Here is a 72,089-nt window from a genome sequence, read left to right as displayed (position 1 = left end):
AATGTTAATTCTAACATTGACAGTTGGAAAAATCTTTACGTGCCAAGCATGCTAAAGCTCAACAATTTACCAAAGCGCAAACTGAAACTAAAAATGTAGAAACTGGGAATTACATAAATATTTCTATATATTTTGACAATAGATTAAAGTAATTCGAAAATCTTATAACAGATATTTATAATTTTGAGGTTTATTATAAATTGTTGAGTTTTAGCATGCTTGGCACGTAAAAATTTTTCTAACAGTCAATGTTAGAATGAACACTGACAAATTGAAAAACATTGAAAAAGATAGAATGTTACCAAAAAGCAAAACCAGGCTTGCGGTTCAAAAAGTAAGGGCCAGATTAGGAATGTGCAATTTACGTCAACGAAGGCGTGTCGAGGAACAACCAGAGCAACGCGAAACCAGACTTGCTGCTGAAAGAGATAGTAAAAAAAGAAGGCGTGCCGAGGAATCACAAGAACAGCAAGAAAACAGGCTTGCGGCTGATAGAGAAAGTAAGAAAAGAAAGCGTGCCGAGGAATCACAAGAGCAACCTGAAAATTATCGCCTGGCATTCAGGTACAGCACAGTCGATGATTATAGTAGATGTGTTCAAATTGGGACTATGTCTAAAATTTGTCCTAATTAATTTGTTAACTCATGTTTCCAAATGACGTCGTTTGGTGCCCAAATCGAAAATCCAGATCAATTTATGCCTACTTTCAAAGTAAAAGGGCAAATTTATCATAAAGCAGGGTCCCTTCAAGCAGACTTGCTGCTAAAAGAGAAAGTGAAAAAATAAGGCGTGCCGAGGAATCAAAAGAACAGCAAGGAAACAGGCTTGAGGCTGATAGAGAAAGAAAGAACAGAAAGCGTGCCGAGGAATCAAAAGAACAGCAAGGAAACAGGCTTGAGGCTGATAGAGAAAGAAAGAACAGAAAGCGTGCCGAGGAACTACCAGAGCAACGCGGAAGCAGACTTGCTGCTAAAAGAGAAAGTGAAAAAAGAAGGCGTGCCGAGGAATTACAAGAACAGCAAGAAATCAGGCTTGCTGCTGATAGAGAAAGTAAGAAAAGAAAGCGTGCCGAGGAATCACAAGAACAGCAAGAAATCAGGCTTGCTGCTGATAGAGAAAGTAAGAAAAGAAAGCGTGCCGAGGAATCAGAGCAACCTGAAAGTTATTGCCTGGCATTCAGGTACAACCCAGTCGATGATTATAGCTTGAGTAGATGTGTTCAAATCGGGACAATGTCTAAAATTTGTCCCTATTGCAAGGCCTTGAAATTCAATGGTGAAACAATGGGAATGTGTTGCGCCTCAGGAAAAGTTAAACTTCCTCTATTGGCTGCACCACCAGAGCCATTGAAGACTTTCCATACTGGAACTACGTCAGAATCTAAGTGTTTTTTGTCAAAAATCAGAAAATACAACTCATGTTTCCAAATGACGTCGTTTGGAGCCCAAATCGAAAATCCAGATCAATTTATGTCAACTTTCAAAGTAAAAGGGCAAATTTATCATAGAGCAGGGTCCCTTCTACCATTCTCAGGCGAGAATCATAAATTTTTACAATTGTACTTCATCAGTGATAGAAATTCTGAATTGAATGCACGTTGCGAAATTTCTCCCAACGTTGAAAGGACAATCGTTTCCCAATTGCAACATCTTTTCCACAAAAATAATAATTTAGTGCGTCTGTTCAAAACAGCCATCGATTTGATGCCTACTGATACGCATAAAATTGTTATTTCCGCTGACAAAACCCCTCCTGGCCAACATGTGCGTAGATACAATGTTCCAACTATCGACGAAGTGGCAATCGTTATGGTCGGTGATCAGTTTTTACCTCGAGATATTATTCTTCATAAGCGAAACGCTCAGTTGGTAAGAATTGCTGAAACTCATCGATGCTACGATGCCCTACAATATCCTGTCATTTTTTTGGGATGGAGCCGACGGCTATCACTTTAATATTAAATTGATGAATCCAGCCACTAACAAAGAAATGAATAAGAAATGCAGGGCAATGCATTATTATTCCTATAGACTAATGATTCGGCAGGATGAAGAAAATTATATTTTAAAATGCCGTCAATTGTTTCACCAATATGTCGTTGATATGTATGCAAAAATTGAATCAGAACGTTTGCTATATATCCGCCTGAATCAGACCAAGCTCCGCTCTGAACAATACATTCATTTGCGAGATGCAGTTGTAAATGACGGTAATACCACAAACGTTGGAAGACTAACGATTTTACCTTCGTCATATGCTGGCAGTCCCCGTCATATGCATGAATATGCTCAAGATGCTATTGCGTATGTTCGTCTCTATGGTCGTCCAGATTTATTTATTACATTTACATGTACTCAATCTTGGGACGAGATAAAGCAGCTTTTACTTTAAGGACAATGGACGGTTCATAGACATGACATTACGGCCCGTGTCTTCCGGCAAATGTTGAAATCACTGATAAACTACATAGTAATACTTGAAGTGTTTGGGTCAGTGCGATGCTGGATGTACTCAGTGGAATTTCAAAAACGTGGTTTGCCACACGCGCATATACAAATCTGGCTACATAATAAAATTACTTCTAACGAAATTGATGATGTGATTTCCGCTGAAATACATGATGAAAATGTCGATAAGGGGCTATATGATATTGTTGTAAAAAATATGATACATGGACCTTGCGGTGCATTGAACGAAAATTCACCATGCATGGCCAAAGGCCATGCATTTACATAATGCACACATAAACGTTGAATACTGTAACTCCGTAAAGGCAATCAAATACATATGTAAATTCAACAAAGGCAGTGACATGGCAGTTTTTGGCTTGCAGTCCGAAATCAAAGATATCGACGAAATTGTACAATATCAGGCTGGAAGATACATAAGCAGTAATGAAGCTGTTTGGTAAATTCTTTCATTTCCGATACATGAACGTAGTCCAGCTGTTGTTCACTTAGCGGTACATTTACAGAATGATCAACGTGTTTATTTCTCGGAAAATAACTTGCAACAAAGAGCCCTGAATCCACCGGATACAAAGTTAACTGCTTTCTTTTCGCTATGCAAATATGATTCTTTTGCAAAAAAAATGCTGTATACCGAAGTTCCTTCGTATTACACGTGGAATACTAAAAATAAAGTATTTGAACTTCGAAAACAGGGTAAGTCAGTCGACGGCCAACCAACCATCTTCAAAGATACCACAATAGGAAGACTCTACACCGTTCACCTCACAGAAGCATTCAACATGAATGCTTCTTTCTACGCCTGCTTTTGGTGAATGTACCCAGTCCGACGTCCTTTGAGTATTTGAGAACTGTAAACGGTACTATATATGACACTTACCGTAGTGCCTGCCAAGCTCTGAATTTATTGGAGAATGACCAACACTGGGATAACTGTATCAATAACGCGTGCGAAACGTCAACTCCAAGTCAAATTCGTGCATTGTTTGGCATCATACTAACAACTTGCTCTCCATCAGCTCCTACAGAGTTATGGGAAAAATATAAATATGAAATGTCCGAGGATATACTCCATCGAAATCTAAAACAGTTAGAGACGTCAGATATGACTTTTGATTTTACATCAGAAATTTATAACTACACTTTAGTTATTATAGAAGATTTGTGCGTATGTATGGCTCTTCAGGATTTGGGAATGCCTTCACCTAATCGTACCGCTGCTGTTTTGACATGTGTAGAATTGGATCGTGAACAAAGTTACAGTACGAGTTATCTATTGTCGTATTTACAAAATAACATTTCCAAGTTAACGTCGGAACAAAAAGACATTTATGATACGATAATGCATTGTGTCGATAACAACGTTGGAGAAATTTTCTTTTTGGATGCGCCAGGAGGTAATGGTAAAACGTTTGTGGTAAAACTGATTCTGGCATCAATTCGATCAAAAAATGATATAGCGTTGGCAATTGCGTCGTCCGGAGTAGCCGCAACGTTGCTGCCTGGTGGAAGAACTGCTCATTCCGCTTTGAAATTGCCTCTGAATTTGCATTCTACAGAAACTCCCACGTGCAATATTTCCAAATCATCTGGGATGGGTAAAGTATTGCAGCAATGGAAACTTATTATTTGGGACGAGTGCACAATGGCACACAAAAAATCGCTCGAAGCTCTGGATCAATGTTTGAAAGATTTGCGACGGAATTCGAAACGCTTTGGCAGCAAATTAATATTGCTTGCGGGAGATTTCAGGCAAACATTACCTATAATACCTAGATCAACCCCTGCAAACGAAATGAATGCTTGCCCGAAAAATTCTAATTTATGGGCACACGTAAAAACATTAAAATTAACTACAAATATGTGTGTACGATTGCAAAACGATGACTCTGGTCAAACATTTTCAGATCAATTGCTGGCAATTGGAAACGGAAAGCTCCCAGTAGACTCAATTTCATGACGTATACAACTACCTGCGGAATTTTGTAATTTAGTGACATCCAAAAATGAATTGATTGACAAAGTATTTCCGAATATTTTAAACAATTATAAAAATAATGAATGGCTAAGTGAAAGAGCGATTCTTGCACCCAAAAATATAGACGTCCATGAAATCAACAGCTTTGCAATGGCACGCGACTTGCCGTAAAAAAAAAACAATGGAAAACGTAATAGAGGCCACAATCTTGACTGAGACTTTTGAGGGTGAGGCTGTTCTTATTCCTCGCATTCCCATGATTCCAACGGATCTGCCTTTTCAATTTAAAAGATTGAAATTCCCAATTCGATTAGCATTTGCAATCACCATCAACAAAGCTCAAGGTCAATCATTGGAAAAATGTAGTATAGATCTTAATACTGATTGTTTTTCCCATGGACAATTGTACGTTGCATGTTCGAGGGTCGGTAAACCTGACAATCTATTTATATGCAGCGACAATTGGACAGCGAGGAATGTTGTATATTCGCAAGTTTTACGCAGTTAATTTGTATTGTATCTATCTATCTATCTATCTATCTATATAAAAACTAGTTGTGTGTATGCATGTTTGTTTGTTTGTAAAAAGAGCGTTTGCATATGACGTCATTATAAGTACATAAGGTACTTGCACAGACAATGGGAAAGCCAAGAATGTTGTATATTAGCAAGTTTTACGTAGTTCAAAACACATATATAAATCTATCTATATTCATAGGTGGTACACAGTGACACAACTACAATGGCGCGTAACTAATATGACGCGTTACGACTTACGTGTGCGGGGGGGGCTTGGGGGGGGGCACGAAGCACCCCCACCAACTAGGTGTTTGGGTGGCTTGAAGCGCCATCCCAACAGCTACATTCTATATATATTGATAATGCATTGTGTAGATAACATCGTTGGAGAAATCTTCTGTTTGAATGCACCAGGAGGTACTGGTAAAACGTTTGTGATAAAATTGATTCTGGCATCAAATTGATCAGAAAATGACATAGCTTTTGCAATTGCGTCGACCCGAGTAGCCGCAACGTTGCTGCCCGGTGGAAGAACTGCTCATTCCGCTTTGAAATTGCCTCTGAATTTGCATACGTGCAATATTCACGTGCAATATTTCCAAATCATCCGGGATGGGTAAAGTATTGCAGCAATGCAAACTTATTATTTGGGACGAGTGCACAATGGCACACAAAAATCGCTCGAGGCTCTGGAGCAATCATTGCGAGATTTGCCAGGAAATTCGAAACCCTTTGGCAGCACATTAATATTGCTTGCGGGAGATTTCAGGCAAACATTACCTGTAATACCTAGTTCAACCTTTGTTGATGAAACGAAAGCTTGCCAGAAAAATTCTAATTAATGGGCACACGTAAAGACATTAAAATCAACTATAAATATGCGTGTCCGATTCCAAAACGATGACTGTGATTTTCAGATCAATTGCTGGCAATCGGAAACAGAAACCTCGCAGTAGACTCAATTTCAGGACGTATACAACTGCCGGCTGAATTCTGTAATTTAGTGACGTCCAAAAATGAATTGGTTGAAAAGGTATTTCCGAATATTCTAACCAATTATATTAATCATAAATGAATCAGTGAACGAGCGATTTTGGTAGCCAAGAATAAAGACGTCCACAAAATCAGCAATATTATTTTGACCAAGATTCGAGACCAGGAAGTAATTTACAAGTCAGTCGAAACAATTCTGGAACCAAATGAAGCGATTAATTATCCATCTGAATTTTTAAATTCCCTGGATCTCCCAGGGTTTCCACCACACGTGCTACAACTAAACAAAGGTGTACCAATAATACTGTTACGAAATATTAACCCACCAAAGCCTTGCAATGGCACGCGACTTGTCGTAAAAAAACAATGGACAACGTAATAGAGGCAACAATCTTGACAGGGGCCTTTTGAGGGTGAGGCTGTTCTTATTCCTCGCACTCCCATGATTCCAATGGATCTGCCTTTTCAATTTAAAAGATTGCAATTCTCAATTCGATTAGCATTTGCAATCACCATCAACAAAGCTCAAGAGTAATCATGAGAAACATACGGTACAGATCTTAATACAGATTCTTTTTCCCATGGACAATTGCATATTCCATGTTCGAGGGTCGGAAAACCTGACAATCTATTTATATGCACAGACAATGGGACAGCGAAGAATGTTGTATATTCGCAAGTTTTATGTAGTTAATTTACAATGTATATGTATATCTATCTGTCTATCTATAATATAAAAATAATTTGTATGTATGTATGTTTGTTTGTTTGTAAAAAGAGGGTTTGCATTTGACCTCATTATAAGTATATAAGGCTTTGTATATGCACAGACAATGGGACAGCGAAGAATGTTGTATATTCGTAAGTTTTAGGTAGTTAAAAACATATATATATATATATATATATATATATATATATATATATATATATATATATATATATATATATATATATATATATATATATATATATATATATATATATTCACAGGTGGGACACAGGGACACATCTACAATGGCCCGTAACTAATATGGTGCATAACGACTTACGCACGCGGGGGGCTTGGGAGGGGGGAAACGAAGCGCCCCCACCAACTACGTGTTGATGTGGCATGAAGCGCCAAACCAACAGCTAGTAAACTATATTTTGTTAAATTAATCTAAAATTCTTATTCACAAGACTCGTTTCAAATTTAAATCTCAGGATGCGAAATTGTAAAAATTTCGAGAATTTTAATTTAAATTGGTGTGAATTCAATTGAAAAGGGGGTAAATTAATAGGGTGATCTAGGTGGGGTCTAGAAACTATGTTTGCAGTGTGAAAAAGTATAAAAATAAGACAGAATTCGGTTTCCAAGGGCCTGTTTTTATTTTGAATTCAGGCATAGAAAATATTCAAAATGTGCAATATTTGATGTTAAAATGATGTAAATTGGACTGAAAATTATGTAAATTGATGGGGTGATAATGGTGGGGCAGAATTGGTAATTATTATACTACTTTTATCAAAGTTTGAGAAAGATAAGTCGGATTCTCTTTAGAGTTCGAGAATGATTTAGTGGGAATCTATCAAGACTCAGTCAGACGCAGACAGTACTACCACCTCATAAATGGTATAATAGAGTCTGAAATAGGTTAGTTAGGTTTTTGCCAAAGTTTGACAGAGATGAATTCTATTGCTTTTAGAGTTAGAGGCGTATGAAGTGGGAATATATCAAGAGTCAGTCAGACATATACACTTCTACCGGCTCAGTAGTGGTATACAAGAGTCTAAAATAGGTGAATTTGGCATTTGCCAAAGTTTGAGAGCGATAAATTTGATTCTTTTTAGAGTTAGAGACATATGAAGTTAGAATTTAATAAATTTCAGTCAGCCACAGACACTACTACCACTCTTAAGTGGTATATTAGAGTATGAAATAGGTGAATTAGGTTTTTACCAAATTCTGAGAGCGATGAATCGGTTTGATTTTTAGAGTTAGAGACATATGAAGTGAGAATTCATCCAGATTCAATCAAAGACACTAATACCAGCTCACAAGATGTATGATAAAGTCTAAAATAGGTGAATTTGTTTTTTATCAAAGTTTGAGAGGGATGAATTGGATTCCATCTAGAGTTAGAGACATATGAAGGAGGAATTTATCAAGTTTCAGTCAGACACATACACTACCACCAGCTTATTAGTAGTATACTAGCGTCTGAAACAGGTGAGTTAAAATTTGGCCAAACTTTAAGAGGGATGAATGGGATTTTTTTTAGAGTTAGAGGCAAACAAAGTGGGAATTTATCAAGATTCAGTCAGAAACACAGGTTACATCCAACTCACAAGTGGTATACTAGAGCCTGAAAAAGGAGAACTAAGTTTTTGCCAAAGTATGAGAGCAATGAATCGGATTCCTTTTAGAGTTAGAGATATATGAAGTGGGAATTTAATATGATTCAGTCAGACACAGACACTGCTACCAGCTCACAAGTGGTATACTAAAGTCTCAAATTGGTAAATTTGGTTTTCACCAAAGTTTCAGAGAAGTGAATCAGATTCTTTTTTTATTTAGAGACTCGTGAATTGAAAATCAATCAATATTCAGTCAGACAAAGACACTAGTACCAGCTCACAAGTGGTATACTAGAGTCTGAAATAGATGAATTAGGTTTTTGCCAAAGTCTGACAGGGATAAATTGGATTCTTCTTAGAGTTAGAGGCTTATGAAGCGGGAATTTACTAAGATTCATTCAGACACATACACTACTACCAACTCTCAAGTGGTATACTAGAGTCTGAAATAGATGAATTAGGTTTTCGTCAACGTCAAAGAGAGATGAATTGGATTCTTCTTAGAGTGAGAGACTTATGAAGTAGGAATATCATGATTTAGTCAAGCACAGACACTAGTACAAACTCACAAGTGGTATACTAGAGTCTGAAATAGGTGAATTTGGTTTTTACCAAAGGCTGAGAGAGGTTAATTGGACTATTTTTTTTTAGTTACATACATATGAAGTAGGAATTTATCAAGTTTCAGTTAGACACAGAAGCTACTACCAACTTAGATGTGTTATACTAGAGTCTGAAATAGGTGAAATAGATTTTGGAAAAATTTTTGAGAGAAATGAATTGGATTTTTCTTAAGGTTATAAACACATGAAGTAGGAATTTATCAAGATTCAGTGAGATAGATTTACTTATACCATCTCACAAGTGGTTTACTAGAGTGTGAAATAACTGTATTAAGTTTTTGCCAAAGTCAAAGAGATATGAATTGGATTGTTATTAGAGTTAGAAATATATGAAGTGGGGATTTATCAAGATTCATTCAGACAGCGACACTACCTCCAACCCATAAGTGGTATACTAGAGTCTGAAATAGGTGGATTAGATTTTTGTCGAAATCTGAGCGGGATGAATAGGATCCCTTTTAGAGTTAAAGACACATGAAGTGGGAATTTATTAGGATTCAGTGAGACACATACACTATTACAAACTTACAAGTGGTATATTAGAGTTTAAAACAACTTACCAAGATTCAGTCTCAGAGAGATGAATGGAATTGTTTTTCGAGTTAATGACATATGAAGTGGGAATTTATCAAGATTCAGTTTGACACAGACACTACAGTAAATTTAAAAGAGGTATACTAGAGTTTAAAATAGATCAATTAGGTTTTTAACATCGATTGATTGCTCATTGGACAAAGTGTCATTGTTTTTCTGTCATTGAACATATTTTAATTAGTGAGGTTTTAGCATGCGTCTACCATCCCTCCTTGCAGGTGATAAGCTAGCTTATAAGGCGTTTTTATAAATATTCCACTTAGGCTCTAGCGCCAAAGGCAAATTCCAAAGCTGAGGTCAAAGCTATTCTTGAGGACTTCATCTGCTGGCATTTAATTTGTTTTGATTTTCTTATAAGCTGTTTCGTCGGGGATTCACAGGCAAAAGTCCAAGGACTCAGAGAGAGAGAGAGAAAAAAGCTGTTTTTTGAACGTGACTTGACAAAATATGAATTTCATAAAAGAATCAACTGATTAGAATGTATTCTTCAAGGGAAATAGAATCAAAGTCACACATACCATCTAACAGCCATGAAAGAACTGAATAAAGTATGCATAGGTAGCGCTACTTCTTGATGCTGTGTAATATTTGTGCTGTCTAAGCTTTCCAACTTTTCTTGCATTCAATCCTCGTGACAACACAAATGGTGCTGATTTGACATGTAACATGTGCGTTATGGAAAATCGTCATGAGAGTACCTTGCTCTCAATATGTTTTGCTAATAGTATTGGTTCAAAAGGAGGAATTTAAGTATTTCAGCAATAATTCAAGGTTCTTTGTAATTCAAGGGTCTTTTAATATAACCAATATATACAAAATATTAGGTAACTCAAGGCTGAGAGTATAGCTCGAATGCAATTGAGCTACCTTTAAGCAACACTAAATCTGCACAAAAATTAAAAATAAATAGTTCTCTAACCAATCTTGGCAGAAATAAATAAAAAACAAAAAACAAGCAACAAAAAACAAATCCCGTGCCGTGCGATACCATTTCCATCCTCCGCGCACCATTATGAGACACAATTAAATTTACAACTTAAAACCGAGTGAGTCATAAGACATCTGGAGGCCTCATGGGCGAACCCCAGAGACCAACCCAATAACTTTAAAAAATGATAAACATAACTTAAAAAAAAACATTTTTTCATATTATTTAGATTTATAACTTTCAATCAGCACTCTTTTCAACTTCCGTCTTATAGCATATATGCTTACATTAAAATAAATCTCATTTTTCAATCTTTCCCAATGTAGAGGAATCAAATACCTCAGGCAAAAACGTGACCTCTCTGTAACTACCTTAGGAGTCTGCAGATTATATTTACCACGGGTTTCAACTTGTGAAGATGAAGGAGAAGAAATAAGACCCATCGATGCAAAATATCTGGGGAGCTTTTCTCGTTCAAGCTTAATCTTAAACATAACACTTAAAAATTGGATACTTTGCCGAACAGGAAGAATATTATGAAGTGAAAAAAGGGTCTCTGTTGTGGATTTTAAGGGGAAATTTGATGGCGATGGCAGAAAAGGCTTAAGGATACGAACTGCTTTATTTTGGATAATCTGTAAAGGGGTAACATTACTTTTAAAAGTGTTCAAAAAAATAATAGATGCATAATCAAAATGGGATTACACAAGAGAAAAGTAAAGGGACTTAAGGGCGCAATATGGAAGAAGGTTTTTCAGTCTGCACATTATACCAACTCCACGGGCAGACTTTGCTCTAACCAGATTAATTTGCTCTTTCCATGACAAATTCTCATCAAACACAACTCCCAAATATCTTATCGATACAACCCTTTCAATAACAGACTTGGGTTCATTCGCAGAAAGGGAAACTGATTCTGCATCTGGAAACTTGTGACCCGTTCTGCTGTAAATAATAAACTTCGTCTTCTTTCTGTTCAGAAGTAGTCTATTATCAGAGAGCCAAGTAGACAATATATATGGATGTTATATATGGATGTTAAAGTGACCACTAGCTCTTCACGAGATTTACCAGAAACGGTTGCTGCAGTGTCGTCAGCAAACTGAGTGTCTATAGAAGAAACTCCAATAGCTGAGCACAAATCAATAATGTAAACTAGGAAAAGCAGAGGTCCTAATACGGATCCCTGGGGAACACCAACCTTATCTGACTGCTGTAAAGAATCAGATCTAACATCATTATATATAAGTATTTGCTGCCTCCCATGAAGATACGATTCAAGTAACCTAAGACAATTTCCACGAATACCAGCATTCGAAAGCTTATACAAAAAAATTTGATGAGAAATGGAATCAAAAGCTTTCTGTATGTCTAAAAATATAGTTGGAGGCGTTTCGTCATGGTCAAGACAATCACTAATATGTTGGACAATAATAGTCATAGGATGATCAGTGCAGTGCTCTTTTCTAAACCCAAACTGAAGTTTAGAAATGTAATCAAATTTCTCAAAAAAAGAATAAATTCTGTTATACAGTGCTCGCTCTACAACCTTCGAAAAAGCAGAGAGTATCGATATAGGACGATAATTAGCAGGAAGCCTCGGGTCATCACCTTTATGTAGGGCCACACTTCTTGCTGATTTAAATATTGAAGGATAGACACCAGTTACAAATATAAGATTAATAATGTGGCATAACACTGGTGATATAACTGGGAATATTTCTTTGACCAAATTAGTCGAATATCCATCAAGGGCTTCAGATGAACCGTTCTTCATTTTAGATATGATGTGTTTTAGTTCAATTTCAGTGACTGGGGAAAGGAACATGCTTTTATCAGAGGGATGGGGCATGTGATCTTTAAATAAATCATTATTATTATTATTTGGAGAAACATGAGATGCATTAGCTGTTTTTTTACCGATGCTTACAAAATGAGCATTGAGCAAGTTCACTATTTCCTGTTCATCGGAAGAAAAAGTACCATCACCACGTAACATTTCATTGGGAAATGAAGATTTCTGAGACCTTCCCAACTGAGAGTTAATAAGTCTCCAAGTGTGTTTTTGATCCCCACGAGCTTCTACAAAAGATTTTTCAAAATATCTAGCTTTTGCTTTCCGAATTAACTGTGTCAGGACATTTTTATACTTGTTAAACTCTTGTTTATTTTTAGTAGATGGGAATGACATAGATATTTTAAATAGCTTATTTTTTATTGAAATAGAGTGTAGCGTGAGATCCATGGTTTTTTAGGGAGTGTGTATTTTTTTATTTTAATGCGCCTCGATGGACATGCTTCATCCAAGCACTCACGGAAATATTTTAAAAACAGAGCCGTACAAATCTCAGGGCATTCACATTCTAGAATTGCAGTCCATTCATTTAAAGACAAAAGGTTCCTCAATTTATTCATTCCTTCTTTATCAATTTTTCGAGTTTGTTTAAACTCCGAAAATTTTGGTCTGTGATTAATTCCAACATCGCCAACTACAACACAATGGTCAGAAACATCTGTAAATATAATATGCGAAAGAGTAACAGGGATAGTAGAAAAAATATTATCAATGAGAGTAGCCGTATCTTCCATAACCCGGGTAGCAGACCTGCATGATGGTAAAAGTGATTTTGATAGGTTCATGCACAGAAACTCAAGCGATTTTTCATGCAAATGATTAGAAATTCCCGGTCTATTTGTCTGAGCTAACAATAAATTAATATTAAAATCCCCCATTACCAGAACTTGCTCAGAATTCAAATTAGTCACATCTTCAATGAAGCATTCATAAATTCGCAAAAACTCTTGTAACGAAGCCGATGGTGATCGATAAACAACACAGACAAGAACTTTCCTATTATCAATCACACACTCAATGCAAAGGCTCGCAAAAGTCATCTCTTAGTCATGCTTAGATAGTTGCTTCTTCACAACAAATTGAATATCATCCCGAACAAAAAGTTTAACTCCGCCACCCTGTCTCTTTTTCCTATTATTAGATATAAATTTAAATCCATCACAATTCATGAATTCTGCATTTTCATGACTTAAAAACGTTTCACATAGGCCTAAGATACTTACCCTGTGGTTACAAAGTAACTGCGAAACAAACTCGTGGCTACTAGCCAAACCTCTGCAGTTAAAAATTGCTGATCTTAAGTTCCCATCAATTAAAGGTGTTCCTAAATCCCCTTCAAATAAAAAATCAGTAGCAAGAAGGCTAGCTAAATGATCATCATAAACACCTACAGCAAAAGGGGAAAAATCATAATAAATATTTTTTAGATTAAGCTGATCACCCAGGTGGCTCCCCAATCTTCCCCCAGACTCCCCACTACTCACGTGTTATATATAAATTTCATCTTTACCTTATGTCCCAGGCAGGCACGACGGAAAAATGGAAATGGCATCGCAACACTAATCAGGCAAATCGGGTAAAAAAATGGCAGAGAACAAACAAGACCTCGAAACCTGATTTTTTTTACTAGACCTAGTAACACCAGACAAAGAAAGAGAAGACAACAAAAGACAAAAAAAGACCATGATTATTACAGCTAGATCATATTTAAATTTTAAACAAACCATGATGACGACCAGAAAAAAAAGAAACAAATATATATATATATATATATATATATATATATATATATATATATATATATATATATATATATATATATATATATATATATATATATATATATATATATATATATATATATATATATATATATATATATATATATATATATATATATATATATATATATATATATTTACACATACATACACATATATATATAAACCTATATATATATATATACATACACATATATATTTCCCTACAAATTAAAATATAACCCATACTAACAGCAAAAATCATCACTTATCTCGACAAAACCCCATCAAAAAAAAGAAAAAAAAAAGAAAAAAGAAGAACTTTCAACTGTTGTCACTTAAAAGGAATAATAGACATTTTAAATAATCATTATAATCTTCACTGCAGTTCACTAATAACTATTAAGCTTCATGATGGTCATCGTATTTCATCCACTTTTCAGAGTTCAGGTGACATACTTCTAACCATAGATCCGCTCCCTTTTGTTTGATAAGATAAGAGATAAGATAAGATAATATTTATTTGCAAAAGGCTATCACAAGCTCTAAAGAGCCGAATTCGCTTTATATGTCACTAAAAGCTAAGAAAAAAAATATCAAAATAGTACATTAAGTCAAACACTTAAAATTAAAAGGGATTAAAAAAGCAAAATCATCAAAGATAAAGGGCAACTTAACAATTAAATTACAAAAACATTGCAGTAAATAAAAAAAGAATAAAAACGGCAATAGAAAAAAAGGGGAATTTGGCAATTAATCACGAATTATTATTAAGGTGTCCCAGAATAAAGGGTATAAAACTTTTGCGAAACCTTTCTGTAACAGCATGGATCGGAGAGTAAGTTGGGATTGCTAAGGAGGCTGACCGGGGGAGTCGGAGTCTAATGGGATTGTGAAAATCAGGGAGTAAGTCCTCAGTACGGGGATTGAAAATGACTGATTTAGCGAAAACCAGGCAAAATTTTTTCCCTCCTTTCTTTTAAGGTGGTAATGCGCGCAGCTTTAAGGAGGAAGGAGTATGGAATTTCGCCTTCTTTGTAAATGATCCTGAGCGAACGCTTTTGGACCGACTCGATTTTGTCACTAAGTTCATTTGAAAGTTGCGAATGCCAGACCGGACATGCATATTCCAGTAACGGCCTGATAAAGGATAAGTAAACACGGAGGGAATGTATCTTAGGACAATTAAATTTGTTTAGTAGCTGGATGGATAGTAGAAATGGATAGTGAAACATTTGCTTGTTTAACAATGTTGGATACATTTGTTTCCCACTGAAGATCATTAGAAATTGTAACACCAAGAAGCTTAACATGTTTCACTAGCATTTCGCTTGGGATCGGATCGCAAAAAGCAGGAGTAGATTTCAAGAAGTTGATTGTCATTATCTGTGATTTAGTGGGATTTACTGTCATAATTAGATTCTTCGATTCATCCGAACATTGGGTTAGGATTTCAACGGGGTCACTTTTAATATTCCTATGACATACTTCAAGGATCGACAAGTCATCAACATATTTCCATCTTTGGGGGAATTCCTTGCCAATTTCGTTAATCATGACAAGAAGTAATAGTGGTCCCAATAAGGTTTCTTGAGGTATTCCACAGTACCTAGGGAGGGGGTTAGAGAAGGTATTTTTGTATTTTAAAACTTGTGATCTGTCTGAAAGGAACGATATAACAATATTTACTAAGAGTGGGTCAATGTCAAAGTTATCATGTAGTAAACGAATTAGGATAGTGTGGTCAACTAAGTCAAACGCTTTTTGGAGATCGACTAAAACCAGGTTTAGCCAAACATTTGGTTTCTCTAGTTCACTTAGGATCGTGTGAATCAAGTGTACAAGGTAATGGGTGGTGGAGGTTGTTCTTAAATTACCAAACTGTCAGATGTCAATGCGTGGTATAATTTTAATTTTAAGCCAGTCACAAAGGAACCCTTCGTAAAGCTTAGAAAAAAACTGGAGTGAGTGTAATAGGACGCAGGTTGGTTATAGTCAGACTGGAAGATTTCTTTGGGATGGGTGTTATAAAACCTAGTTTCCAGCAACTTTGGAATTTACCAGATTTTGTAATTTGGTTAAAAATATCAGATAAAGGTCCAGCAATTGTGTCTGAAAAGGCTTTAATCAAGTCAATTGGGATGTCTAATGGGCAAGTACTTGATTTTTTGAGCTTTTGGATTTTATTTATAATATCAGAGGGAGAAATTTGGGGGAAAGAGTTGGAGGGAGGAATAGTTTGACCTGAGCCAGTGAAAGGGGGGAGACTTTGTACTATGGACGCAAGATGCAGGTTCAAATTGTTGGCTATCTTGTAATGGGGCTCAGGGAGATGAAAATTAACTTCAACAGGGTTTTTTCCGCAAATCTCTTTAATTTTCCTGTACCATTATTTGGGTTTGTTAGAATACAAATCCTTAACCTTACTATTGTAATACCCAGAAGCTGCCTTTTTCAATTTTCTCTTCGGGAACTTTCTTAGATCATTAGCCTGTGTGATATGTCCTTGCTTGAAAAAATTAATTTTTTTCCTTATTAGTTTTTTAAAAGTCGCAGTAATGTAGGGTTTATCGGTAGAGCATATTTTAATTTTTTTTCACCGGAAAATGGGCTTCATAATTATTCTTCAATAAATTTTGGAGGGACAAAGCCTTGAAGTCGATATCATTTGTTTGGTACACAGGGGACCAATTTTCACTAGTGATCCAAGAGCCACAATTGTAGAGTCCTGAGTCAACTAGAGGTCTAAAGACGGTTTCAGTAATAGTAAAGGAATGTTTAACTGTAGCTAGTGGAGATAGGAGTAGGCTAAAGTGGTAACTACCTCCGAGAGGGGGAAGAATGGTGACGGGTCTGTACAAATTTGACATATTGGTGCATATTAAATCAAGAGTAGAATTGTCTTTGGTAGTAGGGACTTTTACAATTTGTTTTAGAATAAAAGTATTACATGTAGACTCAAGTTTTAATTCATTTGCATCACCTAAGAGGAAAATTCCAGCATTTGGGTATTTAGATAGTACATAGTCGGCACTGCCATGCAATTTTTCAATAAAATTAATTTTTTCAGCCGCTCTCTGCCCAGGAGAGTAGTAAAAACAACACAGGACAATCAAATTGAAAGGACGTGGTAAGACTTTAGGTCGAACACAAACCCACAAAATTTCATCAAAGGGAGTGAGACAAGGAACCAATATTTCTGAAGGATAAAAATCATTGCGGACAAAGAAAAGAATTCCACCCCTTTCCTTACTCAGAGGGTGGGTTTCGGGTCTGAGTTTAATAAACTGGGTGAAATTATTCATTTTTAACATGTGTGTATTTTGAGCGTGTACTTCAGTAATAGCAATTATGTCTGATCTATATATTTTAGAAAAGGAGTCTAATTCATTAAGTTTGTCAAAATTAAGACTTTCAGCGTTGCTTAACAAAAGTGTGGGAAATTTAAAACGACCTGCAAAGGTACCATTTTTACACTTTACTTTATTTAAGTTACAAATGGGTACAGGGGGCATGGTGGGATTCTTAGCATGGGCCAGGGACTCCCATTTTCCAGCTTCGCTCAGACCTTTAGCCTTAGCAAGGAGGCTGTTCCTGATATCGTTAAGTTTGGGAGGAAGATCAGACACAACACGAGCTCCGGACCCTTTAAGCTTCCCCACATGACGCATAATTAATTACACATCTTTGTCGCACATCATTGTATCTACGCACATGTTCAGCAGTAGGCGCTTGGATCCGCCCCTGAATTGAAAATATGAAGTATTTATAAGAATCGGGGTTACATTTGAAAATTAAATTGAAACAAAAAATTAATGGAATTTATTATTTATTCTAGCAGTAGACAATACAGTGTCTGAATATCTTTACGAGAACGTAAGATTACTTTGCTGGATTTTAACCGGTGCTGTAAATCATCAGAAAAAAGCCATTCATGTCAAAGCAACTTGGGGGAAAAGATGCAATATACTGTTATTTGTGAGTTCTAAAGAAGGTAACAAATATTTGTTTCGCTTAATCCTTATTACAATGATCAATGGTGAGGTGTTGTGATTTTACGGGTTGGTCAAAGGAACGTGTTGATGGCCACTCATTTCGACTTTGACAAATAGTTTAGAAGTTGACTATGTCCATAAGAACTAATTTGAGAAAGGAAAGGATTTTTACACTGTTGTATTACTAACTGATTACTTATTACTTTATATTGTATACGGGTTTAACATTATAGTTTGTACAAGAACTCGCCATTTAAGTTCCTTTGTGTACAATGAGGAAACCCCCAAATCTATGTGTATTTACTTCAAAGTAAAACTGTATCTTCATTACGACTTCATTTTAGTGAAGTCACCCGTGCTATTTAGTTTTTCTTTCTGTTCTGATGTCCACTAGTACTTTTAACGGCTCAAAAAGCAAAATAAATGTATTTTATTGATCTTTTTTCAAGCAAAAGTCTAATCCAATGAACAAAAAGCTTTTTTCTTTCGGCCGACTTCACCTGAAGAAGCCAAAATAATATCCAGACAATATACCATGTAACAATAATTTGGTCATCATTTTTTTTCCATAGATTCTTCTGTCATTACCAGGACTGTCATAGAACAACGTGTCAATGAATTTTTTTTCTGAAATCAGAACAAACGTCATTATTTTTCTTGTCATCGGATAATTGTCATTGTTTTTTCTTGTCATTGGATAAACTGTCATTGTTTTTCTTGTCATTGGACATATCATCATTTTTATTTGCCATTGACGAAATGTTCATTGATTTTATTATCATCAAAAAAGCAACATCGTTTTTATTTTTCATATGAAAAGCGTCATTGTTTTTATCTATCATCGAAGAAAATGCCATTGTTTTTCCGCCTTTGAACATATGGTCATTAGTGGGGCTTTAGCATGCGTCTAAACCTCCCTTTCGGGTGACTAGCTAGCTTATAAGGCGTCTTCATAAACATTCCACACAGACTTTAGCACCTATGGTAAATTCCAAAGCTGGCGTTTCGACTGAGTTAATTTGCTTACAAGGCGGTTTTCCTTGGGGCTTCAAGGGCCAAAGTCTAAGGGCTCAGAAGTTGAAAAATATAACAATAACACCATTTCAAGCTCAGCTCCTTTAAGCATAGACTAAGGTCTATGGCTGAGCAAAAATGCAACTATTCTTTAGTCTTCCATTTGAAATTGTGTCATTGGTTTTATATGTCATGGATAAAGCATCATTGTTTTATTTTTCTACCTTTGAACAGAAGGTCAGTAGTAAGGTTTTTATATGCCTTCCAGTACATTTTCGGATGACAGGCTTTCTATATAGGTGCTTTCAGAAAGATTTTACCTAGGTTTTATGCAACTTTTTTGCTCGAGCGTCGAGTTACAAGAACAGAAATCCAAAGCTACGTTTCATACTGTTCTTGGGGACTTTTTCTGTTGGACTTTAGGCCTAATTGACTCGTTTACACGGCGTTTGGGATAAGGATTCAAAGGCCAATGGCTAAGATACCGAAAGTGGAGGGATTAGGCAAGATTCTGAGGCCAGACTGTACCCAAACAATGGTTATCAAGCCAGTAATCTTGTTCATGTGATCTGACATTTAAAATTCTTACTCTTTAAATAGCCAATTCCTTCAAAACCGACGAGCAGCTAGAACTTTTTTGTACAAGATAAACAACCGTATGGTTCGAGAAAACGGCCTCTTTTATTGCCAAATCTTCGATTTTTGACAAATAATCGGTCTATCTGAACATGGTATAAGGCCTAAAATAATTTTAAATTTAGTGATAAGAAGTGTTTCGTTTTCTTTGCATGTTTTTTCTATCTTAAGTCATTTGTGATTAAGACGGCTCCCGAACATAAGGGGGATAGGATCCAGTTTTAAATTACCCTAATACGATCTCGCGATTGTATAGTCTAACGCATTGTTAGAGAGTTTTGTTTGAGAGTTCATACTGCAAACAGCTTTTTTGGATATAATCATTAATACAGTAAGACAATTGTTATTCTCTGGCTGTTCATTCAAGGTGTTAGCATCTCGCTAAAGTCAACCGTGCAAAACCTGTTTTTTGCATAAGATTATTCTTGATAGCAAGGAATGATCTAAGGTGATTTTGACTAGATCGTAATTACTGATTTATTTAATGATGGCGAGCGTCAGCAAAAAGGATTTTGAGGACTTTAAAGTTAGCATTAATGCCAAGCTGATGAAACTTGATAAACTTGATATAATTTTGGCAAACCAAAACGAATTGTCACTGAAGTTTGTGAGTTTGAAAGCTGATATTGAAGTCATAAAATCGGATGGAATAGAACGTGGCAATAGGATTCGTGAACTCGAAAGTCAACTGAATGCTCATAAAGCTTCCTGCGAATTACTGTCGAAAGAACTATTGCTAATTGACTTAAAAAGCAGAAAAAAACCTCATCATTCATGGTCTACGAAACGAAAAGGGTAACCAAACCCTGGAATTTAACGTGAAATCATGGATCTGTGATACTTTGGGAATTTCTAGCCCTATTACAATTGACAATTTGTATAGACTTGGGTCTAAAACAAGCAATAACATTACAACTTGGCGAGGATCATCAAAAACTGAGACGTTAAAACCAGTTTTTCTTTCCCTTAGCAACGACAAAGATGTGTAATTAATTATGCGTCATGTGGGGAAGCTTAAAGGGTCCGGAGCTCGTGTTGTGTCTGATCTTCCTCCCAAACTTAACGATATCAGGAACAGCCTCCTTGCTAAGGCTAAAGGTCTGAGCGAAGCTGGAAAATGGGAGTCCCTGGCCCCTGCTAAGAATCCCAACATGCCCCCTGTACCCATTTGTAATTTAAATAAAGTAAAGTGTAAAAATGGTACCTTTGCAGGTCGTTTTAAATTTCCCACACTTTTGTTAAGCAACGCTGAAAGTCCTAATTTTGACAAACTTAATGAATTAGACTCCTTTTCTAAAATATAAAGATCAGACATAATTGCTATTACTGAAGTACACGCTCAAAATACACACATGTTAAAAATGAATAATTTCACCCAGTTTATTAAACTCAGACCCGAAACCCACCCTCTGGGTAAGAAAAGGGGTGGAATTCTTTTCTTTGTCCGCAATGATTTTTATCCTTCAGAAATATTGGTTCCTTGTCTCACTCCCTTTGATGAAATTTTGTGGGTTTGTGTTCGACCTAAAGTCTTACCACGTCCTTTCAATTTAATTGTCCTGTGTTGTTTTTACTACTCTCCTGGGCAGAGAGCGGCTGAAAAAATTAATTTTATTGAAAAATCGCATGGCAGTGCCGACTATGTACTATCTAAATACCCAAATGCTGGAATTTTCCTCTTAGGTGATGCAAATGAATTAAAACTTGAGTCTACATGTAATACTTTTAGTCTAAAACAAATTGTAAAAGTCCCTACTACCAAAGACAATTCTACTTTTGATTTAATATGCACCAATATGTCAAATTTCTACAGACCCGTCACCATTCTTCCCCCTCTCGGAGGTAGTTACCACTTTAGCCTACTCCTATCTCCACTAGCTACAGTTAAACATTCCTTTACTATTACTGAAACCGTCTTTAGACCTCTAGTTGACTCAGGACTCTACAATTGTGGCTCTTGGATCACTAGTGAAAATTGGTCCCCTGTGTACCAAACAAATGATATCGACTTCAAGGCTTTGTCCCTCCAAAATTTATTGAAGAATAATTATGAAGCCCATTTTCCGGTGAAAAAAATTAAAATATGCTCTACCGATAAACCCTACATTACTGCGACTTTTAAAAAACTAATAAGGAAAAAAATTAATTTGTTCAAGCAAGGACATATCACACAGGCTAATGATCTAAGAAAGTTCCCGAAGAGAAAATTGAAAAAGGCAGCTTCTGGGTATTACAATAGTAAGGTTAAGGATTTTTATTCTAACAAACCCAAAGAATGGTACAGGAAAATTAAAGAGATTTGCGGAAAAAACCCTGTTGAAGTTAATTTTCATCTCCCTGAGCCCCATTACAAGATAGCCAACGATTTGAACCTGCATCTTGCGTCCATAGTACAAAGTCTCCCCCCTTTCACTGGCTCAGGTCAAACTATTCCTCCCTCCAACTCTTTCCTCCAAATTTCTCCCTCTGATATTATAAATAAAATCCAAAAGCTCAAAAAATCAAGTACTTGCCCATTAGACATCCCAATTGACTTGATTAAAACCTTTTCAGACACAATTGCTGGACCTTTATCTGATATTTTTAACCAAATTACAAAATCTGGTAAATTCCCAAGTTGCTGGAAACTAGGTTTTATAACACCCATCCCAAAGAAATCTTCCAGTCTGACTATAACCAACCTGCGTCCTATTACACTCACTCCAGTTTTTTCTAAGCTTTACGAGGGGTTCCTTTGTGACTGGCTTAAAATTAAAATTATACCACGCATTGACATCCGACAGTTTGGTAATTTAAGAAAAACCTCCACCACCCATTACCTTGTACACTTGATTCACACAATCCTAAGTGAACTAGAGAAACCAAATGTTTGGCTAAACCTGGTTTTAGTCGATCTCCAAAAAGCGTTTGACTTAGTTTTCCACACTATCCTATTTCGTTTACTACATGATAACTTTGACATTGATCCACTCCTAGTAAATATTGTTATATCGTTCCTTTCAGACAGATCACAAGTTGTAAAATACAAAAATACCTTCTTTAACCCCCTCCCTAGGTACTGTGGAATACCTCAAGGAACCTTATTGGGACCACTATTATTTCTTGTCATGATTAACGAAATTGGCAAGGAATTCCCCCAAAGATGGAAATATGTTGATGACTTGTTGATCCTTGAAGTATGTCATAGGAATATTAAAAGTGACCCCGTTGAAATCCTAACCCAATGTTCGGATGAATCCAAGAATCTAAATATGACAGTAAATCCCACTAAATCACAGATAATGACAATCAACTTCTTGAAATCTACTCCTGCTTTTTGCGATCCGATCCCAAGCGAAATGCTAATGAAACATGTTAAGCTTCTTGGTGTTACAATTTCTAATGATCTTAAGTGGGAAACACATGTATCCAACATTGTTAAACAAGCAAATGTTTCACTATCCATTTTTAAGCTACCAAACAAATTTAATTGTCCTAAGATACATTCCCTCCGTGTTTACTTATCCTTTATCAGGCCGTTATAGGAATATGCATGTCCGGTCTGGCATTCGTAACTTTCAAATGAACTTAGTGACAAAATCGAGTCGGTCCAAAAGCGTTCGCTCAGGATCATTTACAAAGAAGGCAAAATTCCATACTCCTTCCTCCTTAAAGCTGCGTGCATTACCACCTTAAAAGAAAGGAGGGAAAAAAATTTGCCTGCTTTTCGCTAAATCAGTCATTTTCAATCCCCGTACTAAGGACTTACTCCCTGATTTTCACAATCCCATTAGACTCCGACTCCCCCGGTCAGCCTCCTTAGCAATCCCAACTTACTCTCCGATCCATGCTGTTACAGAAAGGTTTCGCAAAAGTTTTATACCCTTTATTCTGGGACACCTTAATAATAATTCGTGATTAATTGCCAAATTCCCCTTTTCCTCTATTGCCGTTTTTATTCTTTTTTTATTTACTGCAATGTTTTTGTAATTTAATTGTTAAGTTGCCCTTTATCTTTGATGATTTTGCTTTTTTAATCCCTTTTAATTTTAAGTGTTTGACTTAATGTACTATTTGAAATTTTTTTTTTTCTTAGCTTTTAGTGACATATAAAGCGAATTCGGCTCTTTAGAGCTTGTGATAGCCTTTTGCAAATAAATATTATCTTATCTCTTATCTTATCAAACAAAAGGGAGCGGATCTATGGTCGAAGTATGTCACCTGAACTCTGAAAAGTGGATGAAATACGATGACCATCATGAAGCTTAATAGTTATTAGTGAACTGCAGTGAAGATTATAATGATTATTTAAAATGTCTATTATTCCTTTTAAGTGACAACAGTTGAAAGTTCTTCTTTTTTCTTTTTTTTTCTTTTTTTGATGGGGTTTTGTCGAGATAAGTGATGATTTTTGCTGTTAGTATGGGTTATTTTTTAATTTGTAGGGAAATATATATGTGTATGTATATATATATATATAGGTTTATATATATATGTGTATGTATGTGTAAATATATATATATATATATATATATATATATATATATATATATATATATATATATATATATATATATATATATATATATATATTTGTTTCTTTTTTTTCTGGTCGTCATCATGGTTTGTTTAAAATTTAAATATGATCTAGCCGTAATAATCATGGTTTTTTTTTGTCTTTTGTTGTCTTCTCTTTCTTTGTCTGGTGTTACTAGGTCTAGTAAAACAAATCAGGTTTCGAGGTCTTGTTTGTTCTCTGCCATTTTTTTACCCGATTTGCCTGATTAGTGGTGCGATGCCATTTCCATTTTTCCGTCGTGCCTGCCTGGGACATAAGGTAAAGATGAAATTTATATATAATACGTGAGTAGTGGGGAGTCTGGGGGAAGATTGGGGAGCCGCCTGGGTGATCAGCTTGATCTAAAAAATATTTATTATGATTTTTCCCCTTTTGCTGTAGGTGTTTATGATGATCATTTAGCTAGCCCTCCTGCTACTGATTTTTTATTTGAAGGGGATTTAGGAACACCTTTAATTGATGGGAACTTAAGATCAGCAATTTTTAACTGCAGAGGTTTGGCTAGTAGCCACGAGTTTGTTTCGCAGTTACTTTGTAACCACAGGGTAAGTATCTTAGGCCTATGTGAAACGTTTTTAAGTCATGAAAATGCAGAATTCGTGAATTGTGATGGATTTAAATTTATATCTAATAATAGGAAAAATAGACAGGGTGGCGGAGTTGGACTTTTTGTTCGGGATGATATTCAATTTGTTGTGAAGAAGCAACTATCTAAGCATGACTAAGAGATGACTTTTGCAAGCCTTTGCATTGAGTGTGTGATTGATAATAGGAAAGTTCTTGTCTGTGTTGTTTATCGATCACCATCGACTTCGTTACAAGAGTTTTTGCGAATTTATGAATGCTTCATTGAAGATGTGACTAATTTGAATTCTGAGCAAGTTCTGGTAATGGGTGATTTTAATATTAATTTATTGTTAGCTCAGACAAATAGACCGGGAATTTCTAATCATTTGCATTAAAATCGCTTGAGTGTCTGTGCATGAACCTATCAAAATCACTTTTACCATCATGCATGTCTGCGACCCGGATTATGGAAGATACGGGTACTCTCATTGATAATATTTTTTCTACTATTCCTGTTACTCTTTCGCATATTATATTTACAGATGTTTCTGACCATTGTGTTGTAGTTGGCGATGTTGGAATTAATCACAGACCAAAATTTTCGGAGTTTAAACAAACTCGAAAAATTGATAAAGAAGGAATGAATAAATTGAGGAACCTTTTGTATTTAAATGAATGGACTGCAATTCTAGAATGTGAATGCCCTGAGATTTCTACGGCTCTGTTTTTAAAATATTTCCATGAGTGCTTGGATGAAGCATGTCCATCGAGGCGCATTAAAATAAAAAAATACACACTCCCTGAAAAACCATGGATCTCACGCTACACTCTATTTCAATAAAAAATAGGCTATTTAAAATATCTATGTCATTCCCATCTACTAAAAATAAACAAGAGTTTAACAAGTATAAAAATGTCCTGACACAGTTAATTCGGAAAGCAAAAGCTAGATATTTTGAAAAATCTTTTATAGAAGCTCGTGGGGATCAAAAACACACTTGGAGACTTATTAACTCTCAGTTGGGAAGGTCTCAGAAATCTTCATTTCCCAATGAAATGTTACGTGGTGATGGTACTTTTTCTTCCGATGAACAGGAAATAGTGAACTTGCTCAATGCTCATTTTGTAAGCATCGGTGAAAAAACAGCTAATGCATCTCATGTTTCTCCAAATAATAATAATAATGATTTATTTAAAGATCACATGCCCCATCCCTCTGATAAAAGCATGTTCCTTTCCCCGGTCACTGAAATTGAACTAAAACACATCATATCTAAAATGAAGAACGGTTCATCTGAAGCCTTTGATGGATATTCGACTGATTTGGTCAAAAAAATATTCCCAGTTATATCACCGGTGTTATGCCACATTATTAATCTTATATTTGTAACTGGTGTCTATCCTTCAATATTTAAATCATCAAGAAGTGTGGCCCTACATAAAGGTGATGACCCGAGGCTTCCTGCTAATTATCGTCCTATATCGATACTCTCTGCTTTTTCGAAGGTTGTAGAGCGAGCACTGTATAACAGAATTTATTCTTTTTTTGAGAAATTTGATTACATTTCTAAACTTCAGTTTGGATTTAGAAAAGAGCACTGCACTGATCATCCTATGGCTATTATTGTCCAACATATTAGTGATTGTCTTGACCGTGACGAAACGCCTCCAACTATATTTTTAGACATACAGAAAGCTTTTGATTCCATTTCTCATCAAATTTTTTTGTATAAGCTTTCGAATGCTGGTATTCGTGGAAATTGTCTTAGGTTACTTGAATCGTATCTTCATGGGAGGCAGCAAATAATTATATATAATGATGTTAGATCTGATTCTTTACAGCAGTCAGATAAGGTTGGTGTTCCCCAAGGATCCGTATAAGGACCTCTGCTTTTCCTAGTTTACATTATTGATTTGTGCTCAGCTACTGGAGTTTCTTTTATAGACACTCAGTTTGCTGACGACACTGCAGCAACCGTTTCTGGTAAATCTCGTGAAGAGCTAGTGGTCACTTTAACATCCATATATAATATATTGTCTACTTGGCTCTCTGATAATAGACTACTTCTGAACAGAAAGAAGACGAAGTTTATTATTTACAGCAGAACGGGTCACAAGTTTCCAGATATAGAATCAGTTTCCCTTTCTGCGAATGAACCCGAGTCTGTTATTGAAAGGGTTGTATCGATAAGATATTTGGGAGTTGTGTTTGATGAGAATTTTTCATGGAAAGAGCAAATTAATCAGGTTAGAGCAAAGTCTGCCCGTGGAGTTGGTATAATGTGCAGACTGAAAAACCTTCTTCCATATTGCGCCCCTAAGTCCCTTTACTTTTCTCTTGTGTAATCCCATTTTGATTATGCATCTATTATTTTTTTGAACACTTTTAAAAGTAATGTTACCCCTTTACAGATTATCCAAAATAAAGCAGTTCGTATCCTTAAGCCTTTTCTGCCATCGCCATCAAACTTCTCCTTAAAATCCACAACAGAGACCCTTTTTTCACTTCATAATATTCTTCCTGTTCGGCAAAGTATCCAATTTTTAAGTGTTATGTTTAAGAATAAGCTTGAACGAGAAAAGCTCCCCAGATATTTTGCATCGATGGGTCTTATTTCTTCTCCTTCATCTTCACAAGTTGAAACCCGTGGTAAATATAATCTGCGGACTCCTAAGGTAGTTACAGAGAGGTCGCGTTTTTGCCTGAGGTATTTGATTCCTCTACATTGGGAATGATTGAAAAATGGGATTTATTTTAATGTAAGCATATATGCTATAAGACGGAAGTTGAAAAGAGTGCTGATTGAAAGTTATAAATCTAAATAATATGAAAAAATGTTTTTTTTTAAGTTATGTTTATCATTTTTTAAAGTTATTGGGTTGGTCTCTGGGGTTTGCCCATGAGGCCTCCAGATGTCTTATGACTCACTCGGTTTTAAGTTGTAAATTTAATTGTGTCTCATAATGGTGCGCGGAGGATGGAAATGGTATCGTACGGCACGGGATTTGTTTTTTGTTGCTTGTTTTTTGTTTTTTATTTATTTCTGCCAAGATTGGTTAGAGAACTATTTATTTTTAATTTTTGTGCAGATTTAATGTTGCTTAAAGGTAGCTCAATTGCATTCGAGCTATACTCTCAGCCTTGAGTTACCTAATATTTTGTATATATTGGTTATATTAAAAGACCCTTGAATTACAAAGAACCTTGAATTATTACTGAAATACTTAAATTCCTCCTTTTGAACCAATACCATTAGCAAAACATATTGAGAGCAAGGTTACATGTCAAATCAGCACCATTTGCGTTGTCACGAGGATTGAATGCAAGAAAAGTTGGAAAGCTTAGACAGCACAAATATTACACAGCATCAAGAAGTAGCGCTACCTATGCATACTTGATTCAGTTCTTTCATGGCTGTTAGATGGTATGTGTGACTTTGATTCTATGTCCCTTGAAGAATACATTCTAATCAGTTGATTCTTTTATGAAATTCATATTTTGTCAAGTCACGTTCAAAAAACCGCTTTTTTCTCTCTCTCTCTGAGTCCTTGGACTTTTGCCTGTGAATCCCCGACGAAACAGCTTATAAGAAAATCAAAACAAATTAAATGCCAGCAGATGAAGTCCTCACTAATTAAAATATGTTCAATGACAGAAAAACAATGACACTTTGTCCAATGGCAAATCAATCGATGTCACTTTTTTTGATGACAGTAAAAATCAGTAAGTATTTGCCAATGTTAAATAAAACGATGAAAATTTCCCGATGACAAGAAAAAACAATGACAGTCTATCTGATAAAAGAAACAATAATGTCAGTTTACCGCATGACAAGAAAGAATGGTGGTAGTTTATGTGATGGCAAGAAAAATAATGACAGTTTGTTCGATAGCAGGAAAAAAACCGATGAAACGTTGTCCTATGACAGTTTTGATAATGCAGACAAATTCATGGCACCACAATGCGCAAGTTTAAATTGTGCTTTAATGAAAATACTGCTAGTCTAAAATGTTTCCTTTTTTCTAATACGTTGAAAAAGCAAATGCTAATTAAACATATTCTCTTAAAAATACTACACATACTTCTTTTTAAAGTGCTTATTGCTGTCAAATCTTCTGTTCAAAAACCTGAAGTTTAATTCTAACTGAATTTTTTAATTTGAAGTTACAACACTGAATTTTGACATGTGCTTTAATGGAAATATTCCTGAAACATATACTTTCTTATTGTATTCTTATTTAAGCATATTTTCTCAAATGTGCCCACGGGAAGCTTTTATTTATAATACTGAATTTTTAAGTTTCGATTGCACTTTTACTTTCTTGTAGGTTTCATTTTTGTCTGTTTTTTTTTTTATATTTCCTTACTTAATGTACAAATTAGACGTGTAACATAGTTCGCTTGACAGCAAAATCCGCAGGACAGTGAGAATATGACTTTGGAAGCTTGTGGACTGACATGAGGTTTTCAGTATCTTAAACCAACTGGGCACCCCCCAATTATCGGCCTTTGTACATTTCATCCAATTGTAGCCAATTTTATTTTTTATAGCATAAAATTCTGGACATATCAGCTTAATGAGATACGATTGATGCTTAATGTGATACGATTGATTTCACTAATTAAAAATACCATTACATAGGGTCATTTCCATCTTGGATCTGTAGTGAGGTCATCAGGTACCACGATACATATGCTAACTAATATGTGTATATTGAATTGTGACACTACTAGACTTAAAGCGGTATACCCGGCATAAGTTTTGATTGTTCCAACATGTGTTCCTTATTAAGGAGCCTTTTGCTGAGAACAACAAGTTTTTCTCAAATATGGTGAAACTATTAACCGAAATTATTATTTTTATTCAACCACTAATTTTCAATATCCCCTTTCGGCAGAGGTTGTGTTTGTTTTCCTGATTGGCATAGCTCAACATTATAGGATTATTAGTTTTTCTTAAGTCAGTAATTATCATTATGTTTTATAAAAAGCACGTAAGATACAGCTCTATAAAAACCCTCTAAATAAACTGCAATCATTATGATTTGATCACCTTTTTTATTTAATTTTGAACTAATTTCAGATTCTTCTCTACCCACTATTGCTTTTCATGTACCAGATGCAAAGACACATCTTTGGGGGAAAACAAAGGAAGCATTCAAATTCATTTATAACAACTATTTTGACAAGGCAGATTGGTTCTTCAAGGCCGATGACGATACTTTCGCCATCCCCGATAATGCCAGATACCTCTTGTCACGCTATAATACTTCAGAGCCAATATATTTTGGGGCAAAATTAAAAAAATATGGTTCTCTAAGAAACAATTTTGCTAGTGGTGGAGCAGGTAATTATATATTTAATATGTAGTTAGAATTTTACTTGTTTGAAGCTATGGTAGGGAGTTTAATAATAACCATATTTTCCTATTTTAGGTTGTATATAATTTGTAACATTATCAGTAATAGGTTGGTTGGTCACACAAGATAAAATGAACAAAAAACAATAAAAAAAAGTTCTAAATAGTCAATCTGCAATAGTTCAAAACATGTAACGTGATATTATTTTTCAAGGCCTTGTCTAAGTCTTAACTACTAAAATGGTTGGCTTTGTCGATTGGTTTAATCTGATTGGCTTATCACTTTTTTGGTTGGCATGAAACTTGAAGGCTTTTTTTCGAACATGCGTTATATCCCTTTTCTAAAGCCCAATTTTTGTATTTGCATTAACTCTTTCTTCATTTTTTGCCCCAGTTGATCGTATTGAACTATTGCTCGTGCTAGGGGAGGCTAATTTGAATGCACTGAAAATACGTAGCCCTCGTTTTGACTAACAAAGCAAAATGTGCTATAACAAAGTGTCGTTTTCTCCTCTTTTGTGCCAAAAAACATGACTTTTAACCAAAATATGCAAAAGAAATGAGAGAGTTTAAATTCTGAGGTACCCAATCTATTTGTCATAGGTGATTGTCCTTTGGCAGACATTCTCCCAAGGTCCTGCCCAACTTCAACACAGTAGTCCTGTAAAAATTCGGTTTTGACCGGTATTTGAGCAATAGAAATGTTCTCTCCACATAAATATTATTCCAAACAATCTACTTAATAACATATTCAAAATCGGTCAAAATCATCCTTACAAAAATGTCCCTTTTTTCAGGGAAAAGAAAAGGAGGGAGGCTCTTTAATTTAAATTTCTCCAATTTTATTCTGGATTAAAAGGTCGTCTCCCATGAATTCAAGTCTAGGTATATTCCTCCCCCTTGAAAATGTTGTGGCCTCCACCAGGCCACTCAGCATGTCCTCAGGTGGCGATAGGAGAACACCCTACAGATATGTAGGATACTTCCACACAAGGCACGAACCAAGGGGGACCCATAAATACAGGTAGAGTAGGAAGATGGCCCCTTAAATGTACACTTGGAAGGCCCATCGTCGTGTCCACACGTCCCATGAGTTACAAAAATTCTCCCAGTAATGGGTTAAATTGCATAGTGACGCAGAATACCATCGCAGGAGGATCCTCTATAGGAGGACAGCTGCGGTAGGGTGTAAGATCCAGATCTATGGACGATAGACTAAAAAAAGGGTTGCCTCAACCCTTTCGGGGAACTTGCAAGACTGGGGACCTTGCGGTCAACTCTATTCCCCCTTGAGGAGTAGTGCCCCTCGAGGAATTTATAGCCTAGTAAACGAAAAAGCATTCGCAAGGAATTCTGATTAATAGATAATTCTTTTAGGCTCGGTCTGTTTCGACGGGTGTTTTTGGACTAAAAAGCTCTTCCTATCGAATTTATCTACTATTGGTTGCCTCCCCTTAGTGGCATAAGATTTGTAGGCATGAATTATGAATGTGATTTTTGAAAAATGGGAAGTACCTAATGGTTTTAGGAAAGCCTTAATAAAACCACTGTATAAGAAAGGGGATAAGAGTCCATGTCGTAATTATCGATGCATTAGTCTGGCCTCTGTTGGTAGATAATTACTTAAAAATATGATACTTTTTAGTCTGAGAAACACTGCAGACAAATTTTTAAGAGAAGATTAGTGCGGTTTTAGAAAAGGTAGAGGATGTGCCGACCAAATTTTCACTCTCAGGTTTATAATTAACAAGTGGCTGAGCTGTCAAACACCTTTGGTCCTCAGTTTTATAGATTATGAGCAAGCATTTGATTCTATTGATAGAAGAGCTTTAGCTAAAGTATTATCCTTGTATGGTATATCATACAAATACATTAAGGTGATAAGTGCTATGTACGAGAATAACAATGCTGTTGTTAAAGTAGGAAATGAAGTTAACAGCTGGTTTTGCATTAAATCAGGAGTTAAGTAGGGTTGTTTTCTATTTCCCTTTATATGGATCATTTTGATGGACTTTGTCTTAAGGAGCAAAGGAAAGGCAATGTGAGACCAAGGAATCAAATGGGCAGGAAAAAATCTCCTTGACTTAGATTATGCTGATTATTTAAGCATCCCAGATGAAAGTGTGAGGCAAATGAATGAACTTTTAAAGGTTTTACGAGTTCAGGGTGCTAGAATAGGTTTGAAAATTATTGTTAGGAAGACTAAGTCACTAAGGCTAGGAATAAGCGAAGATGAAAAGGTTACGTTGGGTAACAAAAAGATTGATCAGGTGGGCGACTTCACTTACTTTGTTTGCATTATTAGTAAAGACGGTGGGAGCAGTGAAGATGTTAAAAGTGGAATAGCCAAGGCTCAGGTTTTTTTTCACAGTAAAAAAAGTTTGGAAGAATAATAGGAAGATAAGTCTGCAAACCATGATTAGAATGTTGGAAGGTACAGTAATGGCAGTGGTCAAATATGGCTCTGATGTATGGGCGCTCCAAAAAGCGGATGAATATTTACCAGATGTTTTACAGAGAAATTGGCTAGGGATTGTTCTGGGTACCCGTCTGACTGACCGTATTTCAAACTGTAGGCTGTAAGAAAATGGGGGGTTCAATCCGGCTTTCTAGAGCTATAATAAAATAAAGGTTGAGATGGCTAGGGCACGTTCTGGGGATAAAGGATGACAGATTGCCGAAGATTTCGGCAAACCTTCTAGGGCTAAACATGTCGTCCTCGTCTAGGGTGGGAGGATGTCATAAAGAAAGATTTAAAGGAAATGGAAACTTCTAGGGAGGGTGTAAAGAGGGAGGCTTTGAATAGATTGCGATGGAGGAGGAGCGTGCGTAGCTGTGTTGATCTTCAGCGGTTTGGTGCTGAGGTGAGCTGTTAGTAGTAGTAGTAGATACTAAAACGACATCAAAATTGAAAATTCTTATAAGTTATTGCCCCATTTCCACCTTAAGCGAGGTCAGAGGGGAGTTAAAGCCCCCTTTTTTCCTATTCGCCTACTCTTTGTGCTTCATTCCAATTTCACACCTGGGACCTCACATATGAATTCAATTTGGGCTCTTTTAGTTTCAACATGACTTCAGAGTTGGGGTAATTTTACTTTAAAAGGATGTTTTTGCTGTAAGTGTCTTCTTTTCTTATGGACAAAAGAGTGTAAATCTGAACTGAAGAATTTCTTCAAATTCCCTTTAAGATCTCTCTTGACTCAAAGTTTTACTTTCATCCGCAGCTTCTCCTTTCAGTGCTGGTGAATGCAGTGAGAACATCAAAAGATTGTCATTTTTACCTTCATTCTTAAATTGTACAAATCCAGTACATTTTAAAAAAGAAAGAAAGAAAGAAAACATGGAAATTAAGAATTAGAACAAAAGAGAGCAAATAGGAAAACCTTCAATCATAACCTCGTTTTTGATTGCTGTAACTCTGAAAGAATCATAATTTCACTTTGACTAAAAAGCTATTGAATAAAACAGAAAATTTGATTTAATCACATTGGTTATCAAGACTATAATGGTCCAAAGAAACGTTACGCAGCTGGTTCCATGGCACTGGCTACAAAAAATAGTTCAGAAAAGGTTACTTTTTTTGCAAGTGCATTAAAGGCTATCACAGTCATCTTTACAGTGCAGTGAATCAGTTTGAGAAGGATTCCAGGAGAAGGCAATAAATCAGTCATAATGGGTACATATCCGTCTGACGAAAGTTTCCATCACCATTCTTCAGGTATTAGAGGTGTTGCTGAGAGCAATAATGCAATCATTTGAAAATAAATACACTGATAGTGGTACTTTGCAGCAGAAGGTATGGGCAGTAAAGCGTTCGAGGCGGACTAAACTAGCCGCACTGGCTACTTTTGATTTAAACAGACATTGTCGGAGTTCAGGTAAGGATTCGCTGGATCAAGCTCTGTACAAACGTAGACAGCCGTTTTAATCTACCACAACTAGTTCTTCCTTCTCCACTGAAGAGCAGCAAAGCATTTGACTGCATTAAAAAACCTGGCACCAGCTGTGGCGTTCAATATTGAAGCTTTGCCAACACCGTGCAATAAAGAACTATTATCATATCCTGAAAAGGCGTGGACGAACAAAATCTGTTCGTCCACGCTATTATCAGAGTTACCTCCGATAGTAGCTTCATCTTCAAGTAACAGATGTCAAAAATCTTTAAAGAGTCTGCAGGAGCTCCAATCTGGAAATAAATAGGTGGTTGCTGGGGTCTTACATATTGTATCAGCAAGACCAACAAGTCAGTATCATTTCATACCAAACCGGTCTCCCTCTTCTCGGCTGAAGCCAGTGCCATTTTTGCTATTAGAACGTCTGCATCACCTTTGACTTCGTCTGCATGACAACCGACTTACACATTTTTCACATTCGACTCATTATCTGATTTGGAAAGAAACTCTTTTTTCTTCCAAGCGAGCTTCGTGGCAGAAGTGAAGCTTATGGTAGGCTACTGTCTGTTTTCCTTTTGCTCACTTTCAATGGGCGTGATCTTGGATGGTCGGCCCAGTTGCATAGCCGTCAAAAATAAAGTTAGTTAATGCGAAATACTTCTGTGAAAAATCTACATAAGAAGAACCTACCTGTCCTAAGTGAGTAAAGTGCCCCATCCTACCGAATGTAGTATCCAACCATTATCCACGACATAGTGATATGTTTATGTTGGCATTAGTTGAACCTCGCATTTTTCTTGCTTCCATAAATCAGCCACAAGTGCAGCCTTATCTGCCATACAAATGGCTTCAAGAGACTCGAATAGGGCAGGTGAGAATGTCGATAGCTCGTACTTGAGTGTATCAGCCGGATTCAAACCATCTGTTGATGCTAAAGCACAGATCAGTTGAAATAATAGTGAAGTAACTGTTTGAATGACTTCATCGTTTGCCAGTGGTGAATACATTGTGGTAAAATTTACTGCACAATCTTTCCTGGAATGAATATGAAAAGATGCATTTACCTGCCATTGAATGAAATTAGATGGCACAGTCTATATTTGTTTGGGGTTTGAAGTTAAGGTAGTGGTCACCTCGCGCTGGATATATATTGGGGAAGAGGGGTGTTTGTGAAAGGGGAAATCTTGACGAAATCTGGTTGGGAATAAAAGAGAAGGATCATCAGTTCATATTTGTTTGTTTTTTTTAAGATTAAGTTTCAATAAAACACTGTTCGGATTAAAACATTCCATAATGGTATTTTTTTTTACCTAATCGCCTGGCTTAGGATGGAAATGAGTTAATATTTACAAAAATGTTTCGGTTCTGATGTCTTTTTTGTTCTCCCCGGACTGAGATTAATAGAAAACAACTTTTTTTCCAGAAAATATTGAAAAAAGTAAAATTCGAGATTTTCTCTTCTTTTCCTTAGGGTATTTCCGCACAGGCAATTTCTGCACAGGCAAATTTATGTATGTTATTAAGCGACTTTTTTTTAGCATTCCAAAGCCAAATTATTTCTGTTGCTCAAATATTGAGGTTTACCCCTTTTTTCTAGTTGAAAATTCTTAAATAGCCAGTCGGATAAAAACCCATATTAAAAAACAAATAACATCTCCTTCATTTTGTCCCTGTGGCCGAAATGGGTTTATATCTCCTGCTTTGTTCTTCAATCCTTGTCAGAAAAACTCATATTACACAATTTAAACACTTTCCAACTTCAATATTATTTGAATTCAAGAACACAAAACTCCAAAAACTCCAGATTCTGGTGTCAAAGTGCGCAAAACCCCCAGAATGCCTGACCGTTGGGTTCCTGGGATAGTTTGAATGAGGTTAGAAGAAAAAATATTGCTTAATGCAAAGTTTTCGCAAAAAGTCAGGTTTACCTTTTTTGTATTCTTATCTAGATTAAATAAAAAAAACTAGTTTTTTTAACTGAAAGTAAGGAGCGACATTAAAACTTAAAACGAACAGAAATTACTCCGTATATGAAATGGGTTGTCCCTTCCGCAGTCCCACGCTCTTTACGCTAAAGTTTTTCATTGTTTTAAAAAGTAGAATTGTGGCAAAGAGTCAAACTTTAGCGTAAAGAGCGTGGGACTGCGGAAGGGACAACCCATTTCATATACGGAGTAATTTCTGTTCGTTTTAAGTTTTAATGTCGCTCCTTACTTTCAGTTAAAAAAACTAGTTTTTTTTATTTAATTTCTGAACGTTTTTGAATTAATGCATTTTTGATTTTGGCTCTCCGCACATAAATTATTGAAATGAAATTAGTATATTAATTTTTTTTTTGGCTAAATGGCTTTCTCTTAGTTTTGATCTGACGATTTTGAGAAATAAGGGGTGGGGAAGGAGGCCTTGCTGCCCTCCAATTTTTCGGTTACTTAAAAAGGCTACTAGAACTTTTAATATTCAACGAACGTTTTTATTAGTAAAAAATATACGTAACTTAAGAATTAACTTACGTAACAAACTTTTATATTCTTATATTTTTATTATGTGTACGAGGGGGTTTGTACCCTCGTTAATACCTCGCTCTTTACACTAAATCGTAAGTTTTGTCCCAATTCTTTAAGAATGACCCCTGAATCAAAAAGGCCGTAGAATAAATAGTTGAAATCACTAAAAATATTTTAGCATCAAGAGCGAGGTATCTATCTCCTCCTAAATACCTCGCTCTTTATTCTAAAGTATTTTTAGAACCCCTCATATGCGTAATAATCTCTGTTCGTTTTAAATTTCAATGCTATTCCTTACTTTCATTTGAAAAAACGTTTTCATGTTTATTTTTTCACTGTTTTTTTTATAGTAATGCTAGAAAATCCTGCGCCCTTTTCATTGAATTTTTCTTCCCCCGTGACATATTCCTCAAAGGAAAGATCCTCCCACAAAGCCCTCTCCCATCAACCCCACCCCCCAAACCAAAAAATCCCCATGAAAACGTCTGTACACTTCCCAATAACCATTACTATATGTAAACACTGGTCAAAGTTTGTAACTTGCAGCCCCTCCCTCAGGGATTGTGGGGGAGTAAGTCATTCCCAAAGACATAGTTATTATGGTTTTCGACTATGCTGAACAAAATGGCTATCTTAAAATTTTAATCTGTTGACTTTTAAAAATGAGCATGGGAGGGGGCCTATTTGCCCTCCAATTTTTCGGTCACTTAAAAAGGGCACTAGAACTTTTCCTTTCCGTTAGAATGAGCCCTCTCGCGACATCCTAGGACCACTTGGTCGATAAGATGACCCCTGGGAAAAAAAAAAAATAAATAAATAAACACGCACCCGTGATTTGTCTTCTGGCAAAAAATACAAAATTCCACATTTTTTAGATAGGAGCTTGAAATTTTTGCTATAGAGTTCTCTGATATACCGAATGCGATAGTGTGATTTTCGTTAAGATTCTATGACTTTTAATGGATGTTTCCTCCTTTTTTCCAAAATAGGGCAAATTTTCTCAGGCTCGTAACTTTTGATGACAAAGACTAAATTAATTGAAACTTAATATTTAGAATCAGCGTAAAAATTCGAATCTTTTGATGTATCTTTTAGTATCAAAATTCCGTTTTTTAGAGTTTCGTTTACTATTGAGCCGGGTCGCCCCTTACTACAGTTCCTTACCACGAACTGTTTGAAAAGAAAATAATTCGGTATTTCGAGGCTTCTGACATTATTACTCCTTTGCGGAAGTTAGGCTCAAAATTGAAAAAGGATTATAGTTTTTCTCTGGGCCCCTTCCACCTCTTAGTTCGTTTATTTTCCCGTTAGTTTTCACCTGTTTTCGCTTTATAGTTGTGTTATCTCTTAGCAGTAGTTATGGTTGTGGTATATATGTTTTATCGCTCGTATAGTTGTGTTATTTTCAAATTATACTCCATAATAGAGAGGCTCCGAACACCCAGCATTGTATATTAAGCTCTTAATTTGACGTTTTTTTCTAACGTGACCAGATTCGTCCTGCGCCCTTTTCATTGAATTTTTTTCCCCCATGGCATATTTCTCCAAGGAAAGATCCTCCCACATAGCCCCCTCCCTCAACCCTACCCCCAAAACCAAAAAAATCCCCCTGAAAACGTCTGTACACTTTCCAATAACCATTATTATATGTAAAGACTGGTTGAAGTTTGTAACTTGCAACCCCTCCCCCAGGGACTGTGGGGGAGTAAGTCATCCCTAAAAACATAGTTATTATGATTTTCGACTATGCTAAACAAAATGGCTATCTCAAAATTTTGATCCGTTGACTTTGGGAAAAAAATGAGCGTGGGAGGGGGCCTAGATGCCCTCCAATTTTTTTGGTCACTTAAAAAGGGCACTAGAACTTTTCATTTCCGTTAGAATGAGCCCTCTTGCGACATTCTAGGACCACTTAGTCGATACGATGACCCCTGGGGAAAAAAAAAAAAAAAAAACAAAAAAACAAACAAATAAACACGCACCCGTGATTTGTCTTCGGGCAAAAAATGCAAAATTCCACATTTTTGTAGATAGGAGCTTGAAACTTCTACAGTAGGGTTCTCTGATACGCTGAATCTGATGGTTTCATTTTCGTCAAGATCCTACGAATTTTAGGGGGTGTTTCCCCCTATTTTCCTAAATAAAGCAAATTTTCTCAGGCTCGTAACTTTTGATGGCTAAGACTAAACTTGATGAAACTTATATATTTAAAATCAGCATTAAAATGCGATTCTTTTGATGTAGCTATTGATATCAAAATTCAATTTTTTAGAGTTTTGGTTACTATTGAGCCGGATCGCTCCTTACTACAGTTCGTTACCACGAACTGTTTGATAGTAATTTTTTTTTCTCAGTCAAGTTGGATTTTATTAAAAAAACAAAACTAACAAAAGGAACAAAACAAAAATTCAAAAGAAAAATTGTTTTTTCAGATGGAACTGCAAAACTTGAACTTAAAACGAACAATAATTATTGCTTTTCAGTGTAGGGAACACAAATTTATAAAACTAGCTTAAATAAACTGCTTCATGGTAATTTTCAACATTTGTTAAATTATGTATAGCTTGGGGGTTTACTGAAAACAAGTAACATAAAAAAGGATGTGGTTGAAGGAGATAAAAAGACCATACTAAGCCTGGATCAAATGAAAGACTAATTTATAAGGCTTCCAATTGTCTTGCCGAAGGAACGATATTAAAAACTCATGTTACACAATTTAAATACTTTCCTACTTCAAAATTATTTAAATTCAAGAACACAAAGCTCAAAAACCAGTTATTTTTGCCAAGGGAGAACTTCAAGTTATGATGTGAGTTCTCGAGGTAAGTCTATAGCCCTTAGACTTTCCCTGGTTACTCTATGTATTTCTACAACTTAGTCATACAATATTAAGTTTGAAAACAAAAGAATAACCGTTCAATTGATTGGGCTCAACTTGCAAAAGGTGAATAACAGTAACTAAATTTGAGCCATACAAAACATCCTGAAATGCATTGTTTATCTAATGTGGAGAAATTTCCTAAAGTGCTTTATGTTCTTAATTTCACTGTCACTTCAGTTATGCTTCAGTTTTCCTAGAAAATGATATTTTATGTTTTCATGAAAGCAATACAGTTCTATAACTACAGGATAGGCAAATAAACATTCAAATGGGGGTAGGTCTATTTTATTTTGACAGTAAAAACACGTACAAAAGTACTATTGTCTACATTTATTCTACTGGAAAAAAGGATACCTAGCTATAGGAAATTATCCAAAGTAATTTCTTATGAGCTAGTTTTGTAGATGTATATCGCAGACTGCAAATCAATCCTTTTTCTTCCTTTTAAGTTTCAATTTTTCTATAAAAAAAAATTGGATTTTTGTATAGATTTCTGACAAAAACCTAAATAAATCGTAGCTCCGAGACACTTTTAAGGGGAGGGGGGGTAAATTTAATACATCTTACTAAAATAAACACCCTTGGCTTTTCGACTAGGGTGAGTTCCCATACCAACGAATTTTTTGTTAGGAGGGGGGGGGGGGTATTTGACAAAATTAAAATCTTTGAACCAGCTTGAACGGGGAAGACTGTTCGCTAGTGTGTCAGCCTCAGTTGGCTTATCGCTTTGATGACCTCATAGCAGTTTGTAGGAATAGCACTGGAAATGCTAGTCTGAATAACCCAACATACGTAAATCCTCTTTCCTTCAATCTGAGAAAATTATTTTTGACTTCTAGGCTACATTTTAAGTAAGGAAGCACTCAGAAGATTTGCAACAATAGCCCTCAAAAACCAGTCAATGTGTGATGTTAAGGCGACGAAAGGATTGGAAGACATAAACATCGGTAAAAAATCACTAAATTTTTGCTGCATTAAAAGAGCCTAAGAAAATAATATCTCACTTACGGCCCTTTATTTTTGCAAGACAATAAACAAAAAGGCGTAGAAATCTAAGTTGATCAGCATCTCTAGTGTTTTATTTCTTTTTTTTTACAAAACAAGTACTAATTTTGCGACAGAGTTTAGAAGTAAATTATACTGGAAGATTTTCATCAAGAAAGTAACTGAACAACGTTGAACCTTAGTAAGAGTACAAAAATCTGACATATGAGAAAAAGGCTACTCCCTTTATTCACTAAACTTTCAACATATTATGGTCATTAACTATACTATCATTAAAACACATGTCTGAATTTAGAGCAAAGACTAGGGAGTTTGCCCACCACATTTACAAGAGAAAATCTTTCCGTTAATAGTTTTAACACTGCTCTTTACGTTTATTTCAAAAAATGTTCGATCAAATAGATTCATTCGTCAATAGTAAATTATACTATTCTGGGAAATTCCACACGTAAACGGGCTCAAACTCTGCTCTCCGTTTTTCCTTTGTATTTATCGTATAACAATGCCTCAAGAATGATGCTCACCCATGAAGAAAGTGACAATCAGGAGGGGTGGGAATCTGATATTCCAAAAGTGAATTTCATTTAAATTTCATGTCAAAGAGGGATTCTTTGGGAATATCTTCTCTTTACCGATTCTTCCATATCTCCCACCTTTCTTTACCTTATTTTACAAGCTTCAGTCTACAAAAAATAATTTTTGGTCAGGCTTTACATAATATCCAGGACAATTCTATACATAAAGGAGCTCCACAAATTTTGATGTCCATGTTGTTTGTCTCCATCTTTTTATTTTTATCTGGTCTACATCGTTCGCATTTTTGCTCAGAAAATGTGAACTTGATTGTTTGAGACTTTCTATAATTTTGCTGAAGAAGGGAAGTAGTCATCCACCCGAAATATCCGTTTTGTTTCATCTAAACTTTTCGTTGGCCTTATAAACTGGGTTTCCACTTCTTATGAAAACCATAGTAAAACCCACATCTTAAATGTGAAATGGTCATCCTATTTTGTTCAACCTACGCATTCTTGTTGCTTCCCAAGATATTAGAAGACTTGGCGCAAATATTGACCCCCATTTTTCGAGAACCGTTTCCAGACGAAACAAGACTGCCAAAAATCAGGGGTTCTATTGATGCCAAGTACACCGAATTCTTACAGTAGGACAGACCCATTGGTTCAGGTCTAAGTAGAAAAGTAAAATGGGATACCTGTTTCCAAAAAGTATGTCCCTAATAAAATTTATTTCTGCTGTGATGTGAGAATCAGAGCAACTGTTTAGGGAACGATCGACGAGATAGGTTACAACCTCTAAAACACTGTATCTAAAATCGAAAACATCTAAAACGCTGTAACAAATATCCAAAAAACACCTTGAAAATTGGGCGTCAGATTCATATTTCTTGAAACCAATTATTGTGGATGTTAGATGGATGATGTAATGTCACTATGGAATTATAGGGGAAATGAACTGAGGTCTTTTTCTAGATCACCTTAAAATATATCATAGAAATTTAAAGTTTAACGTAGAAATTGAAATTGGAAATAAAATACCAATCATAGATGTGTTAATTATCCGAAGCATTGATAATTGATATTTTAATTAAAATTATTTTTAATTAATTAAATTGATTTTAAATCAAATCACCTCACACAAGTTAAAAGAGATATTGTAACGTCTCTCGTTGATTGTTCCCTAAACATTTCCTGTAATTCTCAAATCACAGCAGAACAAAACTTGATCAGGGATGTAATTTTGGAAACGGGCATCCAATTTTACTTATTAATAATACAATTAGCAATTAGACAATTAGCAATTATACAATTAGACTGTAAAGACACTCCCAAAAAATCAATGGTATTTTATACAATATGAGACTCCCGATAAGCCCCAAATATAATCTATCTCCCACACATCCAAAAAATCACTACAAATTTTAAAAAAAAGTTTGCACACAAAATAATCTGTAGGTAGCATTTATTAATAATTTTTAAAATTATGAATTTCCTAAAGATAAAACCCCAGTTATTTGTCAATCAGGGGTCTATTTAAATACAACGTGACTTTGGCAAACACTATTTAGGTAGAACCCAATAGAATTTAGAAAAACGCCTACAACAGCATAAGTATGATATAACCAAAGCTTTAAATTTTAATAGTACTAATACTTCTTTTGATTTTGCTTTAAGCAGCCATTTTGTAGATAACCCTAGCTGAAATACTTTTTGAAGAATCTGCCTTTGTTAGCAATGACATAGGTATAAAACAAGTTGTTCGTGAAGCAATTGAAATCATACTAAAAATAAATAAATAATATTTCCGTAAATAGGGGGCTTAGGGATTACTCTGTAAACACTTTATACACAAATTTAATTAAAAACGATTTAAAAAAAAAATATTTAAAAACCACTAGTCACTAACACAGAAGAGACACAGACGCAGTTAACACAGTGTTAACTGCCAAAAAGGGAAGATTAGCAATGAGTGCATATTATTAATTATTTTTCTTTCACTTAAATGAATTGTCTTATTTCACTTCACTTTATTTATCAGTCCTGGTGGAATTTCGCTGAAGTACGGATGCTGGGACTGTTTCAAAATTTTTAATTTTAGTTTCAATGGTCACATTTTAAAGCAAGTCTCTTTTTTATTATATGTTTATGTTTTGCAGAGGACTGTCCTTGGATAAAAGGTCAAAATATTCATTCAAATATAGGAATCCACTGTCATGCGAAAATAATTCCCTATTGTTATTGTTGTTGATGTTTATGACGGAAAGGCAGTGTGGTCTTCGTCACCATTTACATTGTAACATATCCAAGTTGTATATTGTTAATATATAAGGTTTTTGCTGAGGAATCGTCGTATTAACTTTATTACACTCTCTCGTATGGAAATTGAAATTTCTAGTTCCTTATGTCCAAAGGCAAAAAACTATGCTTATTGGGTTGATAACACCCCCGACCGATAGGGCAAGGACTATATGTTCTGCTATGTGCCTATTGTAAACATATAAGGTTTTTATGGAAGACATATTTTTGAAGGAGGAGTATATTGAAGGAGGAGATATATTTTTGAAGGAGTATAAAATTTGAAGGAGGCTCATTTGATTTGAAATTAAAAATTCAAATCTCATTTTTAAGAGTCTAAAGTGATCGGAAGGTAACGAGCCCTCTCTCCTTAACACCCTTCTACCCCCAAAAGTACCCGATCAAAATAAGAAAAAAATGAGTATAGAAAACAAAAATAGGAATAAGAATAGAAAAACTAAAAAAAACAAGTAAAATGTAAATTAATATGCAAATTAAGATTAAAACGAGCCAAAAATTTTTATTATCGAAGTATTGAAGAAAGAGTAAAACCCAAAATGAACAGAAATTAAATAAGCAATCATAGCAAACAAACATACAATAGGTACTAATAGACCTATACTAATTGGTACTAATAGTATTCGAAAGAACTAATAAAATTAAACTCAATATTGGTTATATAAGGATATTAATTGCTGAAAGCTCATCAGTTCAAAATTTTATTTTGAATTAAAATTTCTAAGGCTCGTAACTTTAATGGGTAACTTATGATGGGTAACTCTAAGCTTGATGAATCGTATATATTTGGAATCAGCATTATAAGCTGATTCTTTTGATGTATCTACTGATGTTATAACTTTTTTTTTAGACTTTCGGTTGCTATTGAGCCGAGTCACTCCTTACTTACAGTTCGTTACCACGAACTGTTTGAAATGGGCTAAGTATCCGCAAAAAGTGGGGTAGGATCTGAAAAAAAAACTATACAAGGAAATGATTGAAAACAACTTGAAGCTAAGTTTTATTTTCAATGTTACAATCAGTACAAAAGATTGTAACATTGAAAATAAGTTTTGTAACATTGTTTTCAGTAAAGCGCCAATGACGCAGAAGGCCTTATGCACATACAGATAAGGAAGGGGGAGTAGCCAAACACGTATTTGTAGTGAATTTTGTTTGTTTTAAATTTGAGTTACATATTCAATTTAATTTTTGCTCGTTCTAAGATTTTTTTTATTCGTTTATATTGGTACCTGTTATGTGATTTTTTGCTAAGATTGTTTATTTAATTTATGTTCGTTTTGAGTTTCATTTATTCTTCAATAGTAATTTTTCTTCGTTTTGAGTCTGAATTATAATAGGTTCTAATCCGAAGTTTAATATGGTTTGTAGTTTTCCCTGCAAAAACCTCTTTTTTGGGAAAGTTTTTTTTTTAAATTAATTTAAAGAAAATGCCTATCTGTGGGGAAAAGCAATTTGCTTTTTTTTTCTGTTCACGCCCCTTTTTCATCTGAACATGGTTGATATTTCAAACTCATTTTTTTCTAAAACCCCATTTGTTTTTAAGTATTGCTTGCTTTCTTTAATTAAAACTCTTAAGTACTTAATCCTTACCATAGAACTTTTTCTTGAATATTTAAGACTAGAGACTGGGATTCAGGAGTAAGGTCTGTTTTTTATCGTATAAAATTCAAATCACCGAACTAGTGTTAATCTTTATAGCATATTTGAAGGGTAATAGTCATTTGAACATACACACATTATGCTAAATCGGATGACAGAATACAGAAAAACATAGAAAATTATTGTACGTATCTTCGTCACAAACCGATTGAACCTTTTTTTCAAAATCAACCTTTCAAAAAGGCTCTCTTAGCCCTGACTAAATGTAATTTTCAAGCCAACTGAGAAAAAAAATATATCTGTGGTGATACAAATCTATGCTTGGAAAGAAAAATATTTGATTTGGGCCTCCTTGTGCGGCTATAAGTTATAAACTGATAAAAGAAAGTGATTAAAGATGATAAGTTTTCAACCTATTCCTGGGCCCCTTTACATCCTCCTACTCCCAACATACACGTATATATGTGTTTTCCTTAGGCAAGTCAAATATTCTTAAGAGGTTCAAGCTTATCAGTGAAAAAAAAAGTTTGGGCTCCATGTTGGTTGCGGCGTCTGCCACAACCTAGTAAAGAGCAAACTCAAGCCTATAATAGCCGAAAATTAAAACGAAATGATGGGAGCCTTGCCCCTAAATTAAATTTTTGTGTACATAAGGCTCCACCTGGCCCATGGACTTCGGTTTAAAGTTCCAGTTTGTTCAAAAGGAAACAGTTTATGGGCTTCTTTTTCTTAACAATCTTCAGCTGAACTGATGTTTTTTCTTTTCCTGGGAAATAAGATCCTCTTGGCTCAAGAAAAGTCATATAAAAGCTTCAAGCCAATCATAAACAAAACAAAAAATTTAATATGCTCAGTTTTTGGGGGCCAGTGTAACAACCTAATTATCATTTTTTGTACTAAGTCCTATGAAATCAAATTTAAGAATGTAAGTTTGAAGTCGTTCAGGCCCGAAATTGATTCTTTTATTGATTCACCTTTTTCGGGGAATCAATATTTTCTTATATGTATTGGACTCCTTTTTGCCCTATGATCTAGGGACGTTGGTTATAAGCTACCTTTCTGGGCACAATTTTTTTTTTTGGGGGGGGTGGGAATAGCCAATTACTTTTTTGGGAGGGGGAATAGCCTCAAACTAATTCTGTGAGGATCCAAAATTTTATTTCTTCTTTGTTCATTAAGGTCTTCTTGGCCTATTTACTTGCGCGTTTATGTTTAAAACTGAGCAGGAACAACAAATATTTTGGCAAATTTTTGGATCCTCTAAAACCCTCTCCCCTTCCAAAAAAAGATGCACGGTCTCTTTAGCCCAAGCAAAGGTCCTTAAAAGCTTCAATCCAATAAAAAAACTGTTTATTAGGTCACTATTCTGAGGGGCAGCCCATCCGTGTCCCTCAACTAAATTCTTGTACATTTTATATTCTTAAATTTTAAGAAAAAAGTTAGTCAACTTTTTTTAAGCCCATTTTCATCTACATCAGTTTTTTTGTGATTGGACTCCCTTGACACAAAGACTTTCAGATAGGAGTTTCAAGCGATTTGAGAAAAGGTTTCTGGTTCCAGTTTTGAGGTCTTCACACCTAACTTATTATTAATAAATATTTTTTTGTTTGATGAACTCATAGGTGTAAGTTTCAAGCCGTCCAGAAAGAAAAAAAAGTTTTTTTACGTGACATTTTTTGCGTTTTCTTTTCATTGGGGTCTTTTTTCCGTTGAATTAAGGAAACAATTCTTGAGTCGATTAAAAAAAAGATTTTAGCCCATTTTAGGTCCGTTTCTTGGGAAGACATTGCCCTCAAATTAAATTTTTCTTATTTTACGTGCCTCTTGACCGGGGGATTTACGGTTGAAAGTTTGAAATTCATAAAGAGATGCAAGGTGTTAGCTCATTTATGGGCTTTTTAGCACTATCACCTTTAGATCCTTTCCCTTCACATAAAGATGTGTGGTCCGCTTGGCTTAAGCACCTATCCAACGAAATATTCAAGTGAATATGGGAAAAAGGATTTGGACTACCATGTTTGAGGGGCTCAAAAATAAAAAATTGTTCGAAAAACTATCAAATTTCATTTTCAGGGAAACCAAAGTTTCGTCTGAATTTCTTCTTGTCCATTGGGGTTTTTAGGACCAGAGCCGATAAAAATATTTCTTGGAGACTTTTCTGGGGCCTCATTTTGAAAATAGCCAGATGCAATATCAAATCAACTTTTAAACCTCAACTGACTGTAAAATCTTGACTAAATACTGGAAAAGATGTATGATAATACGGAAAAATAGACGGAATGGTCTGTCCTGAACCCCTTACCATGGCCAGAATTTAGAAGCTGAGGTCTGACAACATATAAAAACAGCAAATTTCTACCAAAAGCTTAGGATAGGAAACAGATTTCTGTATTCAGCTGTTGTTTAGTAGTTATTTCATCTTCTGCACTATAAAATAAAGTTTGGTCAAACAAAAAAAAGTGCGTTTGACCGTTACAAAGTTTTAAAGAAGTTAAACAGATAAAAAACATAACATAAATATAGCATAAACAGCAACGAGGAAGATCGTAGTTTAAAAGATATTTACAACAGTTTAGTTGGAAAAAAAACCAGTCTTGTTTGATTCTAATATCGCAGAAAAACAATTAAGCTTCGGAGAATCGAAGAAAACCGAAATATTTGGACTTTTATTAGTGCATTTTTTTCAGAATCTTAATTAAAAGTTTTATCTTTTGTGTTTTTTCTTTTTATTTCATCCTTTTAAATTTTATAGCTTCATGTCTGAACAAAGTTGGAGTAACTCTGAAAGACTCAAGAGACGAAAAGGGAAAAGAAAGATTTTTACCGTTTAGCCCTGCGTTTCATATAGTGCCAGGCACCATTAGTGATCATTGGTACTACAGAAATATCTACTACAAAGCACATAAGGTAATAATTATTTCTAAACTGGAGCCTAAGGGTGAAAAAAAAAGAAAAAAAGGGCTCACAAGTTGAAACATAAAACAACTAGAGCTGAAATTGCGTCACAGAGTAGGAAAAGAAAAGAAATAAATTGAAAACATATTTCGATACAAGAACTGACAATAAGTGAAACTAAGACAAAGAAAAAGAAATGAAGCAGTCATATTAATTTTAGGACAGGTACTAGAGTCTCTTAGGATGCTCCGTGATAAAGGTGAAGAAAATTCTTTAAAATCCTCTCTCAGTGTAAATCCGTGAGTAAGTTCGAACAACTGAAGAGGTTAATTGGGTGGGGGGAATCTATTAGGTTTGTGAAAAAATTTGGTAGAACATCCACGATGCGGGATTGAAAATGATGGACATAGAATAATGCCAACAAATACTATATCTTCATTCTTTTAAGGTGAGATGGGACGCAGCTTTAAGGAGGAAGGACTATGGAGTCTTAGCTCCTTTTTTTAACCATCCAAAGGGAATACTTCTAAACCAAAAGATTTTGTTGCTAAGTTCAAAGAAAAGACGCAGATGACATCCTTTACTGGCACATTTCAATAACAGTCATACAAAGAATAAGCAAACATGCTGGGAGTTTATCCTTAAATAGTTATGCTTGGCTGATGATAAAAGAAAGACGCATATCCCACTTAAAACTATTTAGAGCAGTGGTACCAAGGATTTTGACATGTTAAGTCAAGATTTTGGGCATGATAGAGTCTGAATACATGAGTAGACTTTAGGAAGTTTAAAGAAAGTCTACTTTCATGCTTAGATTCTTGGTCGAGTACTAATTATGAGTTAGGATTTCAAGAGGTCACTTTTAATTTTTCCTAAGACATAGTTGGAGGATAAACAAGTCATCCATATTTTTCAATAATTAAGAGAACTCATTAAAAATTTTATAAACCATTATTAGGAGTAAAAAATGTTCGAACAAAGCTCCTTCAGGAAGTCCACAATAAACAGGGAGGGAATCAGAAAATATATTCTGTATTTTGACTTGTGATATATTCGTGCCAGAGAGAAATTCGTTTTATTAAATTCAACTTAAAAAATACAAAAAACAATATTATATCACAACAGAGAGCAGAGATGAGGAAAGATATTACAATATCTACTAACAGTTTAAGATAAATTCAAAGTTTTCCCATAATAAGTGCATCCGGATATTCCGGTCAACCAAGGCAAAAGCTGACCAGGTCAGCTAAGACTTGGTTTTGTCAAATATTTTTCTTTTCTTTACAGTTTGAGATCGTGAGGACTAAGTGAACAAGATAGCGTGGATAGGTTTGAACAGGGTGAACACAATAGGTGAACAAGATAGCTGGAAGTTTGTTTTAAATTAAGAAATTGGCAGACTTCTACATACCACCTAACTTTAACTTTCAGCCAGTCACAAAGACAGTCTTGGTATAGTTTGAAAATACTGGAGTATGGAGCGTACATTGGTGACACTCAAATTAGTAGAATTGTTCGGGGGAAACTGTTCTAAAACCATGTTTTAAAAAAACTTTGAATTTTACATGGTCTTATGCCTTGATTTGAAACAATTACTAAAGGTTCAACGATTTTGTTTCAATGGGTTGTGCACGAAGCAATTGGATATTCAAGGGCCTACTGCTTCAGCTTCTAAACCTTTGGGTTTTATTTATAACGTCAAAGGTAGAAAGGGTTTAACTTGAGCCAGTGAAAGGGGGGACTTTTTAATGAAGGAAGTGACACGTAATTTCCAATCAGCTCGCGGAGTTAGATTAATTATTGACGAGGTCTTCAACATATATTAATTTATCTGCATCACTTCTTGGGTTTATTAGAATATATATCTTCAACTTTGTTAAATAACGGTTACCATTAGAGAACTTTTTAACTCCTTTTTCTAAAAAAATAAAACACCTTAAGTACCTTATGAAACCTTGAAGAGAAAAAACCTTTTTATCAACATCATTTGTGCGATAAACAGGAGATCAATGTTTTCTATAGACTTAAGCTGGTTAGAATATACCAAGTTCCAATAATTGTAAGGAATTGCTTAACTTTTGCCGCATGAGATAAGTATAGGCTGAAATAGTAACTGCGTCCATTATATGTTTCAAGTTAAAAATGTTATAGATGAAGTTAAATCTCAAATTGTTTGTATTACGTCACCAAACATGAAAATTCTAGGATTTGAGTGTTATGCTTGTGCATAATCAAGACGCATATGTTACTTTTAACAAATTTTTTTTTGTCAGCATTTTTCTGATTAGGAGAAAAATAAGATCAGCATAAGAAAATTAGGTTAAAAAGACGTGATAAGAATGTACTTCGAATGGGTATCCGTATTATTTCGTCAAAGGGAGTTAAACGTGGAATTAAGATTCCAGTTGGATATAAAAGATTACGGACGAGAAAAAAAAACTTGCTAATTTTCTTACCGAGAGGGTGGTTTTCATATCTTAGTTTAATAGACTGGGAAGAAATTTTTAATCTTTAACATTTATGAGTTTTGAGGTTGTACATCGGCAATAGCGATAATATCTAAATTATAAATTTCTGACAAGAAGTCTAATTTATAAAGATTTTACGTTTTATGAAAATTTAAGACTCTCAGCTTTTCTTAACGAATCTTTATGAAATTTAAAAATACTAGTGAAGGCACTATTTGGGCTATACTCTGCCAAAATCTTGTATCTGTATTTTCCATGTTTTTAAGAAAGTCGCAAAATGGATTTTTTTTTTTTTGGAACGTGAGAATTGAATGAACGTTCTGAATTTTATAAACACATTATACATAGTCGGTTTCTTTCTCATCTTTGTCTACATTTTCTACTTGACGTGAACACTATTCTTCTTCACCCTATTGTGTCTGCATTTTAGCTCGATAAAACCTGTAGAATCCTGTTTACCTCCTGTAGTTAGTTACTAGGTTGTATATCAAAAATAGAGATGAAACATTTTGACTGTGCCGTTGAACTTGGCTGTGGTGAAATTAGGAAAGATCCATTCTTATCTTAATAAAATGGTTTTATGCAGACACTAGGTTTTAGCAGAACACAGCCGATTTTTACTGTTAAATTGTATGGAATCACAAAGGTATGGTTATAGTCAGCAGACATTTCATAGTTACAACTCAATTTCAATAATGATTCTGATGCTGCTTATTTAGGTGTATTTTTACTTACATTTCAGGGTGAAGAATGCTGTTCCGACACAATTATTTCATTCCATTATGTTTCACCGAATGAAATGTACATCTACAGCTATTTGCTCTACCAAGTCCGGATACATGGAAAAAGCCCCCCTATATTCCCTGAAGTAAGTGACAAAAAAAGTGATGATACCTTACTGCTTTTAAAAACAGCCATAAGGGATAAACCTGGAACAACTTGCCCCTCTAGACGTTATTAAACGCACATGGGTCTTGCGCAATACTATAGCGCACCTGTAACGGTATAATACACCCACGTAATAAGGGGTGTTTACTTTTGGCTGCTATGTAATAGGGAATGTTTACTTTTGATTGTTATGTAATAGGGAATGTTCTCTAAAAGACACTGGTGCTTGTTGCGCAATAGGGCTTGTTAAAGTCTGCTAGTCAAGCGGGAAACCCCTGGATGTAACTGAAGGGGGTCACACACGTGGGTGTTATGTAATGATGGTGCAAACGTGGGATATGATAAAATTTTACGTGATTTTAATAGATTTACTGGGGCTGACGTAATCATGCGTGACCTAATAGATTTATTTTAAATGATGCAATGGCAGCACAAATGTGGGGTGCTACACAAAGAAGGTGTACAGACGCGTTTTACATAATACTTTAAGATTTTTTTGGTCTTCGGGATTTAATTTTTTCTTTCAATGCGATTTTTTCTTTGGGATTTCATTTTCTTTCAAGGCGTTTTGTTTTGAGATTTCATCTTCTTCCAAGACATTTTTTAGGGAACCTTTGTAATCTAAAGATTTTTGCCTGCATTAGGATTTGAATATAAGACCAGAGATGTCTTAAATGACCAGACATGAGCCTTAACAATCTGGACCACCAAACTATTCATAATATTTTGATTCGAGGAATACTTTTTACATGACAACCAATTACACACAAGAAGAATCCCCTGTTCCCACATTCTAGAACAATTAGATTATTCACTTGTTACCAACCCTTTTCACATGAGATCACAAGCATCCCAGTGTTATTGATTTTTGCTCTGTTAGATACATTAAGGCAGGTTAATTTACATAGCACATGTTGCATAGCGTTGGTTTGAGATATTTCGTTGCGTAAATAATTACACATTAAGGTTTTATCCAGGAATAAGAAATCTAGAGAATGAAGGCTTTTGTACATGCAAGTTATACTAATACAAAAAAAACTTACAAGCATTATTAAAACATAGAAAAAGCAATTAAAACACAACAAACGAAAAAACGAAAAAAAGAAGAAATGAATTAAGAAAAGGTGGGAACCCTAGCAATCAATTCCAGAGAGGAGGGTTGTTATTAGAGATAAATTTAAGAACTATAAGGAGGTATTTTTGAGAGGTAGTAATGAAAATGTATCGATTCTATTACTCAATTGGATACACCTGCAAGAAAAAGAGACACATTTTTGCATTCGGTTATTTCTGAGAACTACTAATGAAAATGATACGTTTCTTTACGCCAAGGCTATGTATATTCACACCACCGTGAAAATATGTGGAAGCCCAGCCCATAAGGGATTCCAGAGGGGGAGGGTTGTTATTAGAGGTAAAGTATTATTTTACGGCTCAGTTCACGTTTTACGAGGCTCCTATAAGCAAAAATAATAAAAAAATATTTTTGCTAGAAGAAAGTTCAAAGATGCATGTGTGCTGTGGGACAGTGTTTTTGGCTGAAACAAATGTATATGTCAACCCTTTATTTCGTAGGACAAGCAGCAATCTTAAAAAACTAATGCGTTACATTACGGTATTACTGCCACTGAAACTCGAGGCTCAATATACTTATAGATTTTCAATGATTTTAAATCAATTGACTATCTAAGATTTTTCACACAATAACTTTTTGGACTTCTTTTATCTAGAATTGTTGTTTTGGACCACAGAATGGCTGAAAACCCAACTTTGCTATGGAGCTATCTTTTTGGCTAAAACAAATGTCTATGTTAACCGTTATTTTCTAGGACTAACTGTATCTTTAAAAACAAAGGTGGTACCGTACAGGATTACTGTCTCTGAAACTCAAGGCTCCATATGCATATTGATTTTTGATAATTCTAAATCCATTAACTAGCTCAGAATTTTCGAACAATAGCTTTTTTACCTTTTTTGGCTAGAATTTTGTTTTACACCACAAAATGGCTGAATACTCCACTTTGCTATGGGACAGTCTGTTTGGCTAAGATAAATGTCAAATAAACAAAACAAAATAAATGTGTATGTTAAACATTATTTTTTAGAACCACCTGCACCTTCTGAAACAAATACGCTACCATACGGCATTAATGTCTCTGAAACTCGAAGCTCAATATGCTATAGATTTTCAATAATTCTAAATTAATTAACTATCTCAGAATTTTCACACAATAGATTTCTGGACATCTTTTGGCAATAATTTTTGTTTTGCACCACAAAATAGCTCAAAAGGCCATTTTGCTGTAGGACAGTCTTTGTGGTTGAAATAAATGACTATGTTAACTGTGATTTTCTAGGACTACCTGCACCTTTAGAAAAAAATGCACCATCGTACAGCATTACTGTCTTTGAAACTCGAGGCTAAATGTGCGTATAGTTTTTGATAATTCTAAATCAATTAAATATCTCAGAATTCTTATACAATGACTTGTTGGACTTCTTTTGACTAGAATTGTAGTTTTACACCAAAAATGGCTGAAAAGACTACTTTGCTGTGGGACAGTCGTTTTGGCTAAAAATAAATGTTTTGTTAGCAGTCTATTTTGTAGGACTACCTGGAGCTTTAAAAAAGAAAGCACCATCGTATGGTATTGCTGCCTCTGAAACTCAAGCCTCAATATGTGTATAGATTTTTGATAATTCTAAATCAATTAACTATCTCAGAATATTCAAACAATAGAATTTTGTATTATTTTGGCTAGAATTATGTTTCGCATCACAAAATTGCTGAAAACTCCACATTACTGTGAGACAGTCTTTCTACCTAAAATATATTTCTATGTTAACCGTTATTTTGTAGGACTATCTGCACCTTCAGAAATGAATAGGATACCAAACGGCATTACTGCCTCTGAGACTTGAGGGTCAATACACGTATTGTTAATCGATAATTCAAAATACATTGACTACCTCAGAATTTTCACACAGTAGCTTCTTTGGACTTCTCTTGGTTAGAAGTCTTGTTTTCTACCACAAAAAGGCTGAACATACTGCTTTGCTGTCGGACAGTCTTTTTGACTAAAATGAATGTCTATGTTAATCGTGAAATGTTAACCTTTAGAAACCAACGCGCTACCGTACGGCATTACTGCCTTTGAAACAGGAGGCCTGATTTGTGTATAGTGTTTCGAATCTATTGACTATCTCATAATTCTCAAACAGAGCCAATGTATGTTGATTTTTATTTCCTGAAACTAATTGTATGTTAATTTTTTACTCATGAAACTTGCTGTATTTTTATCTTATTTTCATGAAATTGGTCTTATGTTGATTTTTCCTTCGTGAAACATGTTGCATATAGATTTTTTTCTTCATTTAACTTGTTTTATAGTATTTTTTTTTCTCCTCGTGAAGCTAGTTGTATATTTAAAAAAAAAATTGTTCATGAAAAATGTTGTATGTTGATAATTCCTTCGAGAAACCTGTTGCATATTGATTTTTTCCTCGTGAAACTGGTTGTATTTTTACTTTTTCTTCGTGAAACTTTCACAATCGAAAATCAAGCAATCCAGCAAGTTTCATGGACAACAATTAGCATGCATCATGTCTCACGAAGAAAAACAAATATGTAAAAAGTTTCACGATGAAAAATATCATGATAAATTATGTTTCACAAAAAAATAAATCAGCATACAACAATCTTCACGAAGAGGAAAATATCAAGATAACTTAAATTTCACAAACAAAATTTATCACGCTACAATTTTCACGAACAAAACCGGTTTCAAAGGGAGACAAATAAATATACAAGTTTCAGGAAGGAAAAAATCCACTCTTCTCTTGGTTAGAAGTCTTGTTTTCTACCACAAAAAGGCTGAAAATACTACTTTGCTGTCGGACAGTCTTTTTGACTAAAATGAATGTCTCTGTTAACTGTTATTTTGCAGTGCTACCTGCACCTTTAGAAACCAACGCGCTACCGTACGGCATTACTGCCTTTGAAACAGGAGGCCTGATTTGTGTATAGTGTTTTCGAATCTATTGACTATCTCATAATTCTCAAACAGGGCCAATGTATGTTGATTTTTTTTCCTGAAACTAATTGTTTGTTAAATTTTTATATACAAGTTTCCTGAAGAAAAAATATAACAAGTTTCTCGAAGGCATGAATCAAGATACATCAAGTTTCATGAAGAAATAATTTACATGCAACAAGTTTCACGAACAAAAATCAGTACTAGTCATCTGTCACGAAGAAAAAAAACAACTTGCAAAAAGTTTCACGAAGAAAAACATCATGATAATTTAAGTTTCATTAAAAAATAAATCATCACACAAGTTTCTCAAAGAAAATATCAAGATAAATTAAGCTTCAAGAACAATAATCGGCACGCAGCAAGTTCAACGAATAAAATGGGTTTCAACAGGAAAAATTCAAATTACACGCTTCACGAAGAGAAAAAACATCATGAAATTTCTTATGAAGAATAAATAAAAATACAGCACGTTTCTCAAAGTCATAAATCAAGATACATTATGTTTCTTGAAGAAATAATACACTTACAGCAAATTTCACGAACAAAAATCAGCATGCATCAAGTTTCACAAAGAAAACACCAACATGCAACAAGTTTCACTGAGAAAAAATGTTATCGTAAATTAAGTTTCATGAGCAAAACATCATCACACAACAGATTCTACAAACAAAACCAGTGTCACGAGGAGAAGAAAATCAACGTGCTAGTCTCATGATGAGAAAAATCAACATAAAGCATGTTTCATGAAGAAGAAATAAAAATATAACAAGTTTCTGGACAAAATAAAGCAAGATACATTAAGTTTCCTGAAGAAATAATCCACATGCAACAAATTTTTACGAACAAAAATCAACAAGCATCATGTTTCATGGCGAAAATACAATATACAACAAGTTTCAAGTAAATCAGCATACAAAAAGTTTCTCGAAGAAAAAATTAACATAAAATATATTTCACGAAGAATAAATCAGCATGCAATAAGTTTCACGAAAAAAAAACATCCTGTAACATGTTTCATTAAGAAAAATATCATGATAAAACAAATTTCACGAAAAACTCCACGTAAAACAAGTTTCACGAAGAAAAAACAGAAGTACAACAAGTTTCACGAGGAAAAATTAACATTCAACAGGTTTCACGAACAAATATTCAACCTACAAAATGTTTCATTAACAAAAAAAAAATCAATATCCAACTAGTTTCAAGAAATATTAACGTAGAAAAGTTTCACGAAGAGAAAAATCATTATGCAACATTTTCCACGAATTAAATCTCAACATAAACAAATTTCATGAAGACAAAAAAAAATACAAAAAGTTTCCCGAGGAAAAAATTAACATAAAATTAGTTTTAAGAAGAAAAAATCGATATACGTTAGTCTTTATTGAGCATTCTGACATATTCAGTTGATTCAAGAAACTATACACCTATTGAGCTTCCTGTTCCAGAGGCAGTAATACCTTACAGTAGTGTGTCGGTTTCTAAAGCTGCAGTTATCCGTACAAAGTAACTGTTAATATTGACATTTGTTTTAGTCTAAAAGACTGTCCCACAGCAGAGCACCATTTTCAGCTATTTTGTGGTGAAAAATAAGAATTCTACCCAAAAGAAGTCCAAAAAAGCTACTGTGTGAAAATTCTAAGATAATTAATTTATATGTAATTATCGAAAACAATACGCGTATCCAGCATCGAGTTTCAGAGGCTGTAGTGCCGTACAGTAGCGCAATCGTTTCTAAGGGTGCGGGTATTCCTACAAAATGACGATTAACATAAGCATTTATTTTAGCTAGAAAGACTTTCCCACAGCAATGAGGCTGTTTTGGCCATTTTGTGGTGAAAAACAAAAATTCTAGTCAAAACTATCAAAAAAGGTATCTTGTGAAAATTCTGAGACAATTAATTGATTTAAAGGTGTCGAAAATCCATACTCATATTGAACCTCGAGTTTCAGAGACAGTAGTACCGTGGGGTAGCACATTCGTCATTAGAGGTTCAGGTAGTCCTATAGTTTAAACGCCTAGCATAGACATTTATTTAGCCAAAAAAAATTCCCACAGCAAAGCAGTGTTTTCAGCCATTTTGTGGTGCAAACAATAATTCTTGCCAAAGAAGTCCAAAATCCGAGTGTTTGAAAAGTCTGAGATAGTCGATTGATTTAAAATTATCAAAACCTATACGTATATTGAGCCTCTAGTCTTAGGGGCAGTAATTACGTACGTTAGCACATTCGTTCCTAAAGGTACAGGTAGTCCTACAAAATAATGATTAACGTAGTCATTTATTTTAACCAAAACGATTATCCCACAACAAAACCGTGTTTTCAGGCCGTTTGTGGTATTAAACAACAATTCTAGCCAAAATAAGTACAAACGGCTATTGTTTGGAAATTCTGAGATAAAATTGGTCGAGAATTATTGAAAATCTATATTCATATTGAGCCTCGAGTTTCAGAAGCAGTAATGCCGTACGGTAGAGCATTTGTTTCTAATGGTGCACGTAGTTTTAAAGAATAAACGGCTAACGTAGACATTTATTTTAGCCAAAAAGACTGTCCCACAGCAACTTGATGTTTTCAGACATTTTGTGGCGCTGAGCATCAATTTTAGCCAGAAGGAGGCTAAAATGGTATTATGTGAAAATTATTAGATATTTAATTGATTTAGAACTATTGAAATTTCATAGCATATTGAGCCTCAAGTAACAGAGGTAGTAATGCCGGACGGTAACGCATTCGTTTCTAAGAGTGCAGGTAGTCCTACAAAATCAAAGGTTAACATAGACATTTATTTTAGCCAAAAAAGGTATCCCACAGCAAAGTGGTATTTTTAGCCATTTTGGTGAGTAAAATATCAATTCTAGCCAAAAGAGGTCCAAAAAGCTATTGCGTGAACATTTTAAGATATTTAATTGATTTAGAATTATCGAAAAAATATACACATATTAAGAATCATGTTTCAGAAGCAGTAATGCGGTACAATGGCACATTCGTTTTTGAAGTTATAGGTAGTCCTACAAAAGAAACAGCTAACATATACATTTACTTTAGCCAAAAACACTGTCCCACAGAAAAGGGGCGTTTTAAGCCATTTTTTGGTGCAAAACAACAATTCTGCACATAAAAGCACATACAATTAGTTTCAAAAGCAAACAAAAAATCAAAATACATTGGCCTCGTTCAAACAATATGATATTGTGAATTCATTCAAAAAACTATACATATATTGATCCTCCTATTTCAGAGGCAGTAATACCGTACGATAGCGTGTTAGTTTCTAAAAGTGAGGGTAGCCCTACAAAAAGACGGCTAACATAGACATTTATTCTAGTCAAAAAAACTTTCCCACAGGAAAGCAATATTTTCAGCCGTTTTGTGGTGCAAAACAAGAATTTCTGCCAAAAGAAGTCCAAAGAAGCTATTGTGTGAAAATTCTGAGATATTCAATTCGTTTGGAATTATCTAAAAATAATACGTATATTGGGCCTCGAGCCTTAGCAGTAGTAATGCCGTACGGTAGCGTATTTGCTTCTAAAGGCACGGATAGTCCTATAAAATATCGGTTAACATAGACATGTATCTTAGTCAAACAGACTTCTAATAGCAAAGCGGTATTTTCAGCCATTTTGTTGGACAAAACAATAATTCAAGCCAAAAAATGTCAAAAAAGCTATTGTATAAAAAATCTGAGATGGTTTTATAATTGTCAAGAATCCATAAGTATATTGAACCTCGAGTATCAGACACAGTAATACCGTGAGGTAGCCCATTTATTTTTAAAGGTCCAGGTATTCCTAGAAAACAGCAGTTAACATAGGCATGCATTTTAGCCACAAAGACTGTCCTACAGCAGTGTCGTTTTCAGTCATTTTGTGCTGCAAAACAGCAAACCTAGCCGAAAAAAGTCCAAAAAGCTATTCTCTAAAAATTCTGAGATAGTCAATTAATTTAGAATAATAAAAGATCCATTCTCATATTGAGCTTCGAGTTTCAGAAGCAGTAATGCCGTAAGGTAGCGTATTTATTCCTAAGGGTGTAGGTAGTCCTACAAAATAAAGGGTTAACATAAACATTTGGTTTAGTCAAAATGACTTTCCAATAGCACATACGTATCCATGATCTTTCTCCGAGTAAAAAACGCAAAATTTTTTATTTTTGCCATATTGGAGCTTTTTAAAACGTAAAATAAATTATAAATAAAGCTTTACCTCTAATAACAACCTTCCCCCTGTGAAATTACCTGCTAGTATGGTATAGCCCTATATTGTCAAGGTGGCACGAATATGCATAGTGTTGGCTCTAAGAAACTTAACATTTTCATAAAAAGCTCTCAGAAATAACTGAATGTAAAAACTTGTCTCTGTTTCTGGCAGGTGCGTCTAATAGAGTAATTGTAATGATGCATTTTCATTAAGAAATTCTTTGGTCCTATATTCAAATCCTAATGCAGACAAAAAATCTTTAGATTACAAAGGTTCCGTGAAAAAGTGTCTTGAAAGAAAATAAAATCTCAAAGAAAAAAAAAACACACTTGAAAGAAAATGATATCCCGAAGAAAAAAAAACAATTTGAAAGAAACAATTAAATCCTGAAGAAAATTAAAATCTTGAAGGAAGAAGTCTATTCAAGTATTACGTAACACGCGTTTATGCGCCGTCATTACGTAACATCTGACATTTGCGCTACCAAGTCTCGTATGATTACGTCACCCCCTTAAATCTATCAAATCCGGGGATTCCCCGCTTGACTAGCAGACTTTAACAAGTCCTATTACGTAACAAGCAGCAGTGTCTCTTAGAAAACATTCCCTATTACATAAAAACAAAAAGTAAACATTCCCTATTATGTAGCAGCCAACAGTAAACACCCCCCATTATGTAGGTGTACTATACCGTTACAGGTGTGCTATAGTATTGTGCATGACCCGAGTGCGCTTAATTACGCCTTGAGGGGCTAGTAGCTCCAGGTTTAACCCCTGTGGCTGGTTTTAAAAGCGGCGACGCCTAGCTCCTAAAAAAAAATTATTGTTAAAATTTCTATGAAAATTTTTATTTTTAAAACATGCTATAAGTAGTAAAATATTCAAACAATCTGGGGAATGAACGTTTTACTTGAAAAATGTTATCTTCAAATAAAAATGGACCACTACAGAGGAATCAGTTCCTAAACCAAACTATTGCAGTCTTCCATCTACAACTATTTTGGGACATCCTCTTTACTAGTATAAAAATTGCATCAACTTCCACATGATTCAAGTATGTATAGACTCCAACATTTTTACGACTCCCCCCAAAGTTCTCTCATTCGTATATCTCTCCAGAGTTTTTATTTCGGTGACCCCCCCCCCCCCCCTAAAAAATCAATTTCTCCCAATTGGACCACTACATTAAAACTAATTTAGTTCAATTAGATAAACCAAAGATATTGTTAAGCCATTGGAGAGAAGAAGTAAAATGTTGGAAGGTATCATGGCATTATATTTTAAAGCTAAATGTAACAAATTATGCACCCAAGAATGAACGCACAAAGCAAACCCACGTAAAATTCAATCTGGCAAAATTCCAGTAAAACTTGGCCCATACACAATTGAACAAAGGGTTAGCAAAGGCAAAAAAGGTTGAACAAAGGCAAGACAAAGGGTTAGCACATGAGTATTGTCGTGAGCGCAAGAATTTATAAGATTTCACTATTGCAAGATTAGGAATCAAGAAAGTAGCAACAGACCTCCAGTGCTTGTGACGGGACCAGACGCCATGAAGATTTGACTCTAGAAGCCTCTGATCTTCCATCAATTGAAACAGCTGCAAACTTGAAGCAAGAAGAAAAGTCTGCCCTAAAGGCAAAATTTAGGATCTGAAATGAGATACAGTGCTTACATTCAAAAAGTTTTGCCAGGAGGACTGACACGTGGAAATGGACATGCTTTGCCTAACATAAGTGAAATTGGGGGAAAAAGTGCCATTGAAACTTAAAACGAATAAAATCATTATTTTGTAGTTTATGGAGCAACCGTCAACAACATTAACTTAAATAAATGACGAAAAGGCACTACGGTCAATAGAGTCAAACGCTTTTATAACATTCAAAAATACAGACGCGAACTTAAAGCCAATATCCAGCGATTCATCAATAAATATTTTTAAAAACAACATTTTCTTTTTCGGCATTCCATAGGGAAACCCAAATTGGCTAGGATGAAATAATAATTTTAGTTGTAGAAATTCAGTATTTTTGTGTAAATTAGTACTAGCACAAACAGTGCTAACATATTAGATATAATTAACAGCATTGATATTGGTTGGCAATTTCACACATATATTTTTATCTCCATTCTTAGACATATTTACCACATGAATTATTTTCAGTCGTAAACATTGGCATCCATTCCATGAGCTATTTTCAGATCATCTGGTAAACTCAACTCAATAATGAATACAAAAATAATAAACAAAATGACAAAAAAATTTGGACAATGAAGAAGTCCAACACCACTGCGGAAATCCTCATGAATTTTACTGTGGTCTCAAGCTTAGTCAAAGTCACTGTTCTTAATAACGCAGACACTTTAGCCAGCTCGTCGAGCAATCAAACAGTTCGTCGTAACGAACTGTAGTAAGGAGCGACCCGGCTCAATAGAAACCAAAACTCTAAAAAAAGGAATTTTGATACCAATAGTTACATCAAAAGAATTGCATTTTAATGCTGATTTTAAATATATAAGTTTCATCAAGTTTAGTCTTACGCATCAAAAGTTACGAGCCTGAGAAAAGTTGCGTTATTTTAGAAAATAGGGGGAAACACCCCCTAAAATTCATAGAATCCTAACGAAAATTACACCATCAGATTCAGCGTATCAGAGAACCATACTGTAGAAGTTTCAAGCTCCTATCTACAAAAATGTGGAATTTTGTATTTTTTGCCTGAAGGCAGATCACGGATGCGTGTTTATTTGTTTTTTTTTTGTTTTTTTTTCCCAGGGATGATCGTATCGACCCATTTGTCCTAGAATGTTGCGAGAGGGCTCATTCTCACAGAAATGAAAAGTTCTAGTGCCCTTTTTAAGTGACCAAAAAAATTGGAGGGCACCTAGGCCTCCTCCCACGCTAATTATTTTCCCAAGGTCAACGGATCAAAAGTCAACGGTTATTGGGAAGTGTACAGGCGTTAACGGGAGGATTTTTTGGCTGGGGGGAGGGGTTGAGAAGAGGGGGATATATTGGGGGAACTTTCCATCGAGGAATCTGTCATAGGAGAAGAAAATTTCCATGAAGGGAGCGCAGGATTTACTAGCATTATTAAAAAAAAAAAACAATGAAAAAATAAATATGAAAAAGTTTTTTTCAACAGGAAGTAAGAAGCAGCATTAAAGCTTAAAACAAACAGAAATTATTATGCATTTGAGGGGTTCACCTCCTCCTAATACTTTACTCTTTACGCTAAACTATTTCTAGTAATTTTAACTATTTATTCTACGGCTTTTGTGATTCAGGGGTCATTCTTAATGAATTGGGACAAAATTTAAGATTTGGTGTAAAGAGAGAGGTACTGACGAGGGTGCGAACCCTCTCATATGTGTAATAAAAACATGAAAATGAAAAATTCTTTACGTAAGCTAATTTATAAGTTACTTATATCTTTTACTAATAAAAAGATTCGTAAAAAATTAAAAGTTCTAGTTGCCTTTTTAATTAACCAAAAAATTGGAGGGCAACTAGGCTTCCTCTCCGCTCTTTTTTCCTCAAAATCATTCGATCAAAATTATGAGAAAGCCATTTAGCCAAAAAAAAAAAAAAAAAAAAAATATGCAAATGCCTCTGCGGAGAGCCAAAATCAAAACATGTATTGATTCAAAAACGTTCACTAATTAAATAAAAAAACAAGTTTTTTCAACTGAAAGTAAGGAGCGACATTAAAACTTAAAACGAACAGAAATTACTTCGTATATGAAAGGGGCTGCTTCCTCATCAACGCCCCGCTCTTTACGCTAAAGTTTTTTACTGTTTTAAAAAGAAGAGTTGAGAGAAAGAGTCAAACTTTAGCGTAAAGAGCGGGGCGTTGATGAGGAAGCAGCCCCTTTCATATACGAAGTAATTTCTGTTCGTTTTAAGTTTTAATGTCGCTCCTTACTTTCAGTTGATAAAACTTGTTTTTTTTATTTAATTCTTTGTAAGGATAATTTTTTATGCCTACAGGATACTAGCAGATCGTCTTTAACTACTTCTGTAAGATATTTCCACCCGTTATTGCTAGCTTGATTGTCCGATTGAGGATCCAGAAAGTCAGCAATAGTTAAAACTGCCTAAGGGTCAACTACTGATTTAATTTATCTCTGCATTTTTGCTAGGTAATTAAGTTCATTGTTGTAATTAAGTTGTTTACTTTCTTAAAATAACATCAAGATTCTTATTATTAGACTTATTAGAGACTTTTCATAAAGTGCATATGTTTTATCCATCAAAGTAGGTAGAACTTCCGATACTCGTGAATTCTTTGTAGCATGAAGACGTTTACGCTGTTGTTTCAATTTTAGATATTTATATTGAATCTGAATTAATTTTTTAAACCCTTTCCAAACTTGTCACTAACTCCACCAGTACCTTCAAGTCACTCAAATGAGTCATTCGCAAGTTTTATTGTGTATTTTCATAAAGCTCTCTTAACTATTATAGGCTCCTTAACTTCACTTAGCCTACATCATTCATTTGTGTATAACAAATGTTGGGACATATATTGGCACAAAAATACCATTTATATCCAAGATTAACAGGCAGGTAGTATTTTCCGGCTAGCTAGTTCAAGAAAAGTAGAATAAATGATATTCGTTTTATTTTAACTGCCTTGCTTCTATGTGAAAGTAAGACAGGATCTTATTTTAGGACTGGACGGCTCCACCTCCACCAGACCCAGAAGGAAAAGAGGCACCATGGATTGGGATAAGATCAGAGCGTATCAAAGCAAAAGAACTTGAAAACAAGAATACCAAGAAAATAGATAAGATGCAGTGACTTTACTGTTTCTTTTTGTGGAAACATCAAATTTTATAGACCATTTATGATACCGTCACCTCTTTTAATCTTTTGCATCACTAACTCAGCATTCAAAAGTTCAAACGAATTAATCTATACGGTTTTGCACGATGCATAACTATAATGATTTTAAAGCAATAGGTCGAATTTAACCATATATGCACAGTCTTCATGAGCAGGTTACGTTATTTCCTCTATAATACTGAGTTTTACATATCTTACCCATGCAATCAGCTCTAAAACTAGTATAAGCCATCAAATATAGACAGATTTGTAAGGTCCATGATCGATCCTTCAAATTTTGACTATTAATATAGCCAGCCCTGAAAAACAGAAAGTAAGAGCCAGGGTAAGCTCATCCCAGATAGTCCTAAGCAATATATGTGTCCGAAGGAGTGCCGCACTTTTTGGTTTTAAGTTACTTTTCCTGAGTCAGAGTCAAATAGCAACTATTTTACAACTGCAAGTTTATTCTAAGATATTTAAAAGTTTGGTTTACGATGGTCTGTAGCTCGCTGTTTAATCAATTTTGGTTCAAATTCAACACCCTCTCCCCTTAATACTCCCTGGAAGTTTCAACTTAATATCCTTAGTCGTTCCTGATATATTGCAGACACGTCCTTTTGACAACCTAGATGTATAGTGACCTTTGATTTGATTGGACATCCCACTCCAAATTCCCTGTAATGTATAGCCTTTTTGGAAAGAAATTAAAATATTGCTCTATGTACTATAAAACAATACATTCCCATGCATTCTGGTGCAAACATAAAAAGGCAAGACAAGCCATAAGCCCCACCATGATATTTCCTACAGGGGAGGGGGGCAAATGCTACTAGGAACTTTGTTTTGACCAATTATAAATGCTAACATTTCTCTTTTTCTGTTTATATAAATTTTGATGTGTTTAAAAATATTATAATAATGTATGTATTTATTGATGAGGGAATGCTATTGGAATTGTTGTGATGCCTTGAGCCACATAGAAGATCAAAAGTGACACAGGATTTCCGTCCTTATTAACAGTAATACCCCTCTGTCCACCTGAAATTTTGCAATAGAAATCTTATTAAGGACTTATTGAACAAAAATATTATTCTTCGCAAATTTTGCCCACAATTTAAATTGCAATCCAACATTCTAGCAGATTATTGATGCATACGTTTTAACAAAAATAAACCAGGGTCTAAGGGGCCGGTTCCACACGTTATATTTTGGTTGGGCCTGTGTATGATTTAGAAAACAATCATAAATTGAATAAAAAAAAAGAGAGAGCAAAAAACTAGTTTTGTCAGCTAAGGGTAAGGAGCAGCTTTGAAACCTAAAATGACCAAAAGTTATTCTTTATATGAGGAGGTTGTCTACCTTGAAGTTTGATTTTTTGTCCCGATTCTTAAGAACACTTACAAAAACACAAGCGCCATTGAATTGGAAAAAGAAGATTTCTCAAAGGACTAAAAAACTTTACCTTAATGAGCGGGGAGCTGAAGACGGTGGAGTCCCCTTCTATACAAAATAATTTCAGTTCGTTTTAAGTTGAAAAGTTCATCCATACTTTTAGTTGAAAAATCTTTTTATTTGTTTAATTACATTTCATGAAACGGTATAGTTTCATGAACACGATACTTTTAATAACGCAGAAAAAACGGTCAATATTTCAAGACTCTTCGTCTGGTTTTTGATGCGTTGCAAAGCTTAGAGACAAATATTTTTTGAAAGGTAATAAAAAATGAAAAAAGTAAAGTAATTACAAAAAATGTACAAAACAATGGCCTACTTATGAAAAATAAAATAGGAACTCCTAGTACTCAGCTCTATTGAGTGGGAGCTAGCGTTTTCCCCGGATAGTGCCCGTAAAAAAATTTCTGCATAATGCCCCACCGGATAATTCTCCCCCGAAATTCCCCTTCATGCGCAATTGAGCGGCTATGGAGAAAGTACAAAATAGGTATATCAAAATGTCGATCGGATGTCCTAGGGCGTAACAAAAGGACCAGATATCAAAACAGTTTTAGGACAAGTGCTAGTTTGTCCCCAGTCACTTCCAACTTATAAAAATGACTAAAACTCTCAATTTCCGATCTAATCAGCATCTTCCAAAATTCTATAACCACGAAGGGGAGGCTGAGGAATAGGAAAGGATAGCCCCCCTTCTAAACAGAATAAATTCTACTAATTTGAGGTGTAATGTTACTGTTTAATTTCATAATAACAGCATAGACCAGAAATATTCCCAGAAATCAAGAGGGATTAAGTATCAGTATCTACCACAACCCCCACCCTTTTCTAGAGCTAATTCTGCGTTTACCTGGAGGCTCAATGAGAGCTGGGATGTTTTGACATTAAAATGCACCCTTTGAGGCACCTTCCACCTCCCCAACAATAATAAAAAAGGATCCGGGAGGGCGTGGTTGCCCTCCGATCACTTTTGCATCTTAAAGGGGGCTCTGAAACTTTCGATTCCCAACTGAATGAGCCCCCTCCAAAGTTTATACGACTACCCTTCCCGTTAAAACCTTATATATTAACAATGAGCAAGTTACATAGCTTACAGCCCTTACCCCAATGACTGGAATGGGGAAGGGGGGTGCGTCAAACCCAGAGGCATAGTTGTTTGACCTTTGGGCAATTTTGAAAAAAATGGCTATTTCAAAATTTTGATTGGATGTGTTAGGAGAAAAAACGGTGTCGGAGGTGGCTTGCTGCCCTCCAATCACTTTCGGTTCTTAAAGTGTTACTCTTAAAAGTTCTCTTAAAAGTGTTACTAGAACTTTTACTTTGCAATCAAATGAGCCCATTCCGAAGCTTATACGATCACCTCTTCCATGAAGTGCCACTGGTAAAAAATAAATAAATAAATAATAATACATTGAACTTTTATAGCTCTTTACTATAGGCAACGCTATAGAATTGCCTCTGACTTAAACAGGTGAGTAAAACTTACAACTCCTCTTCAAATGAACATCCGAAATTATCCAGGGGGAATGCGAGGGGGGGGGGTATTTTTCACGGGGGGGAGTTTTCGGGGAGGGGGGGTCCACAAGGGAAATTCTTGGGGGGACGCCTGGACCCTATTGAGCAATGCCGAAGTGCTGAGCGGACATTATTGAAAATTATTGATATTTGTGAACACTGATATATTTAACACTTTCAATCTCGTTACTTTGTAAGGCATTGAAACTAATATTAAGGAAATCAAATAAAAATTCCTGATATTGGGCGTTAATGAGAAAGGCTATAAAGGTTGAACATTTCTTAGTAATACTAATGTTTTTAATCTAATTTTGAATACAAAACGATATATTTCACGGCTTTATGCTTTGTAACTATAATAAAAGCTTTTTCAAAGTCTACAACTAGATCAGTAAAATTGTTCCAGGTAAGAAAAAAAAATACATAACATAATAAAAAAAAAAAAAAAAAAACACACATCCGTTTGAAAGGAAGATATAACTTTAAACATTTTTATTATAGTGGCTTCAGATACCGGCTCATGTGTATTCAGGATTGCTCAATATCACGGCGTATTTTTATAGAAATTGCCCCCTTTTTAAGTTATTTTCCTTCTTTTTCTATAATCATGCAAACTATATTAAGTAGAAATAACTTGGGAAGTTTGAACTTCAAACGGGAAACAAATACATATTTAGAATAAAATTCTGATTATTTTATTTGATGTTATCAATATTTAGGTACTTATGCTTTCGTTATTGATCGCTATGGACTTACCATTCATTACAAAACAGAATTCGTTTTTGTTTTTTACTCCAATCAAATCATATGGAAAAAATGTTTGTGAAAAACTGAAAGAGGTCATTCAGCTGCACGTTAGAATTCATTACCCCTATTAAGGGTCAAAATCTATTGGCAGGCAGCCAACTATGGGCCAACAGATTTGTTCATGGTTTTTCCTACTTTGCTCGCTTCTCTTTGGTTTTCTCATATGGCCCCTCCTGCGGACACGTTGGAGAGGATTTTGTTTTTTTATTCGTTCATGTAATTGTAAACAATTAACTCATTTCCATCCTATTGATCCTATTTATTAACCCATAGGTGATCAAAAGGAGGACATCAAACGTTAGATAACAGGAACAAAACCAGTCTGGTGCACCAGCCACTGACGAGAAACTGAAAAAAGATTCCTGAATGGTTTTACCTACAGAAGATTTTTGCCAATGGACCACTGGAGTTAAAGTTGGACTTACATAATTTTGATTGTCCTTGCCTTCTGTGTGTGCTTCGTGTAGTGCCGACTTCCGATTCTGGTTTTGCAACACAAAACCTTCTTGGGTGTAATCTTATGTGGATGAAACTTATCTAAAAGTTAGGAAAAATTCAAGTATAACTGTTAGCTTAAGAATTCCTAGAAAATCATTTGCATTTTTCCCTTTTTTGTCATAGCATTTCAGTATAGTCAAAACAACAAATGTGTTACTTGAAACTTCACACCCAAACATTCAGACTGTGTTAATTATTTTGTGTTATTAAGTTACTGATCATTTGGTATATTATTTCTATACCGCTATAGCTTTGAAATTAAAGTATTTCTCGTAAGTTGTTTGATAAGACTTTTCTCATCCCATTTCCTCTGAAAATATGCAAAGGGCACCATTAGAGCTTAAGAACGGAACTATAAAAGGTTCCAAAATTTGTCCGATGGACAATGTATCTTGGGCTTTATGTTAGTGGCGCATATTTCTTACTCCATATGCCATAAGCCTCTGATGTATTTTTACCTTTCTCTGACCACTTCGGATGGAAGTGGGGAAAAGGGATCGAAAATTAAAATTCCAGCGCGGTTTATCCCTTTTCAGGGTGGAAAGGGACTAGAGGTGAACAGATCCTGTCCGGCCTCTGTAACCTCCTGTTCACCTCGAAAGGTCTAAGTAATATGTCTCAAAGGATGACAATACCCTACAGTTTATAAGGTTAGGGCGGTAAGTTATGCAAAAATGTATGACCGATAAGGGCCATAGAGGCAACACTGCAAAAGTAAAGAATTCAATTCAATTTAATTCAGTAATTTTTTTTCCCAGGTCACTTCGTATGGAAGCGATGGTCTCTCTAGTACAGCTTCTGCGCGCCTATCCCCTCACCACCGTCTTATCCTTTTTTTTCGTTGACTGTTTGTGTGTATTTGTTTTTCTCTTTGTGTTGTTTTTTATTTATTTATTCTTACTCCACCATATTTACTTTATGTATCGTGTGGGTGAAAAATAAAATAAAATAAAATTAAAATATGCGCTTCGGAGTGGGCTCATTCAATCGGAAATTGAAAGTTCTAACGTTTTTATCAGAGTCGAAAGTAATTGGACGACACCCTGCCCACACTTGTGCCCTTTTTAGCTTCCTAGTCCCCTTGTGATCTCTTATGACATATAATCTTAATTTGCCCACAATACAATTTTCCCTACACTAAGACATTGCGAATAATTACTACGATCTAAGTGACTCTTAAATCATACAATTTACCATTGTATACACAGAGGTTTTTTGGCTCTTGGTATTAAACAAGTGACATATTCCGATCGCAAATTCTGTCGGTCTGTCGGTCCCGGGTTTTGCTACTTTAGGCACTTCCAAGTAATGTAGGACGATGAAATTTGGCAGGCGTATCACGGACCGGACCAGATTAAATTGGAAATATTCTTTTTCCCGATTTCACCATGTGGGGGGGGGCAGTTAATTTAGAAAAAATAGAAAAAATGAAGTATTTTTAATTATCGAACGGGCGATGGGATCTTAGTGAAATTTCATGTTTGGAAGGATATCGTGTCTCAGAGCTTTTATTTTAAATCCCGACCAGATCTGGTGACAGAGGGGGGAACTTAAAATCTTGGAAAACGCTTAGAGTGGAGGGGTCGGGATGAAACTTGGTGGGAAAAATAAGCAGAAGTCCTAGATACATAATTGACATAACCGGAATGGATCTGATCTGTTTGGTGGAGTTGGAGGGGGGAGGGTGTTAATTCTGAAAAATTAGAAAAATGAGGTGTTTTTAACTTACGAAGGAGTGATCAGATGTTGAAATTTCATATTTGGAAGGACCTCGTAACTCAAATCTCTTAATGTAGATCTTGACTAGATCCAGAGTCATTAAGGGGTGGAGCTAGGGGGGATCGGAAATCTTGGAAAACACTTATAGCGGAGCGATCAGGATGAAACTTGGTGGGAAGAATAAAAACAAGTCCAAGATACGTGACTGACATAACTGGAACGGATCCGCTTTGGATCTGTGACATATGGGGAGTTGGGGGGAGTGGGCCTAAAATCTTGGAAAACGCTTTGAGTGGAGGGATCGGAATGAAACTTGGTGGGAAAAATGAACAGAAGTTTTAGATACGTGACTGACATTACTGGAACGGGTCTGCTCTATTTGAGGGAGTCGGGGGAAGGGGAGGGTTAATTTAGAAAAATTTGAAAAAAATGAGGTGTTTTAACTTAAGAAGGAGTGATCGTATCTTAATGAAATTTCATATTTAGAAGGACCTCGTAACTCAGATCTCCAATTTTAAATCCCGACCAGATCCAGCATCATTAGGGGGGGGGGGGGCGAAAATCTTGGAAAATACTTAAAGCGGAGAGTTGAGGATGAAACTCGGTGGGAGGAATAAAAACATGTCCAAGATACGTGACTGACATAACCGGACCGGATCCACCCTCTTTGGTGGTGTTGGGGGGGAGGGAGTAATTCGGAAGAATTAGAAAAAATGAGGTATTTGTAACTTACGAATGAGTGATCAGATCTTACTGAAATTTGATATTTAGAAGAATATTGTGCTTTAGAGATCTTATTTTAAATTATGACCAGATCCAGTGACATTGGGGAGAGTTGGAGGGGGAAACCAGAATTCTTGGAAAACGTGAAAATTAAAGTATCTTTATCTTACGAATGGGTGATCGAATCTTTATGAAACTTGATATATAGAAGGATCTTATGTCTCATATACTCAATTTGATTCGAATTTGAATCGATTGAATCGAAAATGATGCCCATTTTCAATTTGAATCGAATCCGAGGACATTGGGGGTTGGAGGGGGGAAACAGAAATCTTGGGAAACGCTTACAGTAGAGAGATCGGGATGAAAGTTCATGGGAAGAATAAGCACTAGTTATAGATACGTGATTGACATAATTGGAACGGATCTGTTCACTTTGGAGGAGCTGGGGGATGTTGATTTGGAAAAACTAAAAAATTGAGGAATTTTTAACTTAAGAACAAGTGACCGTACCTTAATGAAATTTTATATTTAAAGGAAAATCATGTCTCAGAGCTCTTATTTCAAATCCTGACCAGATCTGTTGACATTGGGGGGAGCTGGAGGAGGAAACCGGAAATCTTGGAAAACAATTAGAGTAAAGAAATCAGGATGAAATTTAGTGGATAGAATAAGTAAATGTCTTAGATACGTGAATGACGTAACCGTAGTGGATCCACTCTCTTTGGGTGAGTTAGGGGGAGGGGTTCAGTGCTTTGCCGAGTTTGGTGATTCTGGACGTGCTTGGACGATGGAAATTGGTAGGCGTGTCCGGGAGCTGCACCAATTAATATGATAAAATCGTTTTCCCCGATTAGACCATCTGGGGAGCTGAAGGGAGAGGAAAAAGTAGAAAAATGAGATATTTATAACTTACGAGTGGGTGATCGGATCTTAATGAATTTTGATATTTAGAAGGGCCTCGTGACTCAGAGCTCTTATTTTAAATCCTGACCGGCATTAAGCCTCCGATTTTATTTTTTAATCAATCTATTGATTCTTAGAATTTTGCTAGAGCTCATACCATATGATCTCTCGGCTCCTGGCTTGTCCGGCCTCGTCTCACGTGCCATATGAGCTCTTAGCTCTTGTTTAAGAGAAAAGGGCGAAGGTTGTTTGT

General features: G+C 35.2%; 1 protein-coding gene across 1 annotated transcript; it reads left to right on the top strand.

Moving 5' to 3' along the window:
- The first annotated feature begins 15,275 nt into the window (after positions 1–15,275).
- On the top strand, positions 15,276–64,247 carry LOC136036779 (glycoprotein-N-acetylgalactosamine 3-beta-galactosyltransferase 1-like). Its single transcript, XM_065719106.1, has 7 exons — positions 15,276–15,282; positions 17,895–18,050; positions 29,911–30,174; positions 40,304–40,411; positions 47,652–47,806; positions 51,005–51,130; positions 64,061–64,247. Exons 1-7 carry the CDS (start codon positions 15,276–15,278, stop codon positions 64,187–64,189), a joined length of 945 nt encoding a protein of 314 aa, XP_065575178.1. The 3' UTR covers positions 64,190–64,247.
- Positions 64,248–72,089: the final 7,842 nt, after the last annotated feature.

Source organism: Artemia franciscana, chromosome 16 (assembly GCF_032884065.1).
Source record: "Artemia franciscana chromosome 16, ASM3288406v1, whole genome shotgun sequence".
Taxonomy (NCBI): domain Eukaryota; kingdom Metazoa; phylum Arthropoda; class Branchiopoda; order Anostraca; family Artemiidae; genus Artemia; species Artemia franciscana.
This window is presented reverse-complemented; position numbering and strand designations above follow the sequence as displayed.

What these genes read in the sequence shown, in the direction of transcription:
- LOC136036779 (XM_065719106.1), top strand. An exon ending in TCTACTACAAAGCACATAAG is followed by an intron (nt 47,807 to 51,004) that starts GTAATAATTATT and finishes CTTACATTTCAG; the next exon opens with GGTGAAGAATGCTGTTCCGA. An exon ending in GCCCCCCTATATTCCCTGAA is followed by an intron (nt 51,131 to 64,060) that starts GTAAGTGACAAA and finishes ATCTTATTTTAG; the next exon opens with GACTGGACGGCTCCACCTCC.